This window comes from Herpailurus yagouaroundi, unplaced genomic scaffold (assembly GCF_014898765.1).
Source record: "Herpailurus yagouaroundi ecotype Mexico unplaced genomic scaffold, PumYag 140, whole genome shotgun sequence".
NCBI classification, from domain to species: Eukaryota; Metazoa; Chordata; class Mammalia; order Carnivora; family Felidae; genus Herpailurus; species Herpailurus yagouaroundi.
This window is the reverse complement of record NW_024412395.1, coordinates 12,523,358-12,595,446: the sequence shown is the minus strand read 5'-3', so window position 1 is coordinate 12,595,446 and position 72,089 is coordinate 12,523,358. Positions and strand designations below refer to the sequence as shown.

The window sequence follows — 72,089 nt, the reverse complement described above, 5'->3', positions numbered from 1 at the left end:
ACAATGTAACTGTCTTTGTGACACTTTCCTTGATTCCCCATGAAAGAGTTTTAATCTTTCTTTGGGATTCTCATTATTTTGAATATATATATATATATATATATATATATATATATATATATTTTATAGTTATATATTTATATGTATATATATCTCCATGATTTTGAATACCTATATTCAATATATCTCCAATTATCTAGTGGTCACTAGGGCTGTAGTCTTCAACCCATGTTGTGTCTTGGCCATACCAATTTCTATACTGCCCTGTGGGTTTCTACCATTTCTTTTTCAGTGCTATCAGATTCCAAGACTCAACTTTCTTCAAATGGTGCCTTTTGATCACTATTATTTTTATTATGTGATTCACATCTGTGTTTGTGGTACCAAATACCTTGTACTTATCCACAAATGTCAGCTAGGGAATGTGTGCCTATATGACCAGAATTTAAGAGTCAGGAAGGGAAGAGTGCTTGGATCTCTCTCCCAGAACCAGAAGACAACCATTACAAGGACCCCTTACATAATATATGTTCAATAAAAGCTTACTGAATCTGTAAATAAATAAATTCCTGGGCATGTAATCTTCTAAACATTAGATCATGCGACCATGACAGTAACGATGGGGATATTTCTGGCAGTTTAGTCTTACCCTTACTAAGACCCATAACCATTAGCTCAGTTAATGACAGTTTGCTAAATGTGTGTGCTAATGCACACTTTCTCCCAGAAAAATAATTTTTTTTACACAAAAGATTACTGATGCAGACAGTGTCCATTCCTTCCAGTTTCCCCAGGATAATCCCATAATGCTTTGCTGCTGTTCCTCACTGTCCTACCCCATCTGGACTTTCCATTTATTTATAAAATATTATTATTAAAGATTGTGCTAAAATAAGGCAGTTTGGGTATGGAAGACCTGCATTTTGTGTTCCCACTTCTGCCATCTCTTCTGGAAGGATGTGAACTTACTGACTTGGACACATGGTAAAATCTGAGATGACTAGTTATAACTCATGTTTCTTTTCCTAGAAAGAAACCTTATATATGTCTTTCCAGGCACAATATAACTAATACTTCCTTCTGGAAGATATTATTCAGGATGCTCAGTGATTAAAATAAAGTGAGCTCAGCAATTAACAACTGGGAACAGCCAAAAAGTGGGTTGGAGAAGTGTTCAAAACTGTTTTCCATGCCTTTCAATTGGTGCACCGGCCAGTTGGATCATGGCCTGAGACACAGCCTACAAAATGTGTCCAGTCTTTTGGTTCATTGAGAAACATGGCACGGGGCAGCTGGGTGGCTCAGTCAGGCCTCCGACTCTCAGTTTTGGCTCAGGTCATGATCTCACGGTTTCCTGAGTTCAAGCCCCTTGTCGGGCTCTGCACTGACAGTGCAGAGACAATTTGGAATTCTCTCTCTCTCTCTACCCCTCCCCTGCTCACTCTGTGTCTCTCAAAATAAAGAAATCAACCTAAAAAAAAAAATTAAAGAAACATGGCACATTCTAAATTGCAAAATTATGACTTATACCATGTAACATATGTACAGGAAATGATAGCTTAGCACGCCTGTTGTTGTAGAGCACACGGAGGAGTTGACACGCTTTTGTTATGATGGCTTGTTTGATGGTTTTGCCACTTGTTACATGGCATCGTTCTACAATGTTTACTGACTTTACATATTTTTGTTTTTCTTTTGCAATAAACACTGTTGACAGCAGTAAACTAAAACGTGCATTTTTAATTCCTAAACTGAATTCAGGAATTTGGCCTGTTTCACAGTCTGTTTTGTAAGTTGATGATGAAGATATGATTTGCACATAACATTTTTTGACATCCATCCACTGAAGGAGGCGGGGCAGGTAGTGATATCACTGACTCCCTCCATACACACACACACACACACACACACACATACACACACACAGAAACACAAAAACATTTTTGTGAAACAGTAACATTGTCTGAAAAGCTTATGGTCACTTTAAGAAGACTGTACCCAAACGCAGCTAGTTAACAGATGCAGAAGCAAGCATGCAATTACTCATCACTCTGTGAGGCATGACTTTTCATTTAAATCAAATAATTGCGATTCTCAATTAATTTTATTTACAATTTTTATTGGAATCGGCTGCTATTGTTAGCAATCAGTTCATTCCAATAATGGTTCAATTTTTCATTTAACTTTTGAGAACAAAGTGAACCTTTTGGAAGTTCATTCTATTGAAAGAGTAACATCTACCATCATAGAAAATGCTACTATAATCTGAGTTAAAGTGTTCAAACTTGAAGATAAAATTATGGGTTTGGTGGTATAATAATAAAAATGGAAAGTCTGTGGAGCACCCTGCTGTGATAAGAAGCACGTTCTGAGGAGCCAGGGTGGCTCAGTCGGTTAAGTGTCTGGCTCTTGATTTCAGCTCAGGTCACAATCAAAAAACAAATCTCAAATGATGAACATGATTCATTCTTGAAATTATTGTAGGGGTGGAAAAATTTTTCCTTCTGCCTCTCAAAGTCTCCCAGCTGGACTAAGAATTAGATTGATATAAGACAGATTAATAGGAGGAAAAAAACAAGTTTTATTACATGCATACGGAGGCCCAATAACAAGATTGAAGCCCAAACAAATGACTAAGACAAGCAGTTATTTTTATTATTTTTAGACAAAGATACAATAAATCTGTGACAAATTGACAGGACCAAGAAAACTTTTTTTTTTTTTTGAGAGAGAGAGAGAGTATGTGAGTGGGGGAGGAGCAGAGAGAGAGGGAGACAAAGTATCCAAAGCATCATAAACCAAAGTCTGATATTTAACTGAGCCACTCAGGTGCCCTTAAATTTTTTTTAATGTTTTTTTAAATAATTTTTATAAAAGAATTTTATTTTTTTTTATTTATAGAACAAAGAAAACTTAAATTTAGGAGTTTCAATCAGTAAGGAATTCTAAATAGAATTTGAGCCACAGTAGCAAATTAGTAAAAAGTACCAAAGTTTGTTCATACAGCCTCCTTGCCCTGAATTTCCTATCTCTGGTGATGAGGTTGTCTCTTTACCTCCTGCTATTTCTCGTTTTCTGGAGACAAAAGGGAGATGGGTCAGAATGTTCTTTTTGCATTGGCTGGTTATTTAGTGTCTTTTATCCAAAATAATAACCCAAAGTGGCATATTTTGGGACAGCCTGTCTTTGGCCCCTACATTATGTCATTGAACTTTTGGAGTATCTCCATATGTAAGAAGGGTCTTTTGTTACAGTCCCTATTTTTAGTTGAAGGGAATTAAATTTTACAACATTAAAGAAAACGGGGGTGCCTGGGTGGCTCAGTTGTTTAAGTATCCAACTCTTGATCTCAGTTCAGATCATGATCTCATGATTTGTGAGATCCACTGTCAACGCAGAGCCTGCTTGGGATTCTCTCTCTCTCCCTCTCTGCCCCTCCCCTGTCGTGCTCGCTCTCTCTCTCTCTCTCTGTCAAAATAAGTAAATATTTTTTTTAATTGGTGATAAGTTAATTGATGGGTTTATAAAAATGTTTGTTCAAAATCTGAATGGAAAAAAGCAGTATCTGTAAATATATTTGAGCTAAAATATTTATACATTGCATAAAATATTTATACAATATTTAAAATAAATATACATTTATGTGAACTAGAATTTAAATAAATAAATTTCTTCAAAATTTTTTAAAATAAATAAAATTTATAAATAAGTAAGTAAATAAAATCTTTAATAAAATAAAATAGCAATTGGAAAAACACACATTTTAAAATAAAAAATTGAATTGGGACTATTGCCCATTTGCATTGATATTACTAATTACATCAGGACCTTAGAAAAAGAATTTCCTCAATCATATTATGATCTGCACGAAAGTCAAGTGAAAGTGTTGCCAATTTCAGTTTTACTAGCCATAAAAATGTAAATTTGAATAACACTGATGGAAAAAATCATTTAGAAAATTGAAAATAATACAAATATATTTTACAATATTCTTTAGAAAAATACCATTGACACAGTATTTGCAAAAATATAGCTGAAAAAGGATTAAAATATGAGACTATGCTTCATGAATATTTTTTACAGTACACCTAAGGCCTTTCAATGTCCCACCTTTGTATCCCTTCTAAGACTCCAGGGAAGTTATTTCCCTTAGAAGAGTTTTTGGTATCCCTAAAGATTTCCCTAAATAAGCAACATATATATACATTGAGAGTCATGCATAAATTCTGCCCTGATTTTATTGTAGTAAATTCATGGCACACTACCATCTTTAGGTCATGCAAAACACTTTTTTAATCTTACTTTTAAATAATAATTTTTTGTTCATTTTTGATCCCCACCTATAAACCTCCTACATGTTCCAACCCAACATATAGGCATATACGTCTTTGGGTAAGTATGTTTCCTTGAGAAATGCAAAATGCAGTTTTATGTGCGATGAATCTCATTCGGTTTCTTACTTTTGTCGTTCAATACTGTTTTTAAATGTTTGTATGCTATTATATGTGCATGTAGTTCACAAATACTCTTGCAAAATCATCTGCCATTTGTATCCATCCTATTTTACCAATCCATTTCCTGGTAATGGGCAGCCAGGTTGCCTCCAACTCGGCTTCCACCAATGGCGCTGTAATGAACACCTTCAAGGACACCCCTCCAGGGACCTTTGTAAGTTACTCCCAAGTGGGCCTGCTGGGCCATAGACTATCTACTTAAACCTACTTATTGCTGTCATTTTGCACTCCATGATTACTATATCATTATACCCTTTTACTAGTTGTGTGTGAGGGATCGTGCTGCTTCCCCACATTCTTAAAGTATTTGGAATGATCCACATTTCTGGTTTTTTAGCAAACTGATGAAGGCCAAGTGGGATTTTGTTTCTTATTTTGAGTTGCATTCCACTGACTACTAATGTGGTTGAGCACCCACTTATTTTCATGTTATCATTCCAGATTTCTCCCTTATTAACTTGCTTGCTCGTACTCTCTACTTATTTTTTTCTAGTGAGTTTCCCATCTTTTCTTTGTTAATTTGCAGCCATTCTTTGTATTTTCTGGGTTTGATTCTGTATTGTTTTTAGATCATGCAAATGTCTTCTCCCAGCCTACTGTCTTTCTGTTAACAGTGTCTGTGGTGCCTTTTGTAAAACAGAAATCTTACTATTGATATAGACAAACCTTGAAATTTTATTTTAATGTTTATTTATTTTTAAAGAGAGAGAGAGAGAAGCAGACTGCAAGTGGGGGAGGAGCAGAGAGAGGGAGACACAGAATCAGAAGCAGGCTCCAGGCTCTGAGCTGTCAGCACAGAGCCCTAATCAGGGCTCCAACACAAGAACTGTGAGATCATGACCTGAGCCGAAGTCAGACGCTTAACCAACTGAGCCACCCAGGTGCCCCTATAAACAAACCCTTAAATTTTTCACTGTATGGTTTGTGTGTGCTTTGAGGGTCTTCCCCATACCATGCAGAAAGCATCTTACTTTTTTTTTTCTCTTAATTTTATACTTTCACCTTTCACATTTAGGCTTTAATCTCTGTGTGACTCATCTTGGTATATGGACCGAGTATTTCTCTATATTGCATGAGCCTATTTTTCCCAGCCCAGTTCCTTGGGTATTCTGATCACCAGCTTCAACGTGTGGAGGTAGGTTTCCCAAGCATTCTCAGAATGCCAGCTGGGTATCTAATAATTCAACTCAGTTCTGAAGCGATCCACTCAGAGAAAGCATTAGATTGCACAGGTTAAGGGTTCAGTCTTACAAGTCTGCACCCCGTCCCCACTTCAGATGTCAGTTGCAGGCCCCCGGTTGTTACCTGTGTTTCAGGCAACTGGTTGCAGACTGAAGGCTCCCCCAACCTCCTTTTGGGAGTTCAGATGCTAGTCTCAAATCCAGTTAATTACCTGTACATTTGACTAACTAGCTGTAAATCAGAGGTTCCCATGACATTCTTCTCAGGTTCAATGAATTTGCTAGAACCACTCCCAGAACTCAGAGAAACATTTTACTCACTAGATTACTAGTTTATTATAAAAGGATATGATTCAGGAACGGCCAGAAAGAAGAGAGACATGGGGGCGAGGTGTGAGGAAAAAGTACAGACTGTCCATGCTCTCTCTGGGGAGAACACCCTTCCCAAATCTCCACTTGTTCACCAGCCCTGAGCTCTCGCACCCATCTGTGTTAGGGGGACTTCATTACATAAGCATGACTGACTAAAATCATTGGTTGTTGACGAATGATTCAGTCTCCAGCCTCTCTCCCTTCCACAGAGGTCAGAGGAATGGGACTGAAAGTTCCACCCCTCTAAGCCATGTGGTCGGTTCTCTGGCAACCAGCCTCCTTCCTGAGGTGCTTTCAAAAATCATGTCATTAGCATGATGAAAGACACCTCTATCTCTCTCAACATTTAGGAAATGCCCAGGGCTTGGGGGGAGAGCCATGAGGCCCTGAATCATGGACGAAGACCAAATATATCATAAATCACAACATCACACCAACCTACTTCTGATTTGGGGTGCCATGTTTATCATCTATGAAGCTTTCAGTCTATTGTTATCATACCTATTTTTCCCATTAATGCGTTTTTCCACCTCCACTCTAGTACCACGCTGTTTCATCATCATAATTTACAATAAGCTTCCATATCTGATGTAGCAAGACCCATACTTCGCTCTTCTCTTTCAAAGTCGACCTAGCTATTTGTGAACACTAACTCTCGCATCCGAGTTTAGAATGTTTGTTGTCACTCACAAATTCCTCCAGGAATTTTTACGGTAATTGCATTGGATTTATAAATTAACTCTGAGAGATAACACCGTCACAAGATTAGGTCTTGCCATCATAAATCCAATATAAATCTCCATTTATTCAGCTTATTAAACATCCCTTAACTTGTCTCTGCAAAGAAAAACTATGAATCCATAGTTATTGTTGCTTTTGTTCTGTACTGAAAATGCTACTTTGTGAATGTTGTATCTTGACGACGATATTTGCTGGGGGAGAGGGATGCCATTGATTATTCTTAACACATCTTGGATCTGGCAACCCTTCAGAATTCTATTTTGTTCTAAGGATATTTCTAGAATCTATTGAGTTACCGATGGAAATAAATATATCACCTCTAAGGAACAGATTTTGTGTTCTCCACTTCAATCTTTTACCCTTTATTATTTTTTTTTATCTCTTATTAATTTACCTAGGACTTCTAATGCTATGTTAAATAACTTTAGACAGTGTGCATTCCTGTCTTACTTTTTATCTAGTCTTAAAAGAAATCCACTGTATTTCTTCATTACATAAGATGTTTGTGTATGACTTTGTCAAGTTAAGGAAATCGCCTTCTGACCATGGTTTTTCAAGTTGAACCATGGTTCAACAAGTAAGTTGAATTTTATCAAATGCTGGGTTTTTTCTCATCTCTTGAGATAATCACTCTTTTGTTTTTTCTGCAGTCCATTAATGTAATGAGTTATATTGATAGATTCTTGAGGTTAAAACTCTCTCACATTTCTACAATCAGCCTGAGGTATTTTTCAAGATGATGTTGACTTTGGTTAGGTAATATTTCATTTTGGACTCAAGACGTTTATAAAATAATATTTTCTGATATACTGAAGGTAAAAAAATGAATAAAAAATTCACGTGAGCATGTATGGTTTAGAAGTTGGCCGGTCAGTAGTCACGAGAGAGAAGCTTGAGAACACGACCCGCTCCCTTTCTTCCACGTTCCTTTTCTTCCATGTGGTAGGTTCTGCCATCCACTCTGCATGCAGGAAAACTTGCTCCTAAATATTTAAGCAGAGGTTGTTGAAAAGAGAATCACATTAGCACCTGCTAGGGAAAAAATAAATGATTCCAAGCACTGATTCACCACTCCAAAAGTCAGCAAAAAGAACCAAAAAACACATTTGAATTAATGCTGTGATGATTGCAGACAATCTGATCAGAAACCTGGTAGTTGGACTATCTCCCTTCCTATGATATATTAGCTATAGGAGTGGCGGCTGGGGAAACATAGTATACAAAAGACTTCGAAAAGGAGTCTGTCAGAAACCCTTTCAGCCCCATACCTACTGCCACCTCCCCTAGGAGAGACTTGCATTGTTTCCTAGAGTCTGCCTTTGCAAATAAAGGGAGTGTCATCACTGGAAAACAAAACCAATGTAAGTACATTTAGCGACTGCAGTGTGCAGGACACCAGCCCACAGCGGGTATTTATACTCTAAAAAGTATCTAGTGAGGAGCTTCAATATGGGCTGTTGTACAAATTACGGGTGGTGTTTGAGCAGAAAGCCGAGATCCAGGCTCTCAGTCCTGAATCTTCATTTCCTTTAAGCAAGCTTTCAGTGCGAAAGGAGAACTCCAAGCAAGAATTGATGAATGGTTTCATTAACTCGCCCATATTTATTGAGCTCCTGCTAAGTGCTGGTCTCTGAGGCTCCAAAGATGATGAGACAGAGCCTCTAAGTCCCTACTCTTAAGAATGTACAGTACAGTGAGACCCACAGTGCACAACTAATTATTATAATGAGGATGATAATGCAAAGTAATAATGCTAAGAATGCACAGGGTACTGTCAGGGCAGAAAAGGTTTGCAACCTAGACAAGGAGGTCAACTAAGCTTCCCACAGGAAAAGACACGAGCTGATTCCCAAAAAAGAAATAAAAATTAGCTACATGAAGACAATGCATGTGTGTGTACGTATGTGCACACACGTGTATGCTGGTGTAGAAGTAGTGGCGGAGAGGGGGAAAGTTCCAGATAGGAGGAAAAAATATATATGAAGTCCCAAGGGAAGACAATTTCATGTGTTTGGGCAACTACAAATAAATTACTTTGTGAGACTCAAGAGTTAAAGAAGTCCTTGTATATATGGCCAAAGTAATTGGCCTTTTACTGAAGGTGAAGGGAAGTCACTGAAGAAGAGGTAGCCCATGAATGACTTGAGCAGTGAGAAATGGCCATGGGGTACCGGTCAAGCATCCGACTTTGGCTCAGGTCATGATCTCACGGTTTGTGAGTTCAAGCCCTGTGTCGGGCTCTGTGCGGACAGCTCGGAGCCTGGAGCTGCTTCGGATTCTGTGTCTCCCTCTCTGTCTGTCCCTCTCCCTGTTCTCTCTCTCTCTCTCTCTCTCTCTCAAAAATAAATAAACATTTTTACAAATTAAAAAAAAAAAAAAGAAAAGAAATGACCCGCCATGGCAATTAGCTTTCCACATGGACCATTCCCTGAAAAGCTCCCCACCGACACTCTCTTGGTCCAAGAAACAGCAAGTCACAGAAAACTCTCCACCCATTCTTTTGAACAGTCCTTCATCTTTTGAAATGTCTCCAGTTTGCTTGTCCCCTTGCAGCCAAAGACTGTCCAATGTACCGAAGACCAGTTAGAAAGTCTTCCTCATCTCCAAACTCCAAACTTAATAAAACACCTGCCCATCAGAGCATGTTTCAGTGTTTCCTCTCTTTCTTCTAGAAAACCGATTCTCCTTTCTACACTTTGAAACTCTGCTGAAACAAAAGTAGCAGCAAATGGGTCCCCCTCCCCAAGTTTATGAAAAAACAGCCTGTGGTAATTTTGTCTGAGTTAGTTTGGTCTTTGACATCAGAGAGGCCACAGAACAGAAAGTGGGCTGAGGATGAAGGAGTGGTAAGACCAAAGGCAAGAAGACAACAAAGACAGAGGCTGATGCTCTCATCCTGTAAAGGAGGGAGGGGGCGAGGAAAGAGAGGAGGGGGAGGGAAGAGGGGGAGGGGGAAGGAAGAAAACAATGGACTGTAATCAAGGCAAGTCTGTAGGGGTTAAAAGGCACAGATGGATTCAACAGGCACTAAAAAGGAAGAGTCAACCCAAGTTTCTCATTTCCAGATGAGAAGGTTAACATCCTCTGAATGAATGTGGTAATCGGAACATGGCCTCTCCCTAAACAATCAAATTAAGCTTTTTAAAATGATAGCTGGAGGAAAAATTACAAATCACTTTCAAAAGTGAAAATAACATGAACGAGGGTGCCTAGGTAGCTCGGTCAGTTAAGCGTCCAGCTCTTGATTTGGGCTCAATTCATGATCTCACAGTTCTCAAGCCCCTAGTAGGGCTCTGTGTTGACTTGGGGACTTGGGATGCTGCTTAGGGTTCTCTCTTTCTTCCTCTCTCTCTGTCCCTCCCTCAATCATTCTTTTGCTCTTGCTTTCACTCTTGCTCTCTCCCTCTCTCAAAAATAAATAGACTTAAAAAATATATATTTAAAAAAAAAAAGAAGTGATGACACCTGGAAGTTCGATTTCTTCTCTCCTCATTTCAGGGGCTCCCCTTTCAATTGTGCTCACATTACTAGTCTGCTTCTTTTTTGTTCTGCTCAACTGGTTACCTTTTCATTCTTAGATTGTGAGCTGCTTAGTGACAGGACTGAATCTGGGTTTTCTCCGTTTCCTTTCCTCCTTCTCTGTCTCAATTTCTATCACTGTCTGTCTCTTTTCTCTTGTTTTCTGCCTCCATCTTTCTCTATATATGGGCATCCAAAGTCTTCCTTGGGCCCTCCTCCAGCATCTTTCCCAACTCTTCTAGAAGGCATGTAATGGGACCATGACTAAAAATGGCTTCTCTTTGTTCTGATCTCTCCCCTGAGGACAGACACATTTGTGCACTCCAAGTGAGCCTCTCTTTTGGCACTCTAGGCCCACGAGTGCGTGTGCATACACACACACACACACACACACACACACATTTGTGACCTTCTGTTTTCTTATGTAGCATTTTCAATAGAACCTTAAGGACAAGAACTATGTGACTATATTTATATCCCCAGCACCCAGCATAGAGCCTGATACCTAGGAGGTACTTAACCTGTATTTGTTGAATAAAAGTTTCATAGATGCTAAATAATTGCAGAAAATTCTAAATTCTAGCAAAAGTATGTGTCAGGCATCCCGGGAATAAGTAGAATAATTAACTACTAAACTGTGAAAATGATTATACGAGGTGAAAACTATAAATGAAAGCGCCACAAATTGCACATGACGGTGAGCGTGTGATGATGAATCTCCTTGTTTGAGTGGAAGGGACTAAACAGATAGTCTTCTTTCCTGTATCCAAAGTACGGTTCCCACATAAAAATATATCAGCACATTCAAAAAATAGTTAGCAAACTACAGTACAATCAGAGATTAAGATATATGGAAGTCAGGGGCACCTGGGTAGCTCAGTCAGTTAAGCGGCCAACTCTTGATTTCAGGTCATGGTCATGATCTCACTTGAGGGTGGTAAGATCAAGCCCAGCGTTGGGCTCTGCACTGGACATGAAGCCTGCTTGGGATTTTCTCTCCCTCTCCCTCTGCCCTCTCCTGCTCACACACACACTCAGGCACACACTCTCTCTTTCTCTCTCAATAAAATTAAATTAAATTAAAATAAAATAAGATAAAATTTAAATTAAAAAAAATAATGGAAGTCAGCATTTACTACCAGTTAGCCTTGTCAGTTAAACTCTTCTGAGTTGGGGAGGAAGGAGCACCTCTTGTAAGTACAGTAGAGCGAGTGCCCACTGCAGATGTGGTCCTCTCTATGAGATTTAGGCTCCTTATGAAGGCAGAAATGAACTGCCTGCCCTATGCAAAAAAAAATATTCAAGCTTTCCCAGTCATCCTAGTTGAGAGAAAATTCAGCACACATATTGTAGAGGCTCCTCCACAATTCATTCCCTGAAGGCATGAGTTCTTTGAACAATTTGAGAACATGGCACAAACTGGAAAGCTGGTTGATGGATGGAAATGTAACTCTTTCTCACCTAAAAAGAGATGGTAAATATTTCATTCCCTGCTCAGTGGAGCTTCAAGTGTCTGGTACCATTAGTGAGATATTCCTCATCTTCTCCAAAAAGCTAACACTTGTTTTGATATTTCATAATACTCAAACTCGGTCCAACTATTCCACTGCACACAGGGAACACCCAAACTTCCAAGGTCAAAAACACCACTTAATCATCTCAAGAATGCTGCATTTTGTTCCTTCCTTTGGGCCAATATTTTTGGCATGTTAGAGCAAAGCTCTAATTGATTGGGGTGCATGAAGAATAATAGAAAGCAACTTTTGACAAAATAGATTGTAAATTAACTGAAAATTTTATTTCATCCAATGTTCTTAGAAATCTATTTTCTAAGGTACTTTGATCATAGTGATTCTTCTGAGAACAGGACAGGGCTGGCATAGTTGTAAGGAAGAAGAGGATACGGCAAGAGACAATAATAGAGACCAAAGGAAGACTTCAGAAACTTACAGGTGGGTCAGCAGAGAGTGAGTAAACCTTTCCTGTTGTCAAACCCCAGAATCTAGAATGATGGAAATCTCAAAATAGCCATGTCAAGAAGGTGGCTTTGGAGAAACAAAGCAAGAACAGTAGAAGTGTCAAAGAACAAGTCAAGTCATTCAAATAATTCCATTCATGAAGGCAAGAGTGAGAGCATCACGTTGGGAAAATGCAGAGTGGACAGGTATAAAATGGCAACAGACTTCATTTTTAGCTGATGGTGCAGAACAAGTTTCAATCCTATACACCAGTAGCCTTGAGGGGAACCCAGAATCCCCTGAAACCTAAGAAACTCAAGGGGGGTGTCATGTGGTGTCCCTGAATCATCTGGAAAGGACCTGAGAATCACATACTGTTACCACTCTATTGTTCTGGTCTCTATCTATATAATCCTGGGAAAAATTATTTATCCTTTCTAAACGTCAGCTATGAGATTGAATCATACTTGACTCATACAGTTAGTCTGACTACCTTCCTAAAGACATTCAAGCTGTTTGATACCTGATTTTGTTCCCAAATCATTTGTAACGTTAGCCACCCACCTTGTATATTCCCCCTCACAAAACAAAGAAATAAAAAACAATAGCTATTTCTGAAAGTACTGATTCTGAAGTTTTATCTACTTATACTACCATCTGACTGATTGTGGCAAGAGTAATAAAAACCAACAGACACCTGGGTATTTGCAGAAAAGCTGAGGCTGGACTAGGCTGGAGGGAGTCTGTTTCCTTTCTGCAACCTCCTCGGTCCCCCTCTAGGTGGCACTGTAACCACCTCAGGTGACCAAGTGTCTTCCAAGTGATCTTCCTGCTTCAGGGAAACGAGGGAAAACCACATAAAGGTCATTGACAGAGAGTGTGTGAGTCTAGGGTTACTTCTTTCATATCAAATCTGTTCTATGCTTTATCTCAGATGAGGAATAAAAGGTCCTCCGTCCAGTTAAAGAGACAACAAATACCGAAGAAATGAAAAGGAGGTATGTTACTAGCACCAGAGAAGTCACAACCAATCACTCAAAGACTACTCTGTCTCCCACTAAAGCTAGTCCCACCTCAACCTATGGAAAATAATTCAATCTTCCTTTAATTAAACGCGATCATTCACAGTCTCAAAATGACCACTCATTAGAGATTATGACAAAGGGAAATGGGGACCATATACTAAGCCTAGATCATGGCCGGGAAGTTCCTCTTTGGAGGAAAACCACAATGTTAACCTGTAATAGTCCCATGTGACCTTTCCTGCCAAAACTAAAAACAAAGCAGTTTAGCCAACTGAGGGATCCAGTTAAATGATGTTTTCCTTAGTTTGAGTCGATCCTGTGATCCACAGCTAACGGGGTCTCCATCTTGTTCTTGTTTACGAAACTCATTATCCAACAAACCAAAAATGGCCTCCCATGCAAGCTGACCTGACTTCAACTTTATAAGAAGCATTGAATTAATTAAATCCAAGTGCAGTGTCCTGAACTGAGACAATGGCTCCCTCAGTATGAACTGCAAACACAAACCCCAGGAGCCTTTTATGGCTGGTAACAGGAACAGCCTATCCCCTCAGCTGCCTTTCAATTAGTTGGGAAAGTGGAGGCTGCCTGCTAACTCTGCTTTTGGACGCGCTGATGTTCCTCTGGTGGCGGTGGTGTGTAATTAGCGGGCACATTGCTGAGCAGTTGGTTTGCAGCGCGCAGCTCTGGGAGTGAAACACCACAGAGCCCCCAACCACATCCCCTCTCTTCTTCACTTTGCAGCACCGAATGCAATTCCAGGCAGCACAGGAAAAATACGTAATGAAAGACGGGGCGTGTGTGCCTGCCTGCCTCTATTCTGGAGTTTTGAAAATGGGAAGTTCCTCCAAATGGGAAGCCAAGGCGTTGGAGAGCCACAGGGAGGTCACATGGGTGAAGGCCAGAGCCCCTGGGGCCAGAAGGGTCCCGTCCATCTGGGATTCAGCCTTTGTAGATGACAGCTCTTCTCATTGCGCACCCAGGGAGCCGCAGGTGATGGATGGAAAGGGTAGTAAGTGACAAGTTGCTATAGGAATAACAGTTCAAAGGTGATGCATTCGAGCCAGGCTGTGGGTCATGAGGGAGTTGGAGAGGTGGGCCTGAATCTCAATGTACTTGGCACTCAGCCTGCAACTGGTACAGAGAGCCTCAACTCTGTTGTTGTACAGATTACATTCACACCAAGTGTACGGAGCACCTTTGTGTGCCAGATCTTCAGACACACATCATTTAGTTGTGACCTGAGTGTTTTATCGGATGAGGGAAGGAAGGCTCAGGGGGTGACATCTCGCTCAAAGTCGCATGGGGAGCAAGAGCCGCAGGTGGCCCTCAGACCCAGGCCTGCCTGCGTGATCCCGTCAGAGTCGACTGTGGCAATTCTTGGCAGACAGAAACCCAGGGCGTTCTGAGGCCCAGGGAGCCGCTTGCCAACTCTGTCTCCTAGAAGTTCCAATTTTAGGAGATGTGCTTTTCAAAAGGAAGACCAAAAATAAATACGTAGACGATGGCAGTGCAAGAAAATACCCTGTCTTCTGGGCCTAATTGCAATTAGCTCATAAAGTCAGCCTCAAATGATGATGTATTTAGCACCGGAAATTAAATTCATTAATTATTGTGCAGCCACCACCAAAATCTTGCAGCAAGTCCAATCTCTGAATAAAGTATTTTAAAATTAATGACATACTTATTCCTGCTTATTAACAATTTAATAGTTACGTGTTAAGCATTTTTAATTAAGTGAAAAAGGGTGGCTGGAGAATTGGAAGATAATCAAACCAGCAGCACCCTTGACTGGAAAGCAATAGAATCAAGACGTCTAGAGAGAACTGTCTTCTACCTTCCTGGGATTTCAAGCTGGAGAAGGATGGCTGAGCCTATCCTTTGTCCACTACATAAAGCACAGCACGCGGTAAGCACAGAGATATGCATCGGTTGCTATAAGAGCTCAGGGGAGGATTTGGAGAAATCGTATGAAGGGAGACAAGGTAGACTTCCTGGAGGAGGTGGTTGAACCAGTAATTTAAAAATCATAAAAGTTAACCAGTCCAAGGAGGAGGAGGGAGGAAAGAAGAACAGGTCACTCCTGAGAGGCAGTTGAGCATGAAAACGTGTGCGTGGTGTAGGCCAGAAACAGGATACTGGACACCATGTTGCTCCTCCAACCAGTTTGGTAAACCAAGCCAATTACTTCGGGGGCAGTGGGGGTGAGTTAAGCAGAGAAGACATGGAGGAAGAACTTCTATCAATAAATGTTAGCGCATCTGGACGTCGTCTCACCAAACAACATTCTCCCGTCATTGTGCTGACCAACCAAGAAACGAACTGGTATTTGATAGCCAGGAGTGAGAGAGTTCATAAGTGAGAAATGTACTAATAAAAGCTTAAGTAACTAAGGTTTTCGCCTGATTAGTTTTATAAACTACAAAGCCAAAGTTAACCCCACAATGAAATCCATAACCCTTAGCTACTCACTTTGTGATATGTTTTCTCGAGCTGCCGCGAACGAGAGGATATTATACCAAGCGTGCCGAGAAGCAGTCATAACAAGACCAAGGTGTCTGTGGGAAAGTCCTCCATCCGAGCAGCACTTGTCACGTTAGTCTTTGTAAAGAAAGGTTGACAATGTCTACAGTAGTTGTGGAGTTTCCCCGAGGAACCGTCAGCTGAGTTTTGTTACCACATTTTCCTTGGCAAAAGCTGTGATTCTCTGCATTTTCTGCCTCCCCCTGCATTGCTCCCCTCTCCCCTCCAGGACAGCTGTTGTCATTAATTTTGTGCAAGGGAGAGTCTCAGCATCTAGAACAATACTTAAGACGAGGAGCTGTTCAATATATGTTGACTGTTGATTTAATCAGCCAGGGCTAAACTTTCTAGCCCAGATCATCTGATGCCTTGTTTGTTATGCATCACTCTATGTAAGCCATAGATAACTAATACAAAAGTTGATAACTGGAAGTGAACTCTGATATAACTATGACAAAGTACATGGGATTAGTTTGGGGAACAGACAGCAGGCAGCAAGGAAATTTTTATAAGAGGTATTATGGACTGAATGTTTGTGGCCTTCCAAAATTCATATGTTGAAATCCCGACTCTTAAGGTTATAGTATTAGTGTGTGGGCTCTTTGAGGTAATCAGGTCCTGAGGGTAGCGACCTCAGACCATCAAAGGAATCGGTGCCCTTCTAAAAGAGAGCCCAAGAGCTCACTTGCTCCTTCTACCCATGAAGCTACACAGAGAAGACACCCATCTATGAACCAGGAAACAAGTCCTCCCCAAATCTCACTAAATCTTGATCTTGGATTTCTGGACTCCAGAACTGTGAGAAATTTCTATTGTTTATAAGGCATCAGGCCATGGCACTTTGTTATAGCACCTCAAACTAAGACAGGAAACCAGAAAAAAAACTGAGGAAACTGCACTAGAATCCTGAAAAAAATCTTGAGAAATTGTTAAACAAGCCTGGAAAAATGGCAAGAGGTCTCTTAGAAGAAGCCAGAAAAATGGTGATCCATGTTATGTGTGGTGCTACCTGTGAGAATCTCATATTCTTTGACTAAACCATTTAATTTATAAATAAACCCAATAGGAGAGATGGCTCGTGTAAACGGCACCAGTTCTAGAACTAAAGACCTGCACAAAACTGCCATGTATCTTGGATGGCTGACTAGTTTAACAAGAAGGTCAAAGTCCTTATGAATTTTATGACACAGTAGGTTTTGTAGCATAAACCCTGGGGTTAGAGTCTATCAGGGAGACACTCAAGTCCTTACCCTGTCACTGACTATATAATCCAAGAGACATGCCATCTTTAACACGGAGACTAGGGGGCAGGGTGGACAAGGAGAGATATGTGCAAAATGCACTTGAATTTTTTCTCCAACTGAGTAGAGAGAGCACTCTGTAGCCAGGAAAGAAAACTTGCGGAGGCGAGCAAAAGAAAGACGGAGCATAATCCAGAAACAATTGTCTAAAATAGGATAAAACACCAGCAAACAAAACTTCCACTAGGGAGAAAAGAATTGCCTGCAGGCAAAAGAAAACACATTTAAAAAAAAAAAAAGAATGTTGCATCTCGCAAAAATCATGAGACAAATACAGGGGAAAAAAGCAACAAGGAAAAGCAAACAAAAACCTTTCTCTGGAAGATAAAGAAGATCTTAGGCAAACAACTGCCCTGAACTTTCAAAGAAATTAAAGAAAATGGAGACTTCCTGTGAAAAAAAAGATCATATATGAGAGACAATGGAATGAGTGAAATGGAGTATGAGAAGCTAAGGAAGAAAACTGAGGAGAAAAATAGTATCATTGCAGAGATTTAAACCAAATCCGAAGCAAAAGTGTACCTCACACAATGCTAAAGACACTAGCAAGGGCATTATCAAAGATACATAAAATAAAAGAAAGACAGAGAGAGAATTGCAGATAATTGGTGTTTCCTGAAAAGACAATAGAATAAAATAGAACAAAATAAGCAATGTATGATACATTTTAGTCATAACTATTTACATTTAGAACAAAAACGCAAATAATTTAAAAGTTACTTTTTGCCAGTGGAGAGTGGAATTTCCTGTGATTTTTTATTCCTTTTCTCCTCTTCTGTATTTCATCATTCTTCTACCAAAAAAAAAAGTCTCTCTTTGTGGTTATAAAAAGCAATAAGAGTTCTTACTTGTAGCCTAGGTATGTTGCCCCAAGGTGTTCTTAGAGCTCCATCAAAACCAAACCAAGCCATTGGAAACTGACAATGACTTCAATAGAAGCCGCCTGTGTTCACTTCCGAGATAGCTTTCTTGGCTCAGCCACACTATTTCTTCTTTACAATCAGACAACATTTGAAAGAGTATTGTCGAGGTCAGTTTTTCTTCTAAAGCGAATCCTCCTTAAGGCCCTGTTCTACCACCTATAGCAAAGAAAGCACTCCAAAATTGCTAGAACCAGATAATGTTAGCACAGAGTTTTATCTGTTTCTTCTCTCTAGAACCAGAGATGAGAGCTCCAGGGGGTAGAGACAATGTTGTAAACCTCTCCTGTCTTCCTTACAGTGCCTAGTGTAATTTAAGAGACAGAGGGTTCCCTAAATCTTTCTGAAATAGGTGTTGAGTCAGTTTGGGAAACAATGTCAGTATCAAGCCAGCCCCAAGTGTTTTTGCTTCAAATTTGTACCTACACTAACTAAATGCAGGACGACAATTGTTTTTCTTCTTAGATGGAAATAAAATCTTTTGCCTTATTTAAATCTCAAAAAAAAAAAAAAAAGCCAGCAGCCTTGCTTTTCTCCAATCTGAAAGAAAGTGATAATATAGGACACATGATTATTTCATGGTCTAACTCTGTTCCTTTTTAACTATAGCTAGTAAAGTCCAATGACAACAGTACAGCTTTTCTCTGCAAGCCATTTGATGGAATATACTAGTTATTAGGTATGGTCATTAAGTTTCACACACACTGAAGGTCCATCCCTATGATCCTTCTCAAAAGGAGTTCAGGGGTAATCTGATGTCCCTTCTTTTTCAATTTCAGATAGGTGGGAGGCGGTGGGCTTCATTTGTCAGAGAAAGCATTATACTTTAGTTCGGAGAAGAAAGCAATTTATTGTTTCAAGAGATAGCCCTATGTGAAATTTATCCACCTGTCTAAGGTCAAGGTGAGGCTCCCATCCATTCCAAACAACAAGAATGACCATGAAATGAGGTGACACAAAAAAAGCATTGCAGTTGGCTGAAGTTCTTAAACATGTGATCCCAGACGAGGGATTCAAAAAGCATAGTAAAATAATCAAAATACTTTATGGGATGGCTTCCTCCCCACGCACCCTCCTCAACCCAAAGTTGTCAAGGAGATTAATAAGTGCCTTATTCACCAGGAAGGTGAATGTATCTCCCTCAGTGGGATCAACAGATCTCTCGTGGTTTCTCAAAGTTTCCCCTGTGATTGTTTCACCTAAGTGGGGGCTCCACATCTAGCATCAGGCATGGAAGTCTGTAATTTTTCTTAATGATTCAGTGAATAATTATACCCTCAGTTTTGTATTTTTTTTTCTACCCTAACATGACCCTCCCTCAAATAAATCACATTTTTATCTTCCTTTAAAACTTACTGAAGGAGGGATTTCTCAAGAGGGAGCCCACATTATTCCATGCCCTTCCTTTCTCTAGATCCTCCAGTCACTCAGACACTGATAAAAATGAGGAATAAGTTATTATGACATTTTACATTACCTACAGGAAACTTAGGGTCCTACCTTCTATTTATGCTTATATTTTGGAAAATAAGCATTTTTGGTACAAAGGACAAGAGTCGGCACATAAAAAGAATGGCTATGACTCTTCACCAGAAAATGCAGGATGAGATGGTCTTATACACTTATAAAAATGCAAGCTTTGTTTTCACTTACTTACAGCCTCTAATACCTTTAGTAAAAGCATAAGGACTTTGGGGCTCCTGGGTGGCTCAGTCGGTTGAGCGCCAGGCTTTGGCTTGGGTCATGATCTCACAGTTCGTGGGTTCAAGCCCCACGTTGGGCTCTGTGCTGACAGCTCAGAGCCTGCAGCCTGCTTCGGATTCTGTGTCTCCCTCTCTCTCTGCCCCTCCTCTGCTTGCGCTCGCTCACTCTCTCTCTCTTTCAAAAATAAATAAACATTAAAAATATTTTTTTTAAAGCATAGACTTAAAATCGTCATTCACCATCCAAAGCCATGTTTATCTTACGTTTACCTCGTTCGGTTACTTATACTTTCCAATACCTATCTTATTTAAGACTCTGTGCTAAGTGTTGAAAGAATGCAAAGATAAAGAAAACCCATTGCAGGGACGCACAGTGTAAGTGGTTACAATACAACATAGAACTAACACATTCGGTAAATACGCTTTGACCATCAGCAGTTTGCCAGCCATTATACCATATACCGGGATGATGTGGCAAACATGTGAAGCCCCCCACTGGACTCAGGGAATTTACTGACTACCTAGGAACCCCTAATACATGCATAGAGAGATACGAACTGCAGTTGGACCGAGTGAGGACTGGCAAGAGATTAGTTCTTCAGAGAAGCCTTCATCATAATAATACTGTAACAATAAAAATATAAAAAACAAAACAAAACAAAACACCTCCCTCATACATTGGACATCTCCTCCTCCTTGCTGCAGGCATAAGCCAAGATTCAGTCGTCAGCAGGGATGACTATATCTTTGTTGGCTACATATTTTTAAATATGCCTGGCCGATCTCTTGCATAAGTCTCTAAGCTCCCATGGTCATATCCCCTGAAATATTTATCAAAGCCTTTTCATAAGCAGAGATCCTACTGAGAGATTTTCAATATCAGTAGAGTGAGCAGATTATCAATGAAAATCAGAGTTTGCAAATCCATTTTTGGCAGAGTCGTAGGCTACATAATCCAAAGAACTATTATACTAAAACATCTACATCTCATATAAAATGTTCTTCTTAATACATTGCTAGGCCTCCAAAAAAGAATGGAAATCTCCAAGGCTCTCACCCTTCCACCAAAGCCAACGTGGATCTCGTTGCCTTCAGAGCAGCAACACTGAAATCCAGAGACCCGATCTTAGGACAGCAGCAAAGTCAGGCACTGGGAATGAAATGCTCACAATAAAGCCAGAGACCACGAAAGGAAGCCAATATAACCCCAAACTGTGAGAATAACTTAACAGAAGCCAATACAAATCTTCTCGGAAGGAAATCCTCCATAATTCAGACCTACAGGATTCCCAGAAATTAAAATCAAATAAATTCACTATAAAGATTACAAAACAGACAAGGAAAAAACAAACATCATGAGTGAGACTCAACAGAAACAACAAACAACAGGCTTAGCTCCCTAAGGACTTTGAATGGCAAATTGACTAAATATAGACCATAATACAATTATGAATGTAACACACAATGTGTCATTTCTTACAGAAATGAAAAAAAAAATGTCATTTAAAAAAAAATCAAAGTTTGGGTTAAATTTCAGACTATACATAAGAAAGAGTAAAACAGCACAGTAAAAGAACAGGCCAAGAACACAACACAGACCAGAGACGGGGAATAGGAGCCCGGAGTCATGAAGCATGGGAAACAGAATGGGGTGGTCTTACAGCCAACTAATCACATTCCCACAGGGAGAAAATAGAACGATGATTCACCTGAATCATAATGTATCCCAAGCAGGATAAATAAATAAATCTATCCCTACAAATACCATATCTAGAGAAAATACATTATCACGATGAAAAGGAGGACAAAGGAGCCGGGTGGTGGTGGGGAATCATACAAAGCTGGCAGCAAACTTTTTAATAACAGCAGCCAGAAAACAGTGGAATAATATCTTCAAAGGACTGAGAAAAAAAAATCACCAAACCTAGAATTGTATACACCAGACTTCCAAGAAAAATCTCCTCCATAAAGAAAATGATCAGAGACATAGAAGGAAAAAAGTGGTTAACGTGTATATAAATCTAATCAAACATTATCTTATGAAATATTAAAAATAATAATATTGGAATTGTGAGCTTAGAGACACAGAAATAAGATACTAGACTAAAATTAGCCGGGAGTGGTTGTGTGATCAGAAGTAAAATGTTCTGAAGTTCTTGTATCAAAGAAACTGTAAAAAGAGATGGTTTGAGAAAACCAAGCATTAGTGTTGGTTATGTTCTAGAACTCAGGTTGGATGGAGAGTTATTACCACACTCAAAACTTACACATGTTACATACCTTCTTTGGAAGTCCTCAAAAACTAATTTTGTTTATTTTGAATATTTCATTTATTTTTGAGAGAGAGAGAGAGACAGAGAGACAGAGCATGACTGAGGGAGGGGCAGAGAGAGAGAGGGAGACACAGAATCAGAAGCAGGCTCCAGGCTCTGAGCTGTCAGCACAGAGCCCGTCGTGGGGCTCAAACCCACGAACCGCAAGATCATGACCTGAGCTGAAGCCAGACTGCCCAACCGACTGAGCCACTGAGATGTCCCCAAAACTACTTTTTAAAACAAAGCATCACTAACCAAGTATTTTGCTTTCTGGTGCACAACACAGAGAATCCACAAACCCTTTGGTGTCCCCATTCTCCTTGAAGACTCTTGTAAACTCCTCCACTTAATCTATTTACCTAGGAACATGGACTAACCTCACAAATGGAAAACAGAAGAGACTCATTTAGTCATACTTTTTTTTTCCTCTTACCTGATAACAGCATCCTCTAGATTAGCAGGGATCAAGTGAGATTTGTGCTTGCAAAATAGAAAATCAGCTACATGAAATGCATTAACAAGCAACAGCAGCTTCTAGGCAGAGGACGATTTCACAGACACAGGAATTAAAAACTGTGTGGTATCCATATTTGGGGGAGGGAGACGAGCCACATCTCATCTGTTTGTATTATGAATGTGGTGTGTATGAAGGTGGCTGTGATGTATGTATGGGAATTGTTGTGGCACATACCCCAATGATTGCAATCTAACATTAACAGGTGGAAATGAGTGAGCATCATGTATGTTAACGAATGTGTTTAAAATACGGGTCTATGGTGGAGTTATGTACATCTGTGTGTCTGTGTCTAGGCATGTCTGCCTTTACGTGGGAGCAGAGAGAATATTATATTGAAGACACACTGAATTTGTTGAGTGGAATTGTGTGTGCTATAAAGGGTAATGCACGGGAGTTTATGTGTATGGGAAGGTGTTAGAGTGTGTATATGTGTGTGTGTGCATATGTGTGTGCATGTTTGCTTATTGTAATATTTGGTTTCTTCACTTAGTCTGTCATTTTAAATAACTAAATGATGGGGGCGCCTGGGTGGCTCAGTGGGTTAAGAATCCGACTTCAGCTCAGGTCATGATCTCACGATTCGTGAGTTTGAGCCCCACGTCAGGCTCTGTGCTGACAGCTCGGAGCCTGGAGCAGCTGCTTTGGATTCTGTGTCTCCCTTTCTCTGCCCCTGACCCACCTGTGCTCTCTCTCCTTCTCTCAAAAATAAACAGTAAGTAACCAAATTATGTTTGATTAGGAATTTTGCTGAAGGCATCCAGGTGCTAATGACTTTATTCCTCCAAATATGAAGGAAATAAAGGTCTTTGCTGGACTACTAAGCCTGTTGAAACTTCCCCCCAGTTTTTTTTAAGTTCATTTATTTTTGAGAGACAGAGAGACAGGGTGTGAGCAGGGGAAGGGCAGACAGAGAGGGAGACACAGAATCTGAAGCAGACTCCAGGCTCTGAGCTGTCAGCACAGTGCCCAACATGGGGCTTGAACCCAGAAACCATGAGATCATGACCTGAGCCAAAGTCAGACACTTAATTAAGCCATGCAGGCACCCCACTTTCCCCCAAATTTAATGAGAACATGGATATTGAACTTAATATGCTGAATAACTGCCCTGCTTAAATAATTTCCACAAGCAGCCAAATCCCCTCGGTTTTGTTTCTTTATTTGTTTTGTTTCCCCAACACTTGGACAAGAGGAAATATCCCCAGGCCAATTGCCTGCCCAAAACAACTCGACATTTTTTTCTTTTTTATCACAAAAGTGAACTGAACAAATATGTAATAACGGAGCAAATGTTGTTACTTGGTAAAGAACAGATAACTGAATATTTTGGTTCAATATTTACTGTTCATATTATCCTATCAAAGCAATTCCAAAAATATTACTCTTAATTCTAAAATTATACCCAATTCAATCCTGTAACATTTAATTTTTTTTTAATTTTTTAACGTTCATTTATTATTGAGAGACAGAGAGATATAGAGTGTGAGCAGGGGAGGGGTAGAGACGGGGGGGGACACAGAATCTGAAGCAGGCTCCAGGCCCTGAGCTATTAGCACAGAGCCTGATGTGGAGCTCAAACTCACAAACTGTGAGATCATGACCTGAGCCGAAGTCGGTCACCTAACCAACTGAGCCACCCAGGCGCCCCTACTCTGTAATATTTCAAAAGAAAATAGATAACAGAAAAGTTGAAACTTAGAAAGAATGGAAGTCTCACCCCCTACTCACTAGCAATGCGATAGGACAGGCCACTTGAAGTAGATAACTCAGATTGCTATAAAACTAAGGCAAACCCACCCATGTCACAAGGTCTTCTGAGGATCAAATAAAACATGATACATAATAGCATTTTGAAACTGCAAAGGTCACTGTAAACATCAATTAGTTTTATTACAGAGTTACTATATTTAGTCTGTAGATGTGCAAAGATGCTAACAATTCTGGTAAATGGTATTGCAATGAACCAGTCTTCAGTGTGCATAGATATTTCCCTCTGTGAACGCTGTAGTTTGGACCAACGTCCAGTGGAATAGCAGGGTTGCTGAACCAGGAAGTTTGTGTATTCTAAAGGACGGTCTCAACATCTACTGTGTGAACCCAAGAGACTCCATCCCTCATAATTCTATCCCGGTTATGGGCAAAGTTTCAGAAGCATATTTCTTGAGTATTGTGGGGAAAAAAATGCTGCGCCGTAGCTTTATAAAGTCTTGAGTAGGAAAATCTCAAAAAAAAAAAAAAAAAAAGAACTAGAAGAGTATCTGAAAACAGAAAAGCCATTTGCTGTGAAATTAAATATCACACTCTTGATATTGCAAAGCAGCACACTGAGATCTTTCCCCCCACTGGTAATGAGAAAAATCGAAGAGTTTGAGATTAACTGTACTTTTAGATTTTGGGTAAGATATAGAATATTGTGTGACAAAATCTAACAAAAGCAACCTTTTCCATCTAGGAATTGCAAAAGGGCCTTGCCTTTGTTTTTGGAGTGGTCTTGAACATGGCTTTGGGTAACAACTGCATAAAATCAATCCCCAACTCCCTTCTTCTTAATCAGCATGATTTTTTTTTTTTAATCATTATGGCTGTCTCCCTTGACCTATACGCCTCCTCCTTTCTCTGACTGTTTTATACATTCAGACCACAAATGCACGAATACAGACAATCTACGGACTAGTGCACTGAATCCCCTAGGTATCAGTCTCAGTGACCCCCCCCTTCTTTTTTTAACTTTTTAATGTTTATTTTTGAGAGATAGAGAGCAGGGGAGGGACAGAGAGAGAGGGAGGGGGAGAAACCCAAGCAGGCTCCGTGTTGTCAGTGCAAAGCCCAACATGGGGCTCAAACCGTGAGATCACGACCTGAGCCAAAGCCAGATGTTCAACCAATTGAGCCACCCAGGGGCCAGTGACCCTCCCCCGCTTTGGAACCATGTGCACAAGGCCACTTTTCACTCTTCTCACCAGTACATGGGCTGGGGTGCATGCCCACCCGGCCATCTTTCTGCTGCACCGTTGTCCCCAGCGGTCCTTCTTGCCTGCATCAGCTCCCACTCCTCCCTCACTTCCCATACCCTCTCCCTGTGCCCTTGGGAACTGCCACCAAAGACGCTGAATAAAGTACCAAATGACAGAGTAGAAATTTGAGTCAAGCAATCTGATTCCGGAAACAATGGACACTTAACCACACTTGCCGTGGCCTCCTTGTATAGCACATTCTCCAGCTCCCCAGCATCTTCCCAGATAAATTTCTCCACTTCTTTACTCTTTGCATTGTAACCTGGCTTATACTGAAGGTAGCACTTTTCTTGCTGGAGTTGTCCTTGTTTCTGTCACATTCCAGCTAAAGCAGTTCCCTTTTCTCCCCGCTGCCTTTCCAAACCATCAGGTCTACAGGCCTGCTGGGACATGAGGAGAAACAGAAAGATGGAAGCCCGACTTACTTGAATGGTGCTAAGGCACCAGTATAAAAGGCAGAGGAATCTGAGGTCTGGCCACACCAGTCGTCCTCTGATCAGGCTGTGCAGGCCACATGCTTCTACCATACCTCCGTGAGGAGTTAGGAAGGCATAAAGAATTTCCAGCCCCTTTGCCTGGGTGGTTTTGTCAGTTAAGCAGCTGACTCTTGGTTTCAGCTCAGGTCATGGTCTCGTGGTTTCGTGGGTTCAAGCCCCACATCGGGCTCTGTGCTGAGAGTGCAGAACCTGCTTGGGATTCTCTCTCTCTCCCTCTCTCTCTGACCCTCCCCCACTTGTGCTGCCTCTGTCTTTCTCAAAATAAATAAATAAAATTAAAAAAAATATATTTCCAGCCCTTCAGTTACACCCTCCATTTCATGTATATCCTTTGCCAATTCTGGAGAAACCAAGGTAAGATGAACCTTAGTCAGATCCAAAGCATCCTTGTAGCCAACTTCAAACTCACATCATCCACTGTGGTCTAGTCTCACTAGGCTACTATTTCAGGCTCACTCACCACAGGAGTCCACACATGATCCCAGATGACTTTTCTATCCATATAGATGACATATCTCCCGAATGTCTCGACTTCTTGACCTCATTGCCAATGACTACTTCCTCCATCACCCCTATCTCGATTTTCTGCACACCATTACCATAACAGTTGAAGATGACAGAACAACACAAGTGCCACAGTAGAGTGCTTTCAGGCTTCTAGGGTAAAATAAACGCTATCAGGACAGTCACACAGAGGTAAGTATGCAGGGCACTCTCTGTGTGTGATGAGCCTGTATCTCTCAAACACTGTAGCACTTTTAGTACTGCACAGATTGGTCTAATGAAGGAAAACTTCCTGGAAGATGAAAACTAAGAGGTACTTCTTATTCTGCCAATATCTAGCTGTGTAGCTTTTAACGTGCTATTTCATGCATCTGATTCTTGAGTCTCATCTCTGTAAAAGAAGAGGTGACCTAAAATGGTGTCCCTGTCCTCTTCCATATTCAGGATCCAACATCCCCCACCATCATTGACAACTAAGCTGTATGAGCAGAACAATAAAGGAGAGACCACTGTGTCCTGAGACGAGGTGGCTTTGAGCTGAACCGTGAAGGAAAGAATCAGACAAGCTAAGGGCAGAAAAGAGCTTTCTAAAAGAAGCACGGGGTTGAGAACACACGTGGCATTGGCTGATAGTAACACACCAAGCCTGATAAAGAAACTCTCTTCTCCACTCCACCATGCCCTGCCTCGTTTTGCAGAAGGTGTTCTGTGGTTGCTGTGAAACCCAGAATCCAGTCAGTCCCTGGAGCTGGAAGCTGTGCCTAGCGACTCCCTCCTATGGGCCGTGGACGTCCCGCCTGCAGCCCCGTTGTCTCCATCTGCCCACTGTCGACCTCTGGAATTGTGGGAAGGCCTGGGCTGTACATGAATCACATACGTGTCAATAATGCTGACACCACGGCCATGCAGGGCAAGCGCGCAGACAGCCTTGCCGCCTGGGTCTCCAGGGTCCTGTGAAAAATGCCAGGGATTTTATTTTCATCCTCCAACAGGAAAATCAGCCTGCACCTGGAGGCTCCACAGAGGCTGTTTAATAAGACATTTGTTTACTTCCTTCCCCTACCTCTGACAATATAATCCTTCCTGATTCTTCCCATGATTTGACTCTAAATGAAAAAGTATGATCTCGCACTTGGGGGGCGACAAGCCTGCAACACACTGGTAATCTGCCAGCGCTTCAGCATTTGATCTGCAGAGATGGAAGGAATAAAGATAAAAATATGTTCCTGGTAAAAATAACCCACCATTCGTCCTGTCCAGGAGAGACCACAGTCTTCTGGAGATAGTCCAGGAAGAGATGGGGAGAGGAGAGAGAGCAAGGAGTCTTCTTGTTCATTTTTCCTAAAACAAAACAAAAATTAAAAAAAAAAAAAAAAACCTAAATGCCTACTCTAATAAATTACAGCCTTCTTTGGGCTTAAGATAATTTTAAAGTATCTTTAAAAAAAAAATTCTTTACAATTAACTGATGATACTACATCACACCAAACTCTTTCAACATCACACTATACTCTTTCAAAATTAAGTATAATTATGAAACTAGAGGGCAAGTGCAAGGTTGACAGTGGGCAAGGAAACCATGTAGGAAGTCAGGGGATTGAAGAGTAAAAGGAGCAAGAAGAAATATGGTTTTCTAACTTACAAGGTTGCTCTTTCTGTCCCCACATATCTGACTTCCTCATCATCCCTCACAGAGCTGGAAAATAAAGGAATTTTGCAGCGTGGGCACTCACACAACCCGTCCCCACCCTTCACTCTTTGGAATTTTGCAAGTGCATGACTGAATTCCACTTTGTTTCAACTCCCAGCCGCCACACCCCAGCCCTGAGTGTTCTGAAGAGCTGGAGGGAGCCAAGGGAGGAGGCCAGAAGCCCACCTATCCGTTTTATGTGGTTTCACTATTCTGATTATGGGCGATATAGCAACCAACAAAGATCCCTGCCCACAAGGACCCTCAATTCTAGGAAAGAGACGGTATGCGATCAACCATAGATAGACGCTAAGTGAAAACAAGTAAACTATATGGTCCATTAGAAGGTGTTAAGGGCTGTGGATAGGGTTACCAGATAATGTATCCTCCAAGGTGGGATGCTAGAAAGCGATAGGAAGCACTATTAATAATTATACTGGAATAACAGTGACAAATAGGAACTCTCTTGGGCAAATGGGGATGCACGGTCACACCAGCCGTGGGTAAAGGAGAAGTAGCCCAGGATGAGGAAAGTCCAGAGGGTGGGTGGGAAGGGACACCTGCAGGTAGTTTCAATAGAATGGCCAGAGTAGACCTCACAGAGGAGGGGCTGCCTCACCTTCCTGAGCCCCCATTTCCCCATCTTGGAAAAGAAACAGCTTGGCCAAAATTAATCGCTAAAGCTGCACACAGATCCAACATGGCGCCATCAGTGGTCCGGAGCAGATGGGCTCCTCCTCTCTAGCCTGCTGTAAGAACAGGAAGAGGAGGATGCTTGGGACTACTGAAGGTCCCGATCAGACAGGCCCATAATTATGGCTGCAGATTACACACGCCAGTCCTCTGCTCTGATTCAACCAGTGAATGTGCATTCTCAAAGTTGCACCTGCAAAACTGTGCTCTGGTGCAGGCAGCCTGTGTCCTGACTCACAAACTCATGTGGTGGCCACCATCCCTGAGGGGGCAGAGTTCTGCCTTTCATCCCCATGGTGATGGCTGTTTTTCATTTTGACCCGTTTGCCCTTGTCCTGATGGTATGTGAAGGCACGTTGTTGGTAACATAGCAGAAAGGTTGACAAAAATAGCTTAGAGGCAGTTCTGAGAAGAGGGTGTTTGGTTTTGAACAAATAAGCAAGAAATGACAGAAAGCCATCCTCGTGAAAACATCCTGTGACAGTTGATATGAGGGTGCTCTGAGGATTGAAGAAAAAGTCAATTCAGCCCAAGGATTAAGAGCACAGGCTTCAAAGGCAGGCAAAACAGGATTCTGATAAGCCATAGTCATTTCACTTCTGGGAGCCTCAGTTTTGCCTACTTGTTAATGATGGTGATAACAACAATCCCACAGGGATTTTATTAAGTGGGTATGAAGTGCTCAGCTTAGTATCCAGCATACACTAGAGCGCAGTACGTAAGGGCCATGGCAATTGCTGTGGTCACAGTTTATGGAGCTGTTCATTTGGAAGTGGTAGTTGAAAACGTAAGTGTGAAGAGATTGGAGGATGAGGAATGATGGAGACTGCCTTAGGGGGAAGGTATAAGGGAGAGCAGAGGTTTTGAACAACCTTGGGAAACGATTGCATTTAGGAAGAGAAGAAAGAAACAGTGCAAGAGACACAGACAAGCACAGGACAAGGGACTACAGTTGGCAGCAATGTAGAAAGACGGTTTGGAATGGAGCTGCTTCAGAAATGCAACAGCGAGAGGGAACCTCTCAAATGCAACAGCGAGAGGGAACACCATCAACACTGGAAATACACAGGTAGTGGAAAGGCTCACTGGTTGATGTTGGACCAAAGGGAACTAAGGAAAGATACTTTGAAGAGTAAATTACACCAGTAGATGTATTTGTTCAAGAAGAAGGTCAGTAAAAAAAAAAAAAAAAAAAAATTTAATTAAAGGTACTAGCTATGGTTATGATATCTGAGTTTAAGGGCAGTGGAAAAGCAGAGATCAAATGGGCCAGAGGAGGAAGAGTTAGTTTTGAGAGTAAGAATCTGGAAGATATTGGAAGAGGCGCCGTTTAGGGACTCGTAGAGAAGTTACAATGGCCTTCAGACCTTTCCTTGCCTGCTCTGCTAAGATTAGAAATAGAACAGTATCTCCCATGATTCCAGAGTAGGCCCTGGTAACCTTGTAATCCTAGGGAATGTCTGCTGAATGAATGGATAAATGAATGGATGAATGGAGCAGAATTCATGTTCCTTCTTCAGTAGACCTTGTCGTTTCCATCCCCTGTAGACCCAGCTCTAGATGTCCTTCTCTGGAACTCTCTCAGGTAGTTTAATCCTCCAACCACCACTCCTTCCCACCACTGCCCGGCCCCTCCCCAGATTTGGCCCCTTCACCGTGGCCAGGTTTGGTCTCTCAGACACCACTCTTGCCCACTCCATGCCTTTGCCCAGATCAGTTTCCTGATGGGGATGCCCTGATGATCCTGTGCCAAATAAAATCCTTCAGACTTAGCTCAAATCCCAACCAGTCTGGCAGGATTTCCCACATTCCAGTCTACAGCCATCTCGCTTCCTCTGAATTTGCCCTTGGAATTCATTGCGTTGTGTCAATGGTGATATTTTCATGTGTGCAAGCCTAAAGCCACACACTCCTAGGATACACCCAAGAGTCACACAAAGACAGCCATGTCTAAAGGCTCCTGAAAGGTATCCAAAGCTGGGTGGCGTCCTTGGCCCATTTAAGACTTTGTGCCTGAGCTTGCATAAAAGGGATACCCAGGTAGATATTCAGAATCATAGACTCAGATTCTCAAATACATGCTTCACCAATTACTTCAGCAATTACTATGGCTGTGTAATAAATTTAGTGGCTTAAATAATGACATTTATTTTGCTTAAAAATCTGCAAATAAGGCAGGAGTCAGCAGGGATAATTTATCCCATTCTCCTCTGTAACAAATGGGGCAGTTTCCAGGCGGGAGCTAGAATCATCTTCTGAAAGATCACTTACTCACATGCCTGGTGTTCGGACTGGGGACACTCAAATAGCTGGGAGCTGAAACAGCTGAAGCTTTTCAAGAATTATCTCTCTCCATGAGGTCTCTCCGGCAAGGAAGCTTCAGGGTAGTCAGATTTCATACTTATTGTCTCATGGCTCCCAAGGTGCATGTTCCAAGAATGAATAAGCCAGGGTTCAAGGGGAGGGAAACAGACCCTATGTCTTGATGGTAGATTTCGACAATACTTTGTGAGAAGAGAAAACGGGTTGGAATAGATAAAGTGTGGCCATCTCTCGAAATACAATCTGCCATGCCTACCTTTTTAATTTTGGTCAACATTCTGACTCCTCCTCTTCTGGTTCCACCTCCATCCATTCTGATGGCATTCTGGTTACTCCCAGATCTTGATCTTTGCCTCAGTTCCCCGCCAATGGCTTTAAGGTGTAAGAGCTTGAATTTGGAATCAAACTGAAGCAATACACTATCCCTTTCTGGCTACTTGTCTCATCTTAGGCAAATAATTCCACGTTTCTGATCTTTACCTCTCGCCTGAACAAAAATGAGGATGAAACTAACTCCTCATGGCATTGTTCTCAATAATTGATTCTGTCCTTCCAGTCCCTGTGGCTTCTGTGCCCGGCCCCCTGCAGACCTGAGACCTGCCTTGCATGTCTGTCCTTATAGACAGCTCCTTCTCCAGCCTCTCCAGGCCTTGAGAGAAGAAACAGAACAAGATCAGGCCTCAAATAAACACAAATAAGTGTGTTCACTCCACAAGCAGTGCCTTCCCATGATAAACTACTTAATCATGTGCTAATGATGAACAGTCGACTTTCCTCATGCCAGACACTGGAGGCTGAGGGTGCTCTCTGTGCCCCGGTGTTAATTACTTCCTTGACTAACTCCGAAAGACACTTCTTAAATTTTGAAACTCTCTGCTCATAAAGGGCCCACACATGTACAGCTAATGTCTCTTTCACTTTCTGAGTCGAGGAGCAAAAAATGCCAACCAGGGGCCACAGGGTCTTGCCGAGGTAGAGGAAAACAGATGGAATACATGAGATGAGGGTCCGTTCCCCCGGGACTAAAGGAAGCTATAGAATACAGAGGCACTGCCGGGTAGCACCAAGAGCCAACCAGACCTGAGTTCTAATAAATCCTCACTCTGGCACTTGGAGCCACTGTGGTCTTAGGCTGTTTACTCAGCTTTCCTTGAGCCCGTCTCATCTGTGAAATTGGATTGTGATATCTACCTTGTAGACTTACTGTCAACAAAAGCTATAGTCTTCCAATGTAGCGCCAGCTCCATAACGTGTGGGCAATAAATGGCAGATAAGATACCGCCATGTTTACAACTGCTGGTAATATTACCATTACTTCCCATTAAAATGTCAGCCTGACTTGACAATCCTCAAGATTCAGCAGTGAACCCATTATTATTCTGGACACAAGCCAGTCAATGTCAGACCAAGGCAAGGGTGAATATAGTGGTAGCAGGGAGAGGTGACCCTCAAAACCTTGTTTGGGGATCCTCAGGGTGATGTCAAGGCTTCTGTGTCAACATTCTCTGCTCACTCAGATCTCCCTCCTGAACTCTGTTGCCTGAAAAGTTCTCCAAATCAAGCCAAACCATAAATTAAACTTGAATCCCAGATCTGCCGCCTGCTATCTGTCCGACTTCAGACAAAAGAAAAACTGTTTCAACTTCTTGTTCTATAAGATGGAGATGATACTACCTACACCACAAGCTTGTTTGAGAAGCTAAATGCCATATGTCTAGAATGCCTGACTTGCATCACAGGCACCCCAAATATGGAAATACATCGTGTCTCTGAATTTAGAAAGTATGTTAGCCTCTTCCACACAGGGCAGAAACATGTCCTACAATAAACACAGTCCACACATAGCCTCTGCCCACTCCCCCCACCCATACTCACATACACTCACATGCATGCACTCTCATGTGCACATACACACATGAATACACACACTCACACACATGCACACTCACACATGTACACACATGAACACGCTTATACCCGTATACACATTCACACACAGATACATACATGCGTGCGTGCACACACACACGCAAATACATGGGCCTCTCCTAGAATGGAAGTCTATTTTACCCCAGTATTCCTTAGTAAGCTCTCTAAATATTCTTGGAGGAAAAAGCAATTTGCACCCGGTACAGAATGTAATTCAGAGAAGACTGTTCTCACTCTTTTTCTTTGGTCATAATGTATTTCACACCAGCTGATGCAAGTTAACTATTTTCTCAAGCTGTTGAAGGATTAACAAATCCAGACTGGTCTCCACAATTTCTTGGGGACTTTCATAGGAACACATACTTGGGTTCTACGACAGATCAGAATACACAGAGCTAGAGTCCAGGGATCTATATACTTTTTTAAGGATCCCTATTTCATTCTAACGACCAATCAGATTCAAGGACCACTCATTTGATTCTTGCAATCGCTCTTCACGTTGGCTTCAGATGGAATCATTAATCCATTTTAGAGATGGGGAAAGTGAGGATAGGTGAAGTTTGACACAATGACAAACCAGGGAGTGGCAGAGATGGGTCCAGAATGGTTTTTTGACCCCTTGATTATTACTGCTGGTAACTTTCATTTCCCTGTGTATCAAACAGACAGAGATCCCCAGTCTCCTTACCCCTATGGAAGCCTGGCAAGAATCACATGAGCTGATGTGTGGGAAAGTAACTTGACACTTCACGTATAAATGGAAGATGTGGTCGTGATTTAAAGGCAGGACCCAGAACTTCTCCAGAAGTAGGAGAAGTCAAACAGATTCCCGGTCAGAGCATTTCTATATATTTCTATCTAGTGGACCAAGAGTGGACACTTAATCCAGAGTCCCTTCCAGAGGAAACTGGATTGGGCATGAAGAGCAATTTACAGTTCCTTCAAGTGATGAGAATTTGTGATATGGTTACTAACATGGCTGCTGCCCTCCCGCCTTGCAGACTGGGGAGGTGACAAAGCCAGTCTGTTAGGAAAGAAGAAACTGCCATGCAGCCAGTGAAGCAACTGTTACAGGGGCCAAATAAAAGTACTCCTGGGGCACCTGGGTGGCTCAGTCAGTTAAGCGTCGGACTTTGGCTCAGGTCATGATCTCACGGTTTGTGAGTTTGAGGCCCGCATCCGGTTGGCTGCTGTCAACACAGATCCTGCTCCAGATCTTCCTGTCCCCCCCCCTCACGCTTTTTCTCTCACAAAACAGATAAACATTTTTTTAAATAAAAATAAAAATAAAAGTACTCCCAACAGCTCTCCATGTTCTGATTCCAGTCCATTCCTGGGCCTTTGCACATTCCTGGAAACACTCCATGACCCTTCTAATAAATTCCCATTTTGTGTCCCAGCTAGTTTAAATGACTTTCTGTCACTGTCATCCAAAAATAACTCTTAAAAATACAGGTACCCAATCCCTTTAATAAGTGCTTTTGCTGACGACAGAGACAATATCCAAGACAGAGGCCACATCTCCTTGCTTAGCCATTCTGCCACAGCAGCCAGGTCCCTCTTCCTACACAGGGCCACTTCCCTCAACTTGTTTCCCAGACTCTCAGAGGGAGAGACGGCAGAATGTTCTGCTGTCTTTCTTCACAATAATGACCACAGTGATGAGGACCATCATGTTCTGGAATCGTCTTTCAAAGAGATTTAGAATGGCTTCTTGGCAAGTTGAATTTGTTGGGCCAATCCAAAGGTGGGGAAAGGAGCTAGGAAATAACTTTGGGGTTTATATGGCTTCATGAAAGGCAAATCTATCCTGACTTCTATTTGCGGCTTAAAAGCCATTATTTTCCAAATCCCTGATAAGAAAGCGAAGAGCTAAATTTTTGGCCGCTCTGTAGTGAGTGTACTGTACTATGTGGCAGCTTTTCGAATTGGTCTCGCTTCTGGATCCATTTTATGTCCCTAACCTTGCTTCGCCTTTTTTTTTTCTTTCTTATTTCTAATATATGTTATTTTGCTGCATTTTAGGCCTCCTTAAATCCTTTCTGGAACAAGAAGCAATATAACAAAGTAAAAACAGATTTCCCCTTTGTTACCAAAAGAATTCTTCCACTTTTATATTACACACAGGCACGTAAAATGATGGATAGTCAGAAATAAAATATTTAGGCTCAGTGTTCCATCAGTCACTGCAAGGCATTTATTGTGTACTTCTTATGTACAAGGAATTGGAGAGACTACAAATAAGTGCAACAAAGAGCCGGAAAAAAAAAAAAAAAAAAAAAAACCTTCCAGTATTGCTCAGACACAGAGGACCTTCTCACAGGAAGGAAAAATCGTCCAGGATGCAAGGCCACCAACGGAGGTGATCCTTTGATCTGGGCGCTGCGGTCAAGAGAACACTACTGGAAGGTGGAGGGATTTAAATTGGCCTTTGAGGAATAGAGAAAATTCTAATAGGTAGGGAAAGTTACAAGAGAACAGATAATAACTTAAAGCACAGGAAGGAGAGAATTATAATCTCAGGACAGTGGCGTGTACTTAGGATTCTCAAATTTGAGCATCAGAATCACCCAGGGGACTTGTTAAGGCTCAGACAGCTGAGCTCCACCCCTGGGTTCTGATTCAGCAGGTCTAGGATGGGACCGGAGAAGATGTATCCCTGACAAGTTCCAGCTGATTCCTTTGCTGCAGGTTAGGGACGCACACTCTGCAAAACACTGAACGAAACAAGAGAGCTCTCCACACAGCATTTTAGACAAGAATTGAGATGGAGATTCCTATTTCAAAGCAGTGGGAGTAAGACGGAGAGCCTGCCGGGGTCCGTTTGGTCAGATGCCTCCCAATGTGTTGGGCACCTGTGTCCCTGTCACCTTCCTGCAGAATGCTCAGAACCTCTCCTTCCCATGCCCCACCACTGTGCTTCATTCAAATGTTAACAGCTTGCAAGGGTATGAAAGAACCAAAGTATGTTGGCCTTTTCTTTCCTGGGCTTTGCCACTCAGGAGAAATGGCCCCCCAGCCCGAACTAGACTACATCCTCAGATGGTTTTCTTCAGTCCTGCACACCCGTTCTCCTCCTGCACACATCCGCCATTTTCATCAAAGGCCATGCTCAGTTCCCACATGCTGGTGCACCTCCCTCTGACCACAACCACTGCTCTACCCCAGCCCTGACAGCACCTGGGCCCCAAGGACACAGTACCGTGGGTCCTGTGACAGTGGGCTACAGGGTAAGGTTGCCTGAGTCTTACAGGTGCCTTTTCTCCCAGTCAGATGGAGGGCCGTGCGACAGACTTAGGAGTCACACACGTCCACCCATGCTCTCACCACTTACTACTTGGGCGATTTTAGAAGACCACTTGGTATCCTAGCCTCAGTTTCCCCAACTTGAAAGAAGATAAAATGATACTATCCTCACTGTGAGAATTTGAGATAATGGGATCTGATCTAATATGTGTCCAATAAATGGAAGCAAGTTCTGTGATAATTCCACTGTTCAAGGTCATATCTTCATTACCTAACAAGTATTTATCAGTTGCCCTCTCTGTGCCCAGTGTTAAATATATATTCTAATTGGAAAGATAAGACATTAGTGCAAATGATTATGATATGAGACACCATGAAGGGAGCACCACAGGACGGTAGACTAATAGTTACAAAGTCCAGAGGACACATAGATGGAGCTTCCCATGAAAAAGAGACAAGGTCAGTAGTGGGGATTCCCATCCGGGCATGGCACACTGGATCAGGAAGAGTGGTGATCCCAGCCAATATGGGGGGAAGGGGAAGGACTGTAAGCATCAAGTCCCTACCAGAGGAACAGGCTCAAAGCAAAAGGAAAAGAACACCTTAAATAACTTTTGCTCATAATGACAATTTTGTCAAGGATTGCTATTATAAATAATAATAATTAATAATAATAATAATAATAATAATATATCTGTGATTGTTTGAATACCTGCCATATACCAGGCATGTACTTTTCACCAATAAATTCCAAAATTTATGACAGCTGGGCAAGGTCAGTATTATTATGTCCACTTTATAGAAGAGGAAACTGAGATTCAGAAGAAAGATTCCTGCCAAGGTCACAGACAGTTTCACAGTTAGGTCTACCTGATTCCAAACCCATGCTGTTTCTGCCTCATCGCACCATGACTTTCCAGATCCAACTAACAAAAAAACTATGCCAGGGCCCACCAGGGGACGCAAAGGGAAGCTCAGCCCCCACCCCTAATTAAGCCAAGATGGTACTGATGGTCCTCTGAAAAAGAATCAGTAAGATTTCACTGTGGGCTGGAAAGACAGGTTTGAAGCCACCACTTGGTTCTTTATGTCATAACCAGAGCTTAGGAAGATTCTTCCTTTCATGACCACTTTCCGTTAGTCCAAAAATGCAACACAGTACAGTAGTTAAAATAGTGGCTTCAGATCATAGTCAGATCATATGGATTCAAATCTCTATCCTAGAAGCTGTGTAATCTTGAGCTGTTACTTACCTCCCTATGCCTCAGTTTCTTCATCCGTAAAATGGAGAAAATAATAACTACCTTCATCAATTTGCCGTAAAAATTAATATATATAAATGCTTAGAACATCCAGCCAATAGTAAGCACTAGGTAATTGTTAACTATTATAACTATTATCCCTGAATCAGTGCTAATCTGAAAGGCTGCCTCTGAGTCTCCCTATATCCCCCATTCACCCAATCCCAGAAATTACAATCCGAAAGGATACAATCCTCTAGCAGCAAAGTCTATTGAAGTCAGTTGCCATTATTCCTGTCATTCAATAATTATATCATTCACTCAGTCAGTTGAGATTTATTGAGCATCTCTTATATGCCAGGCAAAGTTCTAAGTACTGAAGATACAGGGATGAATAAAGGGAGACAAAGTTCCTGATGCCATGAAGTTTATATCTTACTGGGGGAGGCAATAAACAAATAAATATAGAATATGTGAGTGATTAGCATGGGAAGAAAACTAAAGCAGGGTAAGTAGATAGAGAGTAGAGGTGGTATCACATAGAAGGACCACAGAAGGCCTTTCTGAGGAGGTGACATTAGAGCACAGACTTAAATGAAGTTAGAAAGTGAGCCACAGGGGCGCCTGGGTGGCTCAGTCGGTTGAGCGTCCGACTTTGGCTCAGGTCATGATCTCGCGGTCCGTGGGTTCGAGCCCCACGTCGGGCTCTGTGCTGACAGCTCAGAGCCTGGAGCCTGTTTCAGATTCTGTGTCTCCCTCTTCCTCTGACCCTCCCCTGTTCATGCTCTCTGTCTCAAAAATAAATAAATGTTAAAAAAAATAAAAAATAAAAAAAGAAAGTGAGCCACAGACATGATATGGAAGTGTGCTCTAAAGACAGCAAACATTCAGGGCAAAAATAAGAACAGTCAGCATAGTTTCTTGGCAGGTTTAAGGAGCATAGGAGATGAAATCAGGGATACAGCCAGAGGACAGATAATACAAAGCTATATAGAACATAGTAAGGCATAGGATTTCTTTCTAAGTGTGATAGGAAGTTACTAGAATGTTCTAGACAAGAGAGTGACATGATCAGATTTATCTTTGGAAAGATCTCTCTGGCAGCCATGGGGAGAACAGACCACAGGAAGATGAAAAGTGGAAACAGGGAGGTCAGAAGGGAAGTTTTTGCGGCACTCCAGATGAGGGGTGAATGTGATGTGAGCCAGGTGGTCAAGGTAATGGGAATAAGAGGTCAGTTTGGAAACATATGTCAGAGTAGGAGTCATTGGGACTTGATGATGCATTCAGCTGCGGGTGAATGAGAAAGGGATGGTCAGTCATGATCTCAATGTTTGGAGGAATCTTCTGTGTAGGTCTTCACTGCACGAACAGGGGGTGCTCATCTAGGGGAGGAAAGAGAGACAGAGAAGAAGGTAGTGGACTAAGCCCTGGGACTCTCTCACCTTTAAAGTTCATGAAGAAGAGTGGGGTCCATGACAGGGGAGGAAGGAGAGAACCAACAGGATAGGCAGGGACCTAGGGAAGGGTGAGACCTACAAGCCCTGAGAAAAAGATGGTTTAAGATAGAAGTTGTGAGGAACTATTTCAAGATGCTGAGAAACTGGTTAAACGAGATGATGGAAGGAAAATCGAGCATTGGAATTGGGAAAGTTTGAGCACTGTGCTCCTTGACAAGAGCAAGATGAGTCCCCTGCTGCATCAGGGATGGAAGCTGGCTGTGAGGTATCTCACGAGAAAGGAGATGCTGAGGAAGTGTTAACCATACTTTGAGAAGCAGCGCTGTAAGGCAAAATAGAGTGAAAGCCCGAAGAGATGAGAGATATGGGAGCTGTTATTTAAGATGGGAGATAGGAAAGCAGGTTGTAGGCTCATAGGTATGATCCAGGAAAAGAAAAAAAAAAAAAGAGTGTTAGAGAGAGGGGATTATCGCTGAAGCAATGCCCTTGGGTAGGGGACAATGGATGGGGGCTGGGGAACAAGGACAGAGGCCAGTTGAATCTGTACACAAGGCAGCAGAAGACCAGCACAATGGGTAGCAAACGTGGGTCAGAGGACTTTTCCAACAAGAATCTCTTCTGATAAGGAAACCAAAGCTCCCAGACATTAAGAGATATCCTAATGAAATCTCTAGTTAATGGCAAAACCACTCCCAACCCCCATGAAATTATGCTCCTGAGCATCAACCCACTTGAATATATCTACTACTCTGTTTTGGGGGGGGTTTGTTTTTGTTTTTGTTTTAGAGAGAGAGGGAGAGTGCAAGCAAATGAGAGGGGCAGACGGAGAAAGAGAGAGAGAAAGAGGGAGAGAGAGAGAGAGAGAGAGAGAGAGAGAGAGAGAGAATTAAGCAGACTCCACGCTCAGCACAGAGCCCAACTCGGGGCTCAATGCCACAACCCTGGGATCATGACCTGAGCAGAAATCAAGAGTCCCACGCTCAACTGACTGAGCCACCCAGGTGCCCCAGATATTTACTATTCTTTTCGAATCCCACCAGATTCCCCCTTACAGTTTCATGGCTGTTGTTGTTTGGGGTTTGGGTGCTTTTGTTTTTATTTTTTTCCTTTAGTTATCTGAACTTCTCTTGGAGTCTTTGATCATCTGCCAAGCACTAATGTAATGAGAAGTTTGGAACTATGCCCCGAATGTCCATTTACAGAGATTTTAAAGCCCCCCATTGACCATGCAAAAGGAAGAAATATAATAATAATTAAAAATTAAAAAAAAATAGAATCCATTGGATCCACCTGACATCTCTTCACAACAGGGCCGCAGTGCCCAGCAGAGTGTCCTGCCCACAATGGATGTTTGTTGAGATCGATTGACTAAATCGGTGAGCCATTTATATTACAAATTGTTAGAACTTCTGAACCGGAGCCAAATCTTTCTTAAGACTGATTCTAGTGTTTCAACTGTGAAATCAACTTACCTAAGGGTCGGTTCTTTTCACATTTGTTTATAAATTGAAAATTGAACAATAGCGTGTGAATGCATGGACAGATCATTTCAAATTACTAACGCCCAATTATTGGTGCCGAGCCTTAGGAACAGGGATTAACTGCTATTTTATCATCAGAAAACAACCCAGGATAATTAAACCAGAATATCATAAAGACCACGGTGCAGAGGTCTATGACATGTAAGCTCCACATGGCACCCAAGGGACTTCTACTCATCACAGAAGAGACCAGCCAGATGGAGAAGTCACCTGGTCACCCTGCAATCTCTGTCCTGCTAACAAGTCCTGAGCCATTCTTAACCTCAGATGGCTACCCCCAATCTCTGCTACCATTGTAATTGATTATCAAGCTATGAACTCTGTCAGCCTTCCCTGATGTAGGCAGACCTCCATGTCTAGGAGTTAGGGAGTATGTCACCTTGATCCCTTGCACACAGCATGGGGTGATGTCCAGTGCCAAGGAGAGGTTTTCATCTGCCTTTTTTCTTACTCCAGCTTTATTGAGCTATAATTGACAAACAACATCATGTAAATTTAAGATATAGAGTGCAATGATGTGATTGCAAAATGATTACCACATAAGGTTAATAAACATATCCATCATCTCATATAGTTACCATTTTTGTATATGTGGTGAGAACACTTAAGATCTACCCTCTTAGCAACTTCCAAATATACAGCACAATATTGTTAGCTACAGTCACTACGCTGTGCATTACATCCTCAAAACTGATTCATCTTCTAACTAGAAATTCGTACTCTTGAAGCTTTGACCAGCTTCACCCAACCCTCCCCACCCACTCCTGGCAACCACCAACTAATTTACTATGAGTTTCTATGAGTTCTGTTTTTTTAGATTCCACGTATCAGTAAAATCATACAGTATATGTCTTTCTCTGATTTGTTTCACTTAGCATAAGGCCCTCAAGGTCCATTAATACTGCACATGGCAGAAATCCCTTCTTTTTTATGGCTAAATAATATTACCTCTTCGTTCATGTTGTTGCAAGTGGCAGAATTTCCTTCTTTTTAATAAACTTTTTTTTCATGTTTTATTTATTTTTGAGAGAGTGCAAGTGGGGGAGGGGCAGAGAGAGAGGGACAAAAGATCTGACGCAGGTTGTACTAACAACAGCCAGCCCGATGTGGGGCTTGACTTCATGAACCGCGAGATCATGACCTGAGCTGAAGATAGATGCTCAATCGACTGAGCCCTCCAAGTGCACCGAATCCCCTTCTTTTTTATGACTGAATAGTATTTCATTACATACATCACATTCACCTGTAAACAGGTCCTTAGATTGTTTCCATGTCTTAGCTATTGAAAACAAAATGCTGCCATAAACATGGGTCAGATAGATCTCTTTGAGGTAATGAATTTATCTCCTTAGGTTATACACCCAGAAGTGGGATTGCCGGGTCATATGGTAGTTCCAGTTTTAATTTTTTGAAAAACTTCCATAGTGTTTTCCATAGTGACTGAACCAATTTACAGTTACGCCAATCGTGCACAACTGTTTCCTTTTCTCCACATCCTTGCCAACGTTTACTTCTTATCTTTTTGATGAATGCCATTCTAACAGGTGTGAGGTAATGTCTCATTGTGTATTTGATTTGCCTCTCCCTGATGCTTAGTGATGTTGAGCATCTTTTCATGTACCTATTGGCCATTTGTGTGTCTTCTTTAGGAAAGAAAAAAAAAGTCTGTTCTCGTCCTTTGCCCATTTTTAATCAGATTTTTTTTTCCATTGAATTGCATGAGCCCCTTGCATATTTTGGATATTAACCTCTTTAAGATATGTGACTTACAATATTTTCTCCCATGCCAGAGGTTGACTTTTCATTGTGTTGTTCACTTCTTTTGCTTCATAGAATCCTTTTAGTTTGTTGTCGGTCCACTTGTTTATTTTTGCTTTTGTTCCTTGTGCTTTTGGTATCAGATTCAAAACAATCATTGCCAAGACCCATATCAAAGAGCTTTTCTTTATGTTTTCTCCTAGGAACTTTATGGTTTCAAGTCTTATGTTTACATCTTTAATCCATTTTGAGTTAATTTTTTTAATGTTTGTTTATTTTTGAGAGAGAGAGACAGAACAAGAGCAGGGGAGGCACAGAAAGAGAGGGACACACGGAATCCAAAGCAAGCTCCAGACTCTGAGCTGTAGCACAGAGCCTGACACGGGGCTCAATCCCACAAACCGTGAGATCATGACCTGAGCTGAAGTCGGACGCTTAACCAACTGAGCCACCCAGGTGCCTCATTTGAGTTCATTTTTGTGAACGTTGTACGACAGTAATCCAGTTTTATTCTTTTGCATATGAATATCCAGTTTTTTCAACACCAATTTTTGAAGACACTATGTTTCCTCCATTGAATATTCTTAGTCAAATATTAGTTGACAGCATATGCACTGGGTTTCTTGCTCTTGATTCTCTTCCGTTGATCTATGTGTCTCTTTTTATGCAGCACCATATGTTTCAATCAATATATTTTGTAATATAGTGTGAAATCAAGGAGTGCAATGCCTCCACCTTTGTTCTTCTTTCTCAGGATTGCTTTGGCTATTAAGAGTCTTCTGTGGTTGGTTCCATATGAACTTCAGGATTTTTTTTCCTATTTCTTTCAAAAAAGGCCATGAAATTTTTATAGAGATTGCATTTTATCTATAGATGGCTTTGGGGACTATGAACATTTTTAACAATATTAATTCTTCAGATCCATGAACATGAGATATCTTTCTATTATTTATACCTTCTTCAATTTCTTTCATCAATGTCATAGCTTTTAGTGTACAGATATTTCACCTCCTTGGTTAAATTTATTCATAAGTATCTTATTGTTTTTAATGCTATTGTAAATGAGATTGTTCTTTTTCAGATAGTTCATTGTGGGTATAGAAATGCAACTGATAGGGGCACCTGGGTGGCTCAGTCGGTTGAGCGTCCGACTTCAGCTCGGGTCATGTTCTCACAGTCCGTGAGTTTGAGCCCCACATCAGGCTGTATGCTGACAGCTCAGAGCCTGGAGCCTGCTTCGGATTCTGTGTCTCCCTCTCTCTCGGTCCCTCCCCTGCTCATACTCTGTCTCTCTCTGTCTCAAAAATAAATTAAAAAATAAAAAGAAAAAAGAAAGAAAAAAGAAAAAAGAAATGCAACTGATATTTATATATTGATTTTGTATCCTGCAACTTTATTGAATTGGCTTATTAGTTCCATTTGGTAGATTTTTTAGGATTTTCTATATATAAGATCATCATATCATCAGCAAACAGACACATTTTTACTTCTTTCTTTCCAATTTGGATGCCTTTCTTATTCTTGACTAAATTCTCTAGCTAAGACCAGAGTACTCTGGTTGTACTCTGTCTAATAGGAGGAATCAGAATGGGCATCCTTATCTTGATTCTGATTTTAGAGGAAAAGCTTTTAATCTTTCAACATTATGTATAATGTTAGCTGTGGGACTGTTATATATGGGATTTATTAGGTTTGGATACCTTCCTTCTATACCTAACTTTTTTGGTAGTTTTATCCAAAAAAAAAAAAAAAAAAAAGAATGTTGAATTTTGTCAAATGTATTTTTTGCCTCTATTGGAATGATCATATGGCTTTATATTTTATTCTATTAATGATATGTATCACATTTATTGATTTGTGAATTTTCCAGCATTCCTCCTGGTATTGATTTCTAGTTTCATACCATTGTGATAAGTAAAGATAATTACTATAATTTCAATCTTCCTAAATTTTTTAAGACTCATTTTAAAATTATTCACCCTGGAGAATGTTCCATGTGTACTAAAGAAAAACATGTATTCTGCTGCTGTTGGAAATTTCTGCATATGTTTAATAGATCCATTTGATTCATAGTATTTTTCAGTTCCTTGTTTCCTTATTTTCTTTCTCTCAATGACCACCATTGAAAGTAGGGTATTAAAGTCCCCAACTATTTATGTATTGCTGTTTATTTCTCCTTTTAGTTCTTTTAGTATCTGCTTTAGATATTTAAGTTCTCTGATGTTGGGTGCATGAATATTTGCAATTGTTATGTCTTCTTGATTAATTAACCTCTTTATCATTATATAATGATAATGTCTCTTTGAGCCTTATTAGCCTAAAACTTATTTCAATCTGATAAAAGGGTAGCAATTTCTGCTTTTTTTTTCTGAAAATACATTTGTCCATCTCTTCACTCTCAGATTATATGTGTCCTTAAAGCTAAAGTGAGTCTCTTATAGACAGCATATTGTTAGATCTTATTTTTTTTAACCCATTCAGCCATTCTATGTCTTTTGATTACAGGCTTTCATTCACTTATGTTTAAAGTAATTACTGATAGGTGAGGACTTACTGTTGCCATTTTGTTAACCATTTTCTGACTGTTTTGTAGATCCCTTGTTCCTTGCTTCTTCTTGCTGTCTTCCTTTGTCATTCAATGCCTATTTGGTGGTGCTTCGCTTTGACTCCTTTATCACGTTTTATGTAGCATCCAAACATTTTTTCCTTTGTGGTTACCAGGTTTACATAAAATATCTCATAGTTACAACATTTGATTTTAAACTGATAAAAATTTAATTTGATATCATACAAAAACTTTATACTTTCACTCCCCTGCCAACACGCTTCACTCTTTGGGTTATTAATGTTACATTTACATCCTTTTTATATTGTGCATCCCATAACAAATTACAAGTTAGAGTAATTTTAATGTCAGTTTTAAACTTTTAAATGAGAGTTGTCAGTGCTTTGTGCACTATTATTACAATAATAAAGAATCTGACTTTTACTATATATTTACCTATACCGGTGAGTTTTAAACATTCATATGTTTTTGTGATGCTAATTAGCATCCTTTTACATCAGCTTGAAGAATGCCCGTTAGCATTTCTTGTAAGATTGGTCTAATGGTGATGAACTCCCTTAGTTTTGTTTTATTGATACCTTTCTTTCAATTCTGAAAAACAGCTTTGCTGGGTATAGTGTTCTTGACTTACAGGATTTTTTTCTCTCTCTCTTTCAGTATTTGGATCATCCTGCTCTCTCCCAGCCTGCAAATTTTCTCCTAGAAATTCACTTATAGTCAATGGGGACTCCCTTGCATGTGACAAATGGCCTTTTCCTTGAAGGCCATTCTTTCAAAATTCTTTCAAATTCTTGATTCTTTCAAAATTCTCTCTTTGTCTTTTAACAATTTAATTATAATGTTTCTCAGTTCAACCCATTTGGGGTCCTTTGGCCTCATGAATCTGGATGGCCATTTCTCACCTGTGTTTTTCAGCCAGTATTATTTTAAATAGACTTTCTATCCCTTTCTCTTTCTCTTCTACTTCTGCAGTTCCCATAATGCCTATATTGTTTCTTCTGATTCTATCCCATAAGTCCTGTAGGCTTTCTTTCCTCTCTTTCATTCTTTTTCCTTTTGTTCCTTTGACTGGATAATTTCAAATGACTTCTCATTGAGTTCACTGATTCTTTCTCCTGGCTGGTTGAGTTTGCTGTTGAGCTCTCTATTGAATTATATTCTTTAGCCTCTAGATTTTTTTGGTTGGTTGGTTGGCTTTTTTGATGGTTTCTATTTCTTTATTGAAATAAACTTCCCATTTTGTTCATGGTTTTTTTCCTAATTTCATTTAGTTATCTCCATGTTCTTTAGTTCACTGAAATTCTTTATTTTATTTATTTATTTATTTATTTATTTATTTTGAGAGAGAGAGACAGAGACAGAGAGAGAGAGAACAAGTGGGGGAGGGCAGAGAGAGAGGAAGAGAGAGAATCCCAAGCAGGCTCCACACCCAGCATGGATGCTGATGCAGGGCCTGACCTCATGACGATGAGATCATGACCTGAGCTGAAATCAAATAGGCCCTTGGCTGTACTCACTGTTGAGAAAGTTCATGCCCAGGCTCTCTGGTTGGGCAGGACCTCCAGCTGTCTCCTAAAGTTGGCAATTGTGTGGTCTCTGTGGTTGGGCAGGCCTACTCTCCAGGCTCCCTGCTCAGATTGACCCACAAGCTATGCTCTGCAATTGGGTGAGCCCACTGGGTGGTATCACTGCCTGGTTGAGGTCACAGGCTATGTTCAGCAGTCAGACAGGGCCATAGGCTGGGCTCCAGAGCTGCCCAAGGTCACTGCTCAGGCTCCCTGGTTCTGTAGGACCATAGGCTTTGCTCAACAGTTGGGCAGGGATGCAGGTTTGACTCCCTGCCTGAATGGGTCTATTGGTTGGGCTGCATGTCTATCCAGGCTCCCTGGCCAGGCTTCCTGGTCAAGTAGGACTGGTGGCTATGCTCTTCTGTTATGCAAAGATGTGAATTTGCTTCATTTGCCTGTAGAACAGTCTCTATAGCCAGTACAGCCCATTGGCTAGGGACTCAAATCAGACAGAACTGCTGGCCAAACTCCCTGGATAGATAGAGCTACTGGCTTGGCAGAACGGCCAGCTAGGATCCCTCCTCAGATGCCACCACAAGCAAGAACACAATCTGCCTAGATTTGAGCACTGATTGCTATAATCTCTGCCTACCTTTTCTGTCTCCATCTGATCCCCAGTGCCTAGTGGTCAAGCCCTATAAATTCCACCCCTCAAAAATCCCCAAGAGGCAAGACCCAGGGGGGCCTTCTGCGGAGTGCCTCACAGCATGAGGGGAGCTGTATTCCACCTTGGGCTCTCTTTTCCCACTGGAGAAACTGTAGGCCCATGGGGGCCCTCTCGGTGCGGCACGATGATGGCCTGGAGAAGGGACAATGCAGTCAAAGTGAAATTGTTCCTCTTGCCCTTCTAATGCAGTCCTTCTTGGTCTCTGTGATCCAGGTGGGGGTCACAGCTTCAGCCCAGGTTCTGGAGTTTTCACACTGGTGTCTTATCTCTGTCTGGTTGCCAGCTGGTCTTCTTGTGAGGGGGACTGGAGTTAGGAATAACTTGTGTTGCCAGTTTCTCCCCTGATTTTGGAAAAGGATAGAATACAGGATCAAATCACATCGGATTTAAGTGAGAGTCTCAATAATAATACTGCCTTTGGCAAGTGCAATATTAACAGGAGAAAGCTGGACAAGTAATCTTGATGACCTGTCTCGAAAATAGAAGTTAGTATAACAGGACAAGTAATGGGAGTAACCACTGATGTGGCGAGAGGAGTACAATATTTGACTCTGAATGGCATGCATTGTCCACCTTAGACAGCTCACACAGCTTTGGAGCCTCAAGATTTCTAGTCTCAGCCCCACCTCTCCTAGCTGTGTGGCCTTGAACCTGTCACGTAATCTCTCTGAGCCCCAGATTTCTTGACCATAAAATAGGGCTTGTCCTCCCTATCAGCTGAGAAGATTAAATGACATAAAACGTGCAGAGGGATGAGCCTGGTTCTTGTCCATCTTCTGGGCGTTCACCAATCTTAAGCTCCTTCCCCCACATGAAAACATCTGCCTATCTATAACAGGCTCTCAGAAAACTTCCAGAAGCATTTAAATCACCTCCTGCACTCATACATGTGGCCAGCACTGCAAGTGGGGAATTTGTGGGTAAATGGACCTTCCTACCACTTTTTTCTCATCCCTTCGCTTCTTGATTTGACATTTCAGCTTTAACAGGGAAAGCTAATGGAAAAGCTGATTGCCACATACGTAGAAGTTGGTGAATATCATTTCTGAGATATAGAGAAATGTACTGCTGAAGAGAAAAAAAAGAATATTTTAGGCACATTCCACTTTTTCCTGACTAAAACATGGAGGAAAATCAGTGTGGCTGATACTGAAGTGTGGATTGCCCTGGGAGTATGTGCTAAATTAAAATGGAGGGAAGCAGAGAAGGGCAGGTGATGTGCAACATTCAAACATGTGGCTCTGGTAAAATATTTCAAACCTGACCGTTTGAATTGTAAACGCTTAGGGCAGGAATGATGTCTTTTCTGAATCTGTACAGCCCCAAGGATCCCATTCTCATTCTATAAACATGAAATAAATTGTAATATTCGTAGTTTGCCAAAACTCTTGAGCTGGGTACATCCAGTTGAGACTCCTCCTAGAAGCTACTTAGAAAATAATTTCTGAGAAGATTACAGAAAGTTTTGTCCAGAGCTTGTTGTTTCTCTTTTTTTTAAGTTTATTTATTTATTTTGAAAGAGAGAGAGTGAGCACAGCGGGGGAGGGGCAGAAGGAGAGACAGGGAGAGAGAGAGAATCCCAAGAAGTTTCTGTGCTGCGTGCTCCATGCTAAGCCCCGCGCGGGGCTCACATCCCCACGACTCTGAGATCACGACTTGAGCTAAAATCAAGAATCAGATGCTTAATTAACCAACTGAGCCACCCAGGCGCCCCTCCAAAGCTTGTTGCTTCTTTACCCAAAAATAAAGAAATCACTCATTCAGGGAGACTTCCTAAACTGATCAGAGGATCTATTAGTTTCCCCACTCCCCACTTTCTTTGGCCTTGAATCTCTCTCAGCTGTTTTTCCCAGAAACCCATCCAAATTAAGTTTATACTTGTCCCTAATCCCCATAAACTAAAAGTTACTGAAAGTAACTATCTTTTTACATAGTACGATTAAGCTAATATGCAATATCCAGTTGCTAGACAATGTGTAACCTTAACCAAACTACTCAAGTTCAAATCCCAGCTCTTTCACTTGTTACTTGTGTGATTTTGGACAAATCTGCCAATCCTCTGTGCCTCATTTCTGTATGTATAAAATCGGGATGATTTTATACTCTTCAGGGTGGTTAGTTAATATATGTAAAGTATCTAAAATAGTGTCAGGCACATAGTAAGAACTACATAAGTACTAGGCAGTTTTGTATAAGCTACAAAAGGCTGGCTAACGTTCAGTGCAAAGCAAAACACCTCATACCCATTTTTAACAGAAATCATTTAATTAACCACATCAGTCACAAAACATCCAGCAATGCGGTCCTTGCATTTGACCTCCTCATCTGCCAAGACCAGTAAGTAGTCCAAACACTGACTATTTAAAAAAGAAAAAAACAAATGACAAGTGTCAACTCTGATACAGAAACTGTTCATTCAGAAACCTGCCTTCTTCTGTTTGTAGGAGTTGACTGTGAGCAGCTAAGTTTGCTGGGAGAAAAATAAAGTAAACAGAATATCTGTGGTCTAACCGCTGAGGTCAGTTCTTTTGCTGAAACACAGAGCATCCCATAGAAGGGGCACCATGGAAACACTACCTTCCCCACCTCACTATCATCCTTGGACTTCAGCCACACCTAACTACCCACTGTCCCCAGTACACCCGGTGCTTTGTGTCTGTGGCCCTTGTAAGTAATGTTCCATCCACCTCAAATGGTCCTATCTCCCCCCACCACCCTATCCCCGCAGTAAACTCTATTCAGCTGGACTCAACAAAATTATCTTTGAAACATTCCTAGACTCCCAAGCCAATGTGGCAGTTCTCCTCTTTAGATTTCACATGAACTAATCCCTTAGCTTTCTTACTGTTTTACTCAACTTGTCTCTCTTTGCTATTGAACACTAAGATTCTTAAAGGTAAGAATTATTCCCAGTGTTCCTTTGTATCACTAACCTCTGGGGAAAAAATGAAATGTACACAATAGAAGAGCAAGAACTACTTAATAGTTTAATTAATTCCAATATGGGTTGGGAGGGGAAGCTTGAGAAACAGAGAACTTAGAAGCACACCTATATGAACAAATGATAGATCACCCCTTAATCTCCTGAGGTTTAGTCTCGCTAAGGGATGTCCCAAAATTCTCAAATTCCTACATGAATAAAAACAGTAAGAGGAGAATTCTTATAAAGTCCCAAGAGGTTGACATTTATCCTGGTTCTAACTTAGGAACTCCCTTCAGGAAACCAGGAATATCGGTAAACGCTGTTTTTATTCCTAATGAAGAAAACATACCATCTGGAAGTGAACCCCTGCATGCAGAAGGTCTGGCCACAGGTTCTGGTCAGTGCATGTTGAGCATGGGAAGAATAATAAAACATTAATTTTTACAAACTACTAAGCTAGGAATAGTGAGGCAAAATTTAATGAATAATTTCTATACTTTATTCCACTCTACCTATATGTCCTTGTCCAAAGTGATTTCTTTGCTCCAAAAGAACAGAACATTCAATTTGTTCAATTAGTTGTTTTAATTGTGCCAGGAAATCAGACTCAGACTCAAGTACTATGCTTGTATCAGAAAAATAAATAAACAAACAAACAAACAAACAAACACACACATATATATATGTATAGTACAAGAGTTAGTCAAAAGCACTATATAAAATGCATCCCGGAAGCCCTTTCTCAGATTCAAAACTGCACAAAGCTAATTTCAGTAATGTATCTCAACAGCGACACCTATAGACCCATTCAGAAACGTGTGTCATCTCACTGGTAGAGAACCCAACTAAGCCATTTTTCAATTCCAAAAAAAATATTCCTATTGTACTTTGTTTAAGTCATGCATTTATTATTAATTTGCCCTTATTTAATCTGGCTGAGGTTTTTTTTTTTCTGAAGCCGAAGTTTAAAATATTCCAGAAAGTCAAAGGCACATAATGCATTTACATTTGGGTCAAACTCATTTTCATAAATAAAACAAATAGCAGGAAATGAATCACTGTTTGTCCATTTCAACATAGGAAGGATAGACTATCTGACCAAAGTTAATCCGTCTGAAGATAAACACAGTAAAGAAAATTGAGGATGAATACAATTCATCAATCTCATGACAACTGCAAGGTGCTGGTGAAAATAGATGCCTGACGTGCATCCTCTCCCAAGTCAGAATCTTTAATAAGGATGAGCAAGGTGAACATTGCAATCTCAACTGCTTATACTTAGTCACTCAAGTCATAAGGACCTATTTGAATTACAACATAGAAACTGGATTAATTTTGTATTAGCCCTCTTCACAACTGGTCCAAAAACAAAATCTGGGAATCTTCAGTTCTCTGAATAAATTTGATGACACTTATCCTTTCTGTTCAGACCTCTTTTGCGACTTAGAGTAAATGGCCTTCACTTCCAACATCACACAAATGACACACCCAGCTCCACAGTACAAACAGGACAACAGTTATGCCCATAAATAGCATCTACACAATTGTACACTTAGTTGCATATAAAAGTTCAATCAGCAGTTTCTACTGAATTGAATTTCCCATCTTAGTGACAACCGCAAAGAAAGCTACATGGTATTAACAAAGAAGTGTGCTGAGCAGCGAAATGTATGTCCTAATAAGGTCTACTTTTAAAAATAAACACAAATGCCCAGTCTATATTGAAAGTGATTCAAATCAAAGCTAAAAAAAAGAAAACTGCTGTTACCAGGTGCTACCTCCAGGTGAAAAAAAAGAAAAAAAGAAAAAGAAAGAAATGAATTCATTTTCCAGGATTAACCACCTAAGTTCATGCATGAGCATGCAAAAACATTAAAGTCTAAAAAGGCTGGAATGAACACACTGAAAACCAATCAATGTAGTTCCTGGCAGGCAAAGAAACATTAACAATAATATAACAATAATAGCATGGGGTAGTGGAGAGAGAAATTAACTAGAAATCTGAAGACTTGGGTTCTGGTTCATTTCCGTCTGTGGTGGATGACCTTGGAGAAATGAGCAGCTTTGAATAAAGCTCTAAAATTTTTATTTCCTTACCTGTAAGGTAGAGTTCAGAGCTGACCCCATTTAACTCTGCAGGGATCCACAGCCTTTTGGTGCCATGAACATCATCGTCACCGTGCCCATCAAATGTGCTATCACTACCACTGTTAGAGAGAGTGTGGTGTCTGTTTCCACAATTCCAGTAACTGCTACTTAGTTGAACACAAATGTCAAAGATTGAAGGCTTAATTTCATCTTTCAAAAGCAGCCTATGAAAAAATTAACAATGCCAAAACCTGGGGTGATTTGAGCTAGAATTCTTACAAGAGCAGACACATTGACTTGTCTGGTTGACCTCTGTACCAAATTCACATTAAGACTTTTTTTTTTCTAGCTACCAAATTAGTAAGACATGTTTATATTTAGCAAATTTGGAAGCATTTAAAAAATATAAAGAAGAAAATTCATCCCCATTCCAAATGATACCGCTGCCCTCCCCCACCAAAAAAAAAAAAAAAAGTGCTTTTAGCAAATTGGTGTTTTTACTCATAGGTGTGTGTGTGTGTGTGTGTGTGTGTGTGAAGCTTGTTTTTTTTTTTCTGTAAGATTTATATATATATATTTTTAAAGAGCTGATTTTCCTTAATGTTTATTTATATTTGAGAGAGAGAGAGAGAACATAAGTGAGGTAGGGACAGAGAGAGAGGGAGACGGAATCTGAAGCAGATTCCACACTGTCAGCACAAAGCCTGATGTGAGGCTCGAACCCACAAACCGTGAGATCATGACCTGAGCCAAAGTGGAAGCTCAACCAACTGAGCCACCAAGGGGTCCCTAAAGAGCTAATTTTTTTTATTAACCCATCATGTCTATTGTTATTTTATGTTTCACTAAACCGTGCTCATGAGGCTATAAAAAAGAAGTGGCCTGAAGTGTTTCAATGAAACTTTCACATGCAGGTTATACTCCTTTCAAAATAAAAAGAAATAAATAGGCAAAGGAATTCCAAATGACTGAATCCGATTCCATTTCCCACTTAGTAACGACAAAAGCTACATGGTATTAATAAAGACATATGCTGAGAAATGAAATGTGTGCCCTAATAATGCCATTCTCATGAAGACCCTCAAAACCTTTGTTTCACAGGGGGCACTATATATTCAAGATTGCTCCTTATTACTTTTATTTTTTGATAAAAGTCGCCATCTCCCACCATTGGAGAAAATTGTAAAAAGTCCCAGCATCAGGCCCCCACAGGATGGGGGAAGGAACCAGAAAGGGACCAGGTGCTTTTGCAGCCAATTAGAAACACCCTGGGGCGCCTGGGTGGATCAGTCAGTTGTGTCTGACTTCGTCTCAGGTCATGATCTCACTGTCTGTGGGTTTGAGCCCCTCATCAGGCTCTGTGCTGACAGCTCAGAGCCTAGAGCCTGCTTTGGTTTCTGCGTCTCCCTCTCTCTCTGCCCCTCCCCTGCTTGCGCTCGGTGTCTGTCTCTCAATTATAAATAAACATTAAATAAATTTTTTTTTAAATGAAGAAACACCCAAACCGAAGATCTAGTAAAGCCTTAGGCAGATTGACTCCTCAGAGTTGTCATGACCCAGGACTCCTCTGTGAAGTTTTCTCTGCTTGTCCAGTGAACATACCTCTTCCCATTATCCCCTCTGCCCCCTGTGCTGGCTTCCACTGAAACACCTACGGAACCAAACTGTGTGTATTTGTTTACACACCCCCAGAATGTAACTGTGAACCCCTTAAGCAGCAAGGTCGATGACCCATCTTCTCTGTATCTCTAATAAACGCCTAGCACTGAAGGAAAGTTGGTAATTAAATTAGTGAACAAATGAAATGTGGTCATTTCATGGCTAACCGGTGACCATTCAAAAAACGTCAATTCCACACCCCCCCCCAAAAAAAATAATCACTGGAAAGTGCTGCATATCTTCAAAGAAGCCCCTTGAAGAGATGACAAGGGTAATTGTATTGCAGATCTTGTTTACCTAACTCCTCAGAAGACCCAGCTATCACAATATCCTCCCTCAATTCCCCTTCCTTTCCTCTCCCAGGCTTCTCCTCTGCCCTTTCAAAACTCAGAACCACTGGCTGGCCCTGTCTGGGCATTGCAGAAATTGCCAGCATCCCTTCCTGATGAAAATCAACTTAACTTTTGCTCAGCACCAACCAAAGTTAACTGATACTTAGTTCAGCACCACCAAAATGCAGGCTGAGTGGCCTCCTGAGAGCAAAGGATCCCTCCCCCGTGGAAGCAGGCTGGAGGGAAGCCTATAAATACTTACGCATTAATATTATTACCCTTGTCACAGAAAGAAAATGAATTAATGATTTCCTGGACCGTCTCTGGGGATGACCTCAATGCCTCTGTCCCCTGATCCTTTTATCTTATTACATTTCCTCCCTGAAGTCTTCCCTCCTTAGAGTCAGAACTGTCATCTGTAAGTAATGGGCCATGTACACAGACCATCTCCTTCGATGAACGCAGTTGGGGGACTGTTTCCGCCCCCTACTCCTATGTCTCCACAGGGTGCTCGATGTCTGTGTGTCATCCCTGGACAATTTTCATCAACTTGCTCAGAACTCGCCTGAGGAGAAGGGGGTCTGGAGCGGAACCGTCTCTTTAATGGGATTTTAATGTGATCTTCAGCAAACTAATCTTATTTAGATATCATAGGAAGCCATGTAATCTCATCTGGGCACTCTTATTTCCTCCAGAAAAAGGAAAGCTCTGTAATTCATTTTCAGCAACAGGAACACTTTAATAAAATCTGCTTCCGAAGGTTAAATGATCAGACAAACAGCTGCAGCCCCAACACCCCGTATCCATCTCACTGGTCGGGGCAACTGTGACAACAAAATGGCCGCCACAAAGATGGTTTAAATAAAACTGATGCTGAAAGCTCACGCTGCTGTTATATGCCTCATTTTTTTTTGTTTTTTGTTTTTTGTTTTCTGTTTTTTTGTTGTTGTTGTTGTTGTTTTGCCAGTGTTTTAGAGTCATGTGCTTAACTGTTGAGGGAGGGCCTGAGGAATAAGCCGGGGTCTGAGAGGACCGAGTCCCTGGCATGGTTCTGCCACCTACAAACCAGCTGTAACCTTGACTCTAAACCTTGCTTTCTTTACTCAAAATGATGATGCAATGGCCTGGATTGAGGCATGTAGACACCCACGGTAGGCTTATAAAGTTGCTCCTTCAAAATAATATTTTCAAAATGTTCCCCTGAGGCCAGGTTGGGGGAGGGACTACAGACAACCACAAAGCAGGCACACAGAGGAGGACAAGAGCAGTAATGCTCACTGTCACCACTACGGACCCCAGCAATTCCACTCCGGTCCCAAGCATGTGTAATTCACCAGTCCCTAGAGGAGGTCCAAGAAGTACAATCTTCCCTATCATACCCAGGGATGTTTCGATACCTCACAGATTGGCTCCCTGGAAACCCATCTAAGTACCACATCCTTAATCCAGCCCTGCTTACTTCAAAAATACCACTGGAAAATGTATAGCACTACCATCCGTCAAGCTGAACAAACTGCTCTCGACTGAATGTTTGGGCCCCCCCAAAATTCACTTGTTGAAACTAACCCCACAATGTGATGGTATTTGGAGGTGAAGCCTTTGGGAGGTGATTAGTCACGAGTGTGGAGTCCTCATGAACGGGATTAATATATTTGTAAAAAAGACCCCAGAGAGCTCCCTTTTCTCTTCACACGTGATGACATGGTGAGAAGACAGTTGTCTGTGAACAGGAAGCAGACTCTCCCCAGACACCAAATCTGCCACCACCTTGCTCTTGGACTTCCCAGCCTCCAGAACTGTAAGAAAGAAATTTCTGTTGTTTGTAAGCTACCCGGTCTGTGGTACTCTGTTATAGCATCCCAAATGGACTAGGACAATTTTTAATATAGCTCCTTCTTCTTTATATGTATGTCTCTTACCCTGAAGTATCAGCTCCTTCAGAATAGGAACTGTACTTGCCCATATGTTTACCCTAAGCACCTGACACAGGACCGAGCACATAATAAATACTTGTTGCTTAATGAAGATCCATGCTGCATGTTGAACAAACATGAGTCTTTCGATCATGTTTAAAGGCCACAGACCTGGGGCGCCTGGGTGGCTCAGTCGGTTGAGCGTCCGACTTCAACTCAGGTGATGATCTTACAGTTCATGGGTTCCAGCCCCACATCAGGCTCTGTGCTGAAAGGCTCAGAGCCTGGAGCCTGCTTTGGATTCTGTGTCTCTCTGCCTCTCCGCAACTCATGCTCTGTCTCTCTCTCTCTCTGTCTCTCTCTCTCTCTGTCTCTCTATTATTAAAATAAATAATCATTAAAAAAATTCTTTTAAATATAAAGGCCACAGACCTAAGGATTCTATAGACATTGTCTTCTTTAATTCTTACACACACACACACACACACACACACACAAAAGTAAGTGTTATTTTATTTTTAGAGATTAACAAAGCCAAAGCTCAGCAAAGGTCATTTGTAGAACACACATCTTGTAAATGGCCTGTTGGAATTTAAATCCTGACTTCTCTAATTCCAAAGTCAAGTTTTGATTTTACCATGGTTTTTCACCAGTTTTTATATAATCTATGAATTAGAATTAATATTAATTAGACTCAAACCATGAGCCATTGGTTTTTGTTAAAATAAACATTAATTCTTAGAGCCTCTCAACTTTATTAGACACCACAAAGTAAATATACTAATCATCAAGACTGTGCCCATTTGCTGAGGAATTAAATCAGTCATATCTACTGAGGTACCTACTCTCCCAGAACTTCATTTTTATTCTAAGGAAAACATTTCATTAAAGGGAAGGCCAATCCTGTGTGAGACAAAAAAGAGCCACCATCCACATACATGATAAGATTTAAAGGAAACTCCTACTTGTCTCAGAATGTCCTTACTGTTCTGTCTTAGCTCAGGTTCCTAGAAACAGGTTTTGAGTTGACGGTTTATACATAGGAAGTTGGGGAGGTGGGAATATGTTTGGGAACAGCATCTGTAAGGGAATGAGGGATGCGGTAGGCAGAGGGAGGAGCTGAACCACCATACAGGTTCAAGAGAAGTCCCAGAAGATTCTACAGGGAGATCTAAAGCTCTATAGCCCTTCAAAGTTGCCACCAGTTAAGGTAAGGAGGCTAAACATTTGTACCCCAGTTTCAACCAATATTAAATGCAGGCAGCCCCTGTAAGGGGCGTGAACTTGGGTTACGGTAACTCCAAAAGGGGAAAGACAATGCCAGAAAGATACAGCCTTCAACAGCTGACATTCTCAGCAGCTGAGGGGTGAATGTGTCTATTATAGGAGTTGGGAGGTGAGAGGGGACTGGAGAGTGTGGTTTCCATTACATCACTATGTTTAGATATACTTGCTACTTCTTATATTCACCCCACTTGGGAATAGTTCCTGCAGGATTCAGGGCTGATCCTATTTCCTAGGGAAACTTTGGGAGGAAGGCTTGTGGGATGAACCATATCTCCTGCTGCTACACCTGCTCTCAAGCCCACAAGTGAAAGTCATTGTCTCTGTGTTCTACTACTCATCCGAGATTTCTGCCTCTGTTGGTTAGCACTTCGCTGGTCTGGGTGGCTTACATAGTGGACTGACTGAGACCCTCATCCCTGAGACTTCTGAGCCCCTAGTCATTAGGCCCTTCTCAAGCTCCACATGCATTCATTTATGTCAAGTTGGGCAAGAGATTACCAAGAGATGCCCCAATGGATCACCTGTGTGACAAACTCTTCCCCTGTCCTCACTATGGAATAGCAGCCCTGCCTCCTCCTGACCATCAGGGTCAATGATCCCTGCCAGGTAATGATTCTTTTACTTGCCTGCTGGCCTCTTGACATGGAGAGTCCAAAGAAGATAGGTAGAAACCTGAGACTAAAACTTAATGGACTCTTACTATATCCCCTACTCAGAGGCATTCCCTCTCTGGGAGCCAAGACCAACAGACTTGTGAACTCACGCAAAAAGACAAGAAACACAAACTCCCCAAATGGGTCACCATTCCTACTTCGATCTCTTGTTTCTCAGACCCTTATAATCTAAGAGTATTGGGGTTTTTTTTTGTTTGTTTGTTTTTAATTTAGAGTATATTCTGAATCCCCCAAGCTAATGCTCAGCTGCTCCCTCCGAAGTCCACTTCGTCATTCTGCCAAGCCGGCAGCTTCTGGGTAGTGTGCTACGTGATGTGACCGGAGGATTCCATGGCCACATGTCCACCCCCTCACCTCCTTTGCCGTAATGTGGCTCCCTTCATCTTGGATAATATTATGTAAATCCCTTGTCAATGGGTAACACATTGTAATTCCTTGAGTACTACTTCTGATTGAGGCATTGGGTGCAGGGAGAGAAAAACCATATCCGGAATATATGTTGATCCCACTCAAGGCAAATCACTGTCCTTCTGTGATGAAAGGGGGCCAACATAATCAATTACCACCAAATGGCGGGTTGCTGTCCTCGAGAAATGGTGTTACAGCAGGGGCTCAGGATCCGGCTGTGTTGCAGGAAGTCTGAACACTTGACAGCAACATTGTTAGGTCAGCCTTGGTAAGAGAAAGTCCTTGCTGCTGGCCTTACGCACATCCACTCCCTTCCACCATGGCACTCATTCGTGAGCCCCTGGTACCTGCATTAGCGTGGCTAATGACAGAGGTTGGTTGACATGAACCAGACAAGACTACCTCTCTCTCTGGCTGTTTAGTGGCTTTTCCATGGCGGAGGCTCACTGATGGCATTAACATGCTCACTCCTGTAGGTCCGTCCACATGCCTTCACGCTCCTGATATTTCAGCCTTTCTCATCCCAAATCCCTGACCAGCAAGTGAAGACATTCACCAAGAGTTTATGTGTGTTCTTATCTAAGGCCAATGCTATTCCTAAACAAGATCTGGTGCAGCACTTAAATCTTTGCTCCTAAAAAGTTTTCCCGTTGCTCTGTTTTTCAGAGACAGCCTTGAATGGGGCTAACAGGTAGCATAAGTTCATTTTCAGCTTGTACCTCTTGCCTCTAGGAACACCATATTCTATTAGCCACCTCTAGAACTCTCCATGGGTTGTGCCATCCTGACCTTGCCACTCATTGCAATTCTACCCACTTTGCTTCTGATTAAGTGTCACCAGCCAGCCTCTATTATTTCCAGATCTGATCATCCCCATTGCAATCAGGGAGCCTGGTTCTGTAACAGCACCTCCTACCGTCAGCCCCGGCCTGATCTCGGTGCTGCCGGTCTCCTCTCACCAGGGCAGCCCTAATTGCTTTGCTAAATGGAATGTCCCGCAGGCCTTCCTAAAACACACAGGCAGCCTTCCTCCTTTCCATAACATATCCACATAACGTGCCCCCTTTTTCCAGGCCCTGTGATCTTTTCTTCTATTGTCTGCCACAGCAGTTCCAACGTTTCTACTTCCCACTGCCTTGTCTAAACATCCAAGAGTCATCCCGGCAGCTTGTTAGCACGGTCTCCCAGGGTCCTCTTCTGTATCGTGGGAGAAATAAATCTTGTATCACAGGCGAGTGCTCTCATTTTGATCAATTCTCCCTTATCCAACTTTATGTTTTATCGCCCCTCGATTCGGCACCCTCGGGATCCAATCCCATACGTGCTATCTGGGCTCCGCAGGTATGTAAATAGCCAGGTCCTGCAGTGCTTTTTTCCTCCCTCAGCAGACCCAGCACCTCACTGGCCGAGTTATGTCGTGATTTGACAATAATCACTGGGAGAATGCGGTTTTACCATGAGGGCAACGCGCGGTGTCTTGCAGATAGAGGTCGCCGCACTGTCCTCAAGCAAAGGAGGGCACGCTTGCCTTTCAAAGGAAGGAGTGTGTCATCTCTGCAGGCCAGAGGGTGCAAGGAGGAGGACAGTTTCAAGCTTCTTGAGCGCAATGACACAGATGTCACTGCCTCAAGTCTCAGAGTCCCACTCCATCCAAACCAGGGTCCTGGCTCTGGCATAGAGGTCCTGCTGAGCTTTCGAATATAACCTTCTCCAGAGTCCCACCACCCTAGGTCTGACCCTCAGCTTTGTCTGCTCTCCAGCTACAAGAGACTCGAGGTCTCCTACGCTACCAAGGAGGCTTTCTTGCTGTCATATTTTGCCCTAAGTTGGTGATGGGTCACCTTCAGCCTTTTGTTGTCCTCCTCCAATACACTGACAGCACTTACCGACATCGATCTGCTTCTCTTGGCCTTACCTTCACCACTTCCCCTGTACCTTCCGAACACCTGAGATATCGTACCAGCTGGTGTATTCCCTTGCACTGACGCTCCATCCCAGTTTCAGTGGTTTACCTTACTGCATGCCACGGGGTCCTCCGTGCCAGCCAGCCGGCGAGTGATCCACTTCCAAAATATCATTTAAGAGACCACCGCCTAGGACCATTTCTCCTATCACCCGTCTTAGGTCAAAGATTCGCACGCAGCAGTATTACCGAAGAGTGTGCTTGGCAGCAAGACCTCTGCGGAAATGAGGGAACCCAGGGGGGCAGAGGGAAGTTGAAGCACAACGCATGGGTAACACAGACGTCGGCCAGGCCCACGGGATGCTCTGCAACTAGAAGAGCCCTTCCGAGTTGTCCCGACATGTGGCGAGGGAGGCTGGCCTCGTGTACTCGCGTCACTAGTCACTGAATGTGGGTAGGGCACAAATTTGGGCAAGGCATCCTCTGTGGCTTTTGGGAAGGAGGGCAGCAGAGAGGCACCAGTGGCCAGCGCTGAGAAGCTGGGGGAATGAGCTCCGTGGTGCAGAAGGGGGATCTGGGTGGTGCGCCAGGCTTCCGCCACACCCGCCCTTGCATTAAGGCACCAAAGGGCATTTTTCAAGCACAAAGCTGGGCAGACATGCAGATTGAGAACCGAAACACCCCGGATCATAGTGGTGTTAGGGATTCAACCCAGAAAAGAGCAAAGAACCAAGAGACAGAAGATAGATTGGGCCAAGTTTGATGAGGAGAGAGATGAGAAATATTGCCTTGGCAATGTTGTCTTTGGGGTACTCCAGCTTAGACAGCCTGTAGCCAGGAGAAAGGGGAAAGGAGAAGGGAGAAAGCCAAGAAAGGAGAAGGTGCAGAGGAATGAGAGAGGAGAGAGACAACGAAAGAGACAGCAAGCTGTCCAACATGGCAAGCTTTGTGACAAGCTTTAAGTCTTTTATTCTATATTACATATCTTCATTTGGAGCGAAAAAAAAAAAAAAAACAGGAGTAAGGAGGGCGATGGAAGAAAAGACAGTATATGTTTCTTGCATACAAATGAACGCATATGCCATAAGTCTTAACTTTCTGGTGCCAAACATACTCCAGACAAACATTTCTTCATTTTTAATTGTTCTTACGTTTTCCTTCTTTCTGTCCACATGTCTGTAAATCTCTTTTGAGATCCCAGGCTTGCTACTGGCACGAGGGGTGCAGACACAGAGCTGCTGCCCCACAAGGGCCTCACGGTCAAGTGGGAAAGACTACGCGTGAGCGAGTAAATCACCATGTGGCATGGCAAGTGCGAGACTGCGTGAACAACACAGGACACCTTGGAGCAGAGGGGAGAAGTCTGTCTGCTGCACAGCGTGATCTAGGGGGTGCCAATGAGACACCTTGAATGCGTTGACCAAACCAAGTTCACAGGTATTGGCTTTGTCACCTGTTTTATGTTCCATTCTGTTGCTTTGGGCCATTTCAAGAACAGTGTTGGGCGGCTGAGTGACGTCCAACTCTTGGTTTCGGCTCAGGTCGTGATCTTGCAGCTAGTGAATTTAAGCCCTGCATTGGGCTCTACGCTGACAGTGCAGAACCTCTCTCTCTCTCTCTCTTTCAAAACAAATAAATATGCTTTAAAAATAAAGAACAGTGTTATGCTTTATTTCAAATGCCTTCTCTGATTCCTTACTCCCCATATGGGAACAAGAGCTTCTGAAAAGTATAACAATCCTCGCCATACACAAATATCCTTTACACAAAATTCTAATATAAATGACTTCTGTGTATATTTCCACAATGACAAGGATTCTGACTTAATTCAACTCAAATCTCAGATTGGAGGAATGAGAGATGTTGGGGGGGGTACCCTAGAAGTAAACATTAAGGGAGGTAAAAATGGACAGCACAACTAGAGTAGACAGTTTTATATTACAGATTTTGAAGAACCCAAAGAGATTAGCTTGAGGCATAGAGTTTCACTTCTGTAATTTTTAGATTGGCTGAAGTAAAATACACATGAGGATCTAACAGAGCCTGGTCCACATGTTCTATCATATTCAAATGCATTCTTGAGAATGAAACTTGAGAAAAGCTCTATGGAAATGTGTAAACATGTTATTCAGAGGATAAGGTTTCTGTGTCAGGAAGCCAATCATCTGCAAGTAACAGAAACTGGGCCACAATGATATTAACACATACGGGTTTCTTCTTCCCTCTGCACACGGATGTCAGGTGACAATGTAACCTGTAACCCCTGTCACCACTGCCTACATGTCCTTTCTCACAGCAGAAGAGCAAAGGGTTGTACTAGCCAACTCATTCCTTCAGAAACACAAATGATTTGCCAGAAGTGCCCAAGGCAGAATTTTGTGCAAGAATGTGGCCATACGTGGGCCCCATAGCTGCAAAGGCTTGGGGTAAACAAATGTTTGTATGTCCCGCCTCCTACTGAGAAGTACCAGGGAAGAATGGGAGAGATAATGGATTGAAAAGAGCCGATTTACAGTATAAGCCACAGTTCTCAAGGGTGAAGTGAAGGTATATAACATTGGGATAAAATTTGAGAAACACCTATTCAACCATGGTCAGTTACGGTGTCTAAATGATTACAAAACATTTTCTATCTGAAATATTCAAGTTACTGACCATCTTTGGAAACAAAGTAGCATCTCAGAGTATGGAATTTGTAGGAAAGACCAACATAAGGAGAAAAAAAATTACCAACTTTATAGATATATACATTATCCCTAGAACAAAAATTAAGTAGCTTCCTGCTGACATTTCCAAAGAGGAGCGTCCTCAAAAGTTTCTAGAGGGAAAGGGAAAGCCAATGGAACTAATTGCACATTATCAAGTAATGTCACTTGTATAAGACCTTCTCTCTGGTGATTAGACTCTACCCTAACTTAATTGAAACCTGTGGGTTTTAACTTGAGGCCTCAGAAGATAAACATAATATTGTGTTGCAGTTAGAATTTAGCTGCAGGTATGTTTCAATCGTAAGAAGAATGATGGGCTTTTAGCAATATGCTCAAAAGATGGATGAGTTAACATCAGTGCCTGTCTGTGTTCCTAGTGAGATCCATGACCACACTCAGATTGCCTGTGAAAGGAAAACTCCCTCCAGGGTATTTGGGGAAGGTCTCTCCATGGTACTCATCAGTACAGCCTGAAATGACAAGATGCATGCTCTGGCCCACACAGTGGTGGTCACACCTGCTAGAACCTATAGCCAGAACTACTGCTCCTTTTCTAACTAAATGGAGCTGACTAACCTATGGCAAGTTGGGGTCTCATGGGAGCCGAAACAGTGTCAACCCATCTCCCTCCACCAGCACGATTTGCCAGGCACTGTCTGGTTTTAGGAGACCTATAAGCTTTCCCCTACCCTGGACCAGGGGCTCCCACTTTCCTTCCTTTTTTTTTTTTTTTTTCCTGTCTCTATGGAAAATATAGCAAAGCAGGAGTGCCTGGGTGGCACAGTCTGTTGAGTGACCGAGTCCCGAACTCAACTCAGGTCTTGATCTCAGAGTTGTGAGTTTGGGCTCTGTGATGGACTCAACACTGGGTGTTAAGCCTACTTTAAAAAAATTATATACATGTGTGTGTGTGTATATATATATATATATATGGGAGAGAGAAGCTTTTAAAGCACTTGCTTCTTGTCTGTGCAGAAGGACAGATGTCACATCTGTGCAACATCAGATCACTGTGACCATTTCTAAATACAGTACTTTCAACTTCTGTACTCAACACATGTGAACAAAGAGTTCACACAATAGTCCACGGACACCCTTTTTTGTAGCACTGGTTCAGACAAAGGAAGCCTGCTCTTAGTTTCTCTTTGGAACTGACATTTAGTCTTTAAGTACATAATAATAACAAGATCATTGACATTCTCTTAATTCTGTCTGCTGGATCCACTCTTTCATTTTATGAGCACTAAAATATTTATGAAGCTTTCCTCTTAAGACCAACCTCTTAAAATACCTATGTTCTCCAGCTTCAAATTCTCTCATTCCAGTATAACCCTTGAAGGTAGTGAAAGAATGCTCTGGCTCTATCTACGCAGAGAATATTCTGGAATCACAATGGAACACCAGTCTGCTAGGGCTCCTTATTAGCTAACTGCTCTCAAAGGGGGAAAGAGTCCTTACATCAGACAACTTGTTGATACAAGCCAAAAGCTGATTGAATACCATGGGTGTATGAATCAATTCCTACAGCTGTAAAAAGTACTCTGATACATGTTCTGTGGATAATTTGCAATTGAAAATCCATTAACAGCACAAATGGAGATGAATATTGCTAAAGTGGACTGAGCAGGTGTGCCAAAATAGAGATTGAAATACATTCTAAAAGTGAGGTAAAGTACTTCCTGTAAAGCTGTCCAACTCTTTCTCTCCTCTACTAAAACAAAGCGAAGGTAATTTAGATCATTCTGAGATGAATCTGTTGACAGGGATACTAACAAGATGAATGAAAGTACAGAAAGAAGTATTTGGCATAACAACAGGAGCTTAAAAAAAAAAAGTGTGAATTCGCAAGCTGCAAACAAAAATCCAGTACGTTTCAGAGGCAAATTTCAACCAGGACTCAAAAATTAGTAGGAACAAAGTGAAAAGCTGATGTTGCAAAAACCAGCTAGGCAAGAGGAATGGGCGAGAAGAATAGTGTCACGTTACCAGAATTAGAATTCATTCAGAAAGATATCGAGCAAAGATTTGTTTTCCTTCTAAAGTGCCTTTAGAGCTAGAACGAGGACATGTTTGCCGTATCTGTAAGCATGATTGTTCTCCAGTGATCCGATTTAGCAAAAAAAAGATGCTCAATAGAACTGCAGTATTGTGCATCAGGGAAGTGACATTCATACTGCCTTCTTCATTTTAATTCATTCTGTGAGACTTACCGTTCCAAGGATCTGATTTCTACATCACAATATGAATATTCAAAATGCTGCTTTACATATCACATATGGTTTGGATTTGAATGATTTCTCCCCAGACTGGAGGGATTTCTCTGAAGCGAATCTATGTGTGTTCTTTTAGATATTTTCACTTAAAAAAAAAAAAAAAAAGTTTAGAAAGAACTTTTTAAAAGTAACCCAAGGAAAAAATCTGAACTAGGTCTGAACATTTTCCCACTCTCTCAGATTTTTTAAATAGCCAACCTACTGTTTTCCAAACTTTGGACATCCATTCACTGAAACCCCAAAATCATTAAAAGAAAAATAAAACTCAGATGTTGAAATTAGAATTTGAAGATGAAAACACCACAGAAAATATATTAAAAGTGAAAGTGACAAAAACCATTAGTACAAAGCCTCTGGGCAGGATATAATGTGTTTTTGAAATAATGCTAAATATTCAGTTAATTAACTGGAATGCTCAGGGTACAGGAGATTCTAATTAGCTTCAATTTTCTAGATAATTGAAACTTTCCCTAAAAATCTCTTCCCTTTGTTTGTACCCATCTCTCAAAGCACCTTGAAATTATAACTAAATATTAACTCAGATTGTACGGAGATGGAGAAGTACAAGAAGATTTGGGTTGAACTTGATGTTTTTCCATAAGGTAATACCTGTGTATGTTTAAGTATCACTGCAGTATGTAGTATGTAGTATGAAATTACACATAGAAAGTCAGCATAAGGAAGAATCTACCATTTACTTTACTTGGTGCTTAGGATGTGCTGGGTACCCTGAACAGTGTCTTCATACTTTAACTCTTTTACCATTCCAGAAAATTCTTGAGAGAAATGAGCCTAATTTTACAAATAAGAAAACCATAGTTTCGAATGGTTAATAGCTTGTCCCCAGCAATTGATAAAACTAAGATTCTAACCCAGGTCGGCCTGACTCCAAATCCATGCTCTTTCTGCTATACCACTGTGACCTAGGCTGTGCACCTAGTCTCACCATCACTGGGCTGTAAAGCCTGGGACCACCTATTTTACTTCCAGTGACCTTGGTGCATGAACCTATAAAATTAGAGTGTGGCTATCTGTAGTAGAAACTACTAATTGTCCCTCTTGTTGTTTTTTTTTTTTTTTCATTGTATTAGAACTCTAATTTTTAGCTAGGCACGTGGCATAAATGTGATATTTCCCATGTTCCCTTGCAGCTAGGGATAGTCATGTGACCAAGCCCTATGACTACATAATGGAATGGAGCAGAAGTGATAGATACAATGTCCAGTCATGTTCTCAAAGGCATAAATGTGATATTTCCCATGTTCCCTTGCAGCTAGGGACAGCCATGGGATCAAGCCTTATGACTATGTAATGGAATGGAGCAGAAGTGATAGATACAACATCCAGTCATGTTCTCAAAGGGACTGATCATGCCCTTCTTGACCTGTTTACTTCATCTTGAGAACTGGAATGCAGAGACGAAGGCAAGAAGTGCTCAGCCACACAGACAAGCGCAAAACCATGGTGCTGGTGTCGGAGTTAAAGAGAAGGAACCTGTACCTGTACCTTTCAGTACCTGAAAGCAGAGAATGCCAGAGCTGTTCATGCTGCTTCCCTTGGGAACAATATGTGAGGGAGAAACAAATCTTTGTCTTGTTTAAGCTACTGTTTTGGCTTCTCCATCACATCGGAATCTAAACCTAAATGAGTCCAGCCTCTTCCAACTCCAGATCTGAAAATCATAAAAATTTTTTTTGTACAAGTTTTTCCATGAACAGGAAATGAGTATATTTGATAATTAGGTAAATGAGTAAATAAGCAAGAATTGTTTTTGTTGGAGTGGAGAGATCATTTGATTTTCTCCTAAAAGTGGCAAATAGAAACAAAACCTCATGGTTTACTTTCACTTAATCCAAAGTTTATGAATTCTGTACAACTTTCTGCAAAGTAAGGAAATCCATTTTATGTTGTCTGTAGGGGGTGTTTTTTATTTTTTTTAATTTTTTTAACGTTTATTTATTTATTTTTAATTTTTTTTTTTTAACATTTATTTTTGAGAGAGAGGCAGACAGAGCATGAGCGGGGGAGGGACAGAGAGAGGGACATACAAACCAAAGCAGGCTCCAGGCTCTGAGCTGTCAGCGCAAAGCCTGATGCGGGGCTCGAACTCACGAACCTTGAGGTCATGACCTGAGCCGAAGTCGGCTGCTTAACTGGCTGAGCCACCCAGGTGCCCCTGACGTTTATTTATTTTTGAGACAGAGAGAGACAGAGCATGAACAGGGGAGGTTTAGAGAGAGAGGGAGTCACAGAATCCGAAACAGGCTCCAGGCTCTGAGCTGTCAGCACAGAGCCCGATGCAGGGCTCAAACTCACGGATCGCAAGATCATGACCTGAGCCGAAGTCGGACGCCTAACCGACTGAGTCACCCAGGCGCCCCTGTAGGGGGTGCTTTTTAAAAGCAGTAAGGGATCTCATTACTAAAAGGTTTCTTATGGGTCATTTATTACAAGCCTCATTAAGGGCAAGTTTTTTAGATACAGCCATTTAACCCAGATCCAGAACCAGGATGAAATGTAAACCATACATTTTGAACAATATCTGATTTTTTTATTCCAAGGATTTTGACTCTAACTACAAACCTCCCTGTTCTAGCTGTTCCATGTATATGAACTTAAGACCCACACGAACACACACATCATGAGGAAATAAAGTGTTTCATAACCAGAACTCCAAAACCATGGAATTCAGGATCTAATTGGAAAACAAAGCAAATCAATCTTCCCGGATGGAGCTGAGAAAACAAAAAACAAAACAAACAAAAAAACAGGATGCAGTAGCGGAAGGGATGGTTAAATTACAAGGGCAACATTTGATTTCACCAAGATGAGATTTGGAACAGTTGTATGGTTACAATTGAGCTCTTGAAGGCAGAGAAGATTTGAGTTGGAAATCATGCCAAGAAGAAATGATCATCTTCCCTCTGTTGGTAGAAGAAACTGTGGGAGGGAATAAATTTCCCACAAAGTATAACTTGAACCAAACCATCAGTCAAGGTAAATGCAGAGCAAAATCTCAACAGCTCTATTGAAGCAGACTGGCTCTGCTGCCCTGTTTGGTCCTCAGCTACTGCTCCAAGAATGCCATTGCCAAAACAGTCATTCAATCATTAGTTCAATAAATATTTGCCAAGCATCTGCCCCGGGCCATGCACTGTTCTGGCAGCTAGAGATACAGCAGGAAACAAAACAGACATGATCACTGTTCTCATGAAGCTTACATTGTTGGGAGAGGGAGGGACCATTAACACATGAATATATAGAGTGCGTCAGGTGCCAGTAAGTACTATGAAGAAAATTAAGCAGAGATGAAAAATAAGAACATATGGAGAGAGCAGCGTACGGTTTCATACAAGGTGGTCAGAGACGGCCTCTCTAAAAGATGACATTGAGGCAACAACTGCATGAAGCTGTTTGCGATCACAATGCATTGGGGAAAGAAAGACTTGATTCCAAGACCCTAAACCTGAAGCTGGTCCATGTGTTCAAGGAAGAGCAAGATGGTCAAAGCGCATGGAGCGGAGTGAAGAAGGTGGTGGGGGATGGTAGTGAGAATATAGCCACGTAATAAAGGACACTGAAGGCTCAGGGAAAGGACTTGGATCCCACTCTGACAGAAGAAATTTGGCAGGTGAACAGCGAAAGAAACGTCAAGTCCTTACTTTCTAGAAGGATCACGATGGCTGTGGAGTGAAGAGTAAACTAGGTGGCTAGGGATGGAGACATGAAGATCAGCTGGGATTATGACGACAGTCAGGTGGGGGGTAAGAATAAACGAAACATGGAGAGAGGGGTTGAGGATGGTCAACAGTGGTTGGATTCGGGACACATTTCCTAAATAAAGCTAAGTCTAAATTCCAGCTATGACAGAAAGAAATCTTCGGGGTTCTTTCTTGGCCTGAATCGCCTGAATACCCAGTGAATATAGTTGTCATTTCCCGACATGGGGAAGTAAGTGAGGGAAAGCAGCTTGAGGTGGGAATCCCATATTCAGTTTCACATATGCTACATTTGAGACAGTTATCCGACATCCAGGTGGAGACATAAAGCAGATAACCAAATATTCAACTTGCAGTTCGGAGGAAAGATCAGGACTGGACAGATGGCTTGTAGGGTCAGGACAGTCTATCTAGGGGATGAGGACATGTAGGAAGCTGGTATAGATAGAAAAGAGAAGCAGTTTGAAGACTGAGTTGTAGAGGTCACGGTAATGATGAACGTGGCAGAGACTTCTAATTTCCTTTTCACCTTACCTTGTTTCCTAATACAAAACCTCGATGTTATGGGAAAGCAGCAATGTCCCAAGCTTAAAAACAAAAACCAAAACCAGGTCCCAGATCCCCTCATGGAAAGTGCGACATATGACTTCTGAATGAAAGTCACCTTACAAAAAAGGTTGACTCAGCTTGAAACTGCATCCTTTTGTACTTTCCCTTTCTCTTCCACTCCACCTGGAAGTGGTCACGACGACCAGAGCTGCAATGGCCATTTTAATTCCATGAAGAAGCATGGAGAATAGAAGTCATGTACTAAAGAAGGGGGAGCCAACAGGAGGCTGGGACACGGATGAGACATGAAGCCACTTACCAGCCATGGATTGTCTTCCTGTAGGACTCATGTTACATGAGAGAGAGAGAGAGAGAGAGAGAGACATATGTTATTTAAGCCATCGTATTAATGAGCTCTCTTATTAACAGCCAAACATAACCCTTAACTGATACAAGGAGGGCCAGTAAAGGAGGCTGAACATTGACCAGGGGTAGCAGAATAGAGAGAGAATGGGGTCCTAGCAACTTAATGGGGGAAAATATTTTCACAAGGGAAACTGGGTCAAATCCCACTAACAGTCTGGGTAAGAGGGAGGACTGAGATCTCACCACTGGCTTTGGTGACACAAAGGCTGGTGGTGAGCTCGGCAAGAATGATCTTGCTGAGGGGTGGCAGGAAAAGTCTCACTACAATAGGCTCAAGAAAAGACAAGAGTTGAGGAAGTGGGTATAGACAACTCTTGGGTTTGGCCATTAAGGAAGGAAAGAAATGGGGGGTTAGCCGGAGAAAAGGTATGGGGACCAGAGAATTAATTTTAAGATGACAGTGTTTTGGATTATGATCAGAGTGATCCAGGAGAAAGGGACAAGAGATAACACAGGAAGGGAATAAGGACAAGTGTCAGAGTGGTGTCCTTGCTGAGGTGAGAAAAGTGGGACCCATAGCCCCAGTGCATGCTGGCAAGGAGACACGTCTCCCTCTTCCTCTGCCTCAGTTGCTAAGTTCTATACATCGGATCCACAAGCTGAACACACCCGCACATACTCGTCTCTCCCTTTCTCAGACCGTCCACTATGCCAACAATCACTCACCAAATCCACACAGCTTGGCAGACCTGGGTTTGAATCCCTGCTTTGCCACTAACTGGCTGTTTCCTCAGATGAGTTCTCAGCCTCTGCAAGCCTGCTCGGCAGTATAACTGCCCCTCGGGGTTACTGAGACAAAAACAAAAGATACATGTGCAAAAGCACGCAGTATAGAGCTCTGCAGTGTTGGCTCCCGTGATCATTAATTACTCTTCTGCACATGCATTTTTCACGACGTGCTTTCTGGGCGCAGGGCACGAGCAAGAGTGGGAAAGAGCATTGCTGTCTGCGAACATGAGAAATTTCCATGTACCAAAGAGATTTTTTTATGGCTTCATGATTTTTTAAGTGATCTGGTCAGATACAGATAACTGGTTCTTTCCCTATTCGATTTTAGAGGAAACTAGAGCAGGGACTTTGCCCTTTTAAATGTTTCATTAAGCAAGATGTGTGCCTGCCCTACACAACCTCTGTAATAACTGCCAAGGCACTTGCGGGGGGAGGATTTGGCCCTACCTGAGCACACTTGAATCTATGTTCTTTCCTAGGGCGAAGCCCTGCCTGATACATTAATCACCCGAACCAGTGGCAAGTGATTTTCTCTGCCTTTATCGTGTCACCTCCCAGCCCCTGCGCCAGCATATGGTCTATTATGTGCAAATGATTAAACAGATTTTCTGCCATGGGTAAAAAATATATTTCCCACAGGATATAGTAAAGGCTCTGTAAGTCTATCCCAGAATCGTGAGCCTAGAATTCTAAGTGACTCAGTGGGACAGGTACAAGAAAAAGCCCTTACACTGATGGGTCCATAACTTGTGGTTTCTAACGGCATGAAAGAAAATATATTCCGTGTGCTATTCCTTCCAGACGAAACGGAGGTCGGAGGACTACATTCAGAAATAGACTTCAATGTCACAGGCTTTGCCCAAGCTGCCCTTCCCTATCGGCGCCCCCCCTTACCTGTTCACCTAGGTATCTTCAACACTTGCTGTAATACTCTGCTCATAAGTGACCTGCTCCAGGTAATGAAGATGTCACTGCACACTCTCCCTTGGTGTGAACAGTGAATAGTTTCTTCTATGATTTCCAAAACTCCAGGGGCATATTACTGTCAAAGCATTTGTCAGATTGCATTATAATTTTGCATTTACTAGTCTATTTCACACACACACACACACACACACACACCCCGCACCTTGTGTGTTCCCTTAAGGTTATTTTTATCTCTGAAACTTCAATGTCTAGCACACAGTAAATATTTAGTAAATAGTTGGTGAAT

At 41.7% G+C, this 72,089-nt stretch overlaps 1 non-coding gene across 1 annotated transcript; it reads left to right on the top strand.

Moving 5' to 3' along the window:
• Positions 1-38,347: 38,347 nt before the first annotated feature.
• On the top strand, positions 38,348-38,432 carry TRNAQ-UUG (transfer RNA glutamine (anticodon UUG)). The gene has a single exon. It is a non-coding gene; the product is annotated as a tRNA-Gln (tRNA).
• Positions 38,433-72,089: the final 33,657 nt, after the last annotated feature.